The sequence below is a fragment of the Cynocephalus volans genome, chromosome 1 (genome assembly GCF_027409185.1).
Source record: "Cynocephalus volans isolate mCynVol1 chromosome 1, mCynVol1.pri, whole genome shotgun sequence".
Classification (NCBI taxonomy): domain Eukaryota; kingdom Metazoa; phylum Chordata; class Mammalia; order Dermoptera; family Cynocephalidae; genus Cynocephalus; species Cynocephalus volans.
The window spans coordinates 75,476,715-75,548,803 of NC_084460.1; the positions used below are offsets into that span (position 1 = coordinate 75,476,715).

General features: G+C 39.5%; 2 protein-coding genes across 2 annotated transcripts in view; both read right to left on the minus strand.

Annotated features, from left to right (window-relative positions):
* Nucleotides 1–1,805: 1,805 nt before the first annotated feature.
* LOC134381060 (ceruloplasmin-like) lies at nucleotides 1,806–36,126 on the minus strand. Its single transcript, XM_063101154.1, has 20 exons — nucleotides 35,972–36,126; nucleotides 34,966–35,216; nucleotides 33,032–33,244; nucleotides 30,660–30,818; nucleotides 26,153–26,395; nucleotides 23,678–23,843; nucleotides 22,083–22,213; nucleotides 21,570–21,710; nucleotides 21,149–21,160; nucleotides 20,693–20,904; nucleotides 18,752–18,902; nucleotides 17,780–17,992; nucleotides 15,256–15,463; nucleotides 14,382–14,521; nucleotides 12,888–13,016; nucleotides 10,494–10,600; nucleotides 9,335–9,536; nucleotides 7,283–7,422; nucleotides 3,048–3,210; nucleotides 1,806–1,899 (listed from the first exon to the last, which is right to left on the minus strand). The coding sequence occupies exons 1-20, from the start codon at nucleotides 36,124–36,126 to the stop codon at nucleotides 1,895–1,897; spliced, it is 3,141 nt and encodes a 1,046-aa protein (XP_062957224.1). The 3' UTR covers nucleotides 1,806–1,894.
* A 24,762-nt stretch (nucleotides 36,127–60,888) lies between these two features.
* The window catches only part of TM4SF18 (transmembrane 4 L six family member 18), a 13,946-nt gene continuing 2,745 nt past the window's right edge, over nucleotides 60,889–72,089 (minus strand). The window contains exons 2-5 of the mRNA XM_063080509.1: nucleotides 70,954–71,043; nucleotides 65,614–65,756; nucleotides 61,665–61,845; nucleotides 60,889–60,940 (exon numbers count right to left, since the gene is read on the minus strand). Coding sequence (XP_062936579.1) covers nucleotides 60,926–60,940; nucleotides 61,665–61,845; nucleotides 65,614–65,756; nucleotides 70,954–71,043 — 429 coding nt within the window. The 3' untranslated portion in view covers nucleotides 60,889–60,925. The remainder of the gene's footprint in view (nucleotides 60,941–61,664; nucleotides 61,846–65,613; nucleotides 65,757–70,953; nucleotides 71,044–72,089) is intronic.

Genomic DNA, 72,089 nt, shown 5'->3' on the forward strand with positions numbered 1-72,089 from the left:
CCCCCCTCATTCCCACAGGGGACACTGGGGTCTTCCAGTGGTGGCTTGGTCATTGCTGGGCTGGATGCAGATGTCAGGGGGTGTGGCAAAACCCCTCACCCCCCACCACTCCAGCTGGGGAATCTAGGCCTCTTCTTGCTGAGGCTTGGTGGTGGCTGCTGGGCTGGCTGTGTGTATGAGGGGGGCGTGGCCAAGGCCCTTGGCTCCCCATCACCCCAGCTCAGGAGAGCCTGAGGCACTTCCTGCAGTGGCTCGGAGGTCGCCACTGGGCTGGCTGCAGGTGTCAGGGGTGCATGGTGGAGGTCCAAGGGCCCCACCCTTGGGACTGGTTGCAGGTGTCAGGGGAGCATTGCTGAGGCCCCTGGACCTCCCCACTTTCTGGCTTGGTAGCCCAAGGGACTTTCAGTCCTTAGGTGTTATAGGTGTTCTTTGGTGAAATGAAACCTTTACTAGTTAATACCAAATTTTGTCTCTGGTTGCAGGCACTTTGTTTTTTCTTTCAGTCTGTGTTGGCTTATTTGCTGTTCCCACCATCAACAACTAATTTGTTGTCCTCTGTTTACTTCTAAAATGGAGGAACTTCCTGTGGAGACCAGCACTTGAGCTCTGTGGTTGAGCTAAATTGCTACTGTGCTGCTGCTTCCCTAGGGAAGGCTTTTTGTGCTGCTCAGGGTTTAATTAATGGTTCACTTTATAGGTACTTCTGGGTCTATTGAGATCCAGTGCACCTGGGTTGTGTAGAAACTCTGGTCTGGACCTGAGTCTTTTCATCAAACTGCACCCCATGCAATTCTATATTCTTGACCAGTATCCTCTGAGTGGTCCTTCGCTGATTGGGGGACAGATCAGCTGTCCTTGCTGTGCCCCAGTGTTCCCCAGAGGGCTCGTCTCCCCCACCACCTGTGCTGCAAACACTCCCCATGGGACGGGCGTGCTTCGGTCCCTTGTGATGACTCGCTGGCCTCTGAGTGGCTCCTTTTTCTGTTGTCTGTGGCGCCTCACTCCTATGTGGGTCCATGGGAACCATATTAGTGGTCTTGCTGGCCTGGGGGCCATCAGAGCCCTCTTCTCCCCTGTAATCTCCAAGCAACTTCATCTGAAGGGCACAGCTGCAGCTTTTGCCAGCTCCTGCTCCATGCACTCAGCAGCTACAGCCTGGAAGTGGCCAGGGCTTGAAATGGTCAGAGCAGTTTTTTCTTTCTCTCATTATGGCTTCTCCTGCCTTCATGTACCCCGTTGGTCTCTCCTCCTCTTCCCCTGAGCTCTTCCAGCCCTAGCTTGGCTGTCGTTGCTTCTTTATAGTTGTAAATTGATTGATTTGTGGGAGAGAGTGATGCTGGGGACTATCTATTCTGCCATCTTGACCAGAAGTCCTGTAAGTGATTCTGGGACAGCTGCATCTGGCGCACGCCTCAGGCTGCTTCTACTCATGGCAGAAAGCACCAGGCAGCTGGTGGGTACAAACAGATCACATAGCAAGAGGAAGCAAGAGTAAGAATTTCATTTCTTAAATGTTTACAAATGATGCAGTTTAGGGTAAATTCTTGAATTGCGTGTTCGTGGTTTGTTTTTTTGTTTTTCTAGTTGATCAAGACTTCAGTTTGCACTTGCTCTTTTTGTCCCGCCTGCCACCCCCTACAGCCATTTGGTAAAAGCCTTGTTACACCACTACAGGCACAGCACAGACATAACCCCACTGTCAACTTACAGAAATAGGAAGCAGCTCACACACAAAACTTACTAAGAACACATTTATTTCAAACTAGTTTTCCTGATACATTGTCATGAACATCTTTAGCTGGTCCCTCCTGTACTCCTTTGACCCTGGAGTTTTCCTTCTCTGGCAGCTTTGCCTCTGCTCATGGGCTTGTCAATATTCATATCAGAAAGATATTTATGCTACAAAAAAGAAAGCTTCCAGAGTTAACTTGATATTATATAATAAATTTCTAAGTTAGAATATTAAACTAAATGACTACATACATTCAAAGAATAAATACAATATTTATGTAAGCCTCAAGAATATCCTTAAAAGAAATCCTTAAAATGACTACCATCACTTTTGCCATAAAAGTTTACTTATTAAGTTCAGAGGAACATCATTGTCACACACCCATGGGGACAGATGATGTGTAGACCCAACGAAGTTTGGCTTATATTATTTGAAATGCAGAATCTAGTTTCCCAAAGAAACGATGTTTTAAATGGGGCATTTATTTCTTGGACAGCACACCAAAGTCTCTTTTGCTAAGAATGTACATGAATAGGATTAAGAGTAATGATTATTAGAGCTGTATTAGTAATGATATTATTATTGGTATTAATAGGTTGTTGTAGGTAAAAATAATATTTTGGGCTAATCAGTTTTTGGCTTTGTGAGAAACATAGTCCTTATATTCAGAAAGGATTCAGAGGATCTGTCCACACTGACTCTCCCCTCATAATATTTTAGATGATAAATGTAGCAAATTTATAGTAGATCATTTGCTCATTTTCAGTTTTCCACTAGCATAAAATATAATAGTGATCAATCTTTTTCTTCATTGTGGAAAATGTTTTAAGATCAACTGCCAGGTGGAATTATCACCAAAGTATATGTAATGCACCCATCTCAGAATAGTGTTATTGATATGACCATTAAAAAAGAAATATTTGCCAAAATATACTTAAAAGGTATCTAATTGTTGTTTAAATGTGATTTTTAAGTGATTTGGTTATTAGCAAAGTTGGATATTTTATAGGTTCAATAGACATTTGTATTTCAACTTCTACGAATTGTTCAAACCTTGTGCATATATTATGTGAGTCTGGAAATTACATTCAACTCTAGAGTATCTTTTATCAGATTATAAACAGTTCCCTAAGTTTTATAAAGAAAATAAAACCAGAGTATATTGGTCATCTCAAAACAGTAATCTTTGAATGAATGAGTGGTGGTGAGTGGTGTGTTATATCCTGTAAATGTACAATGGATCAAATATCCTTATATAAACACTATATTTATTTAAATCTGACCACTAATAATTAGTTAGGCTAATAACTCTTACCTTTTCTTTTAAGTACAGTGTAAGTGCTTTCCATTCCACCCAGAATATGTTCACCAACATGGCAGTGAAATAACCAGGTTCCAACATCTCTTGGATACATCTTTACAGTTTGATAGACCCCAGGAGGAAGGTTATAAACATCAGATCGATACAGTCCCGAATCCTTAACAAAGAGATAAAACATCATTAAATGGTTTATAAAAGATATAAGTCATTTACACATCTTACCATTTGCTGTAACTCCCCAATTCTAATACACTTTGTTAGATGACAATTAGAAAGCACTAAGTACCATTGCACAGATCCAATCATTGGGGCTATTTTTTTCTGTCCTCAGAATACAATTGAGGGTTTGGAGGAGGAGTACGTCCCAGACATCCCAATGTTAGGCAGGGTGCAAAGAAAATGTCTCACTCTACAAAGGTACCTGTGGTCAGTACTGGTGTTAGATACCTTGCCCGCATCTCTTACAGCAGAATGCTCTAAATTTCAAAGACCATCCAGTCACCCAAATCCCAAAGGTTCCAACTGAAATATTTCTAACTAAGGATATTGGTGATGTGAAGGATGATCATTTCTCAAGATGCAGCTAATCAGAAAAACTCATGGTTATAGGAAAGAGAGAGGAGGAGGAACTCCCCTGCCTCCTACAGCTGAGTCTGCCTTCTGGGAGTTGGCGCTGGGGGCTGAGGGCTGTTACTTAACAACAATTTCTCTCCTAAGCACTACTTCTTTAGGCAACTTTGATTTTAAGAGATGAAGCTCCAGAGCCTGGTCCAGATGGATTAGGAGGAGAGTAAGAGGGAGATAAATTGTTCTGCAAAATAAAATGGGAGGTATTTGGAGAATGGTGTGTAGGGGTGGAGGTTGGGAACTGCAGCTTAAGATAGAGACCAGAATATTTGAGGAGAAAAAAGATGTCAGAAGAGTCTGGAGAGGAAGAATGCGGAAAAACAAGTGCTGAGGGTGAGAATAAACAGTAGGAGAGCCAGAGGCTGTCAGTGACGCATGGTGGAAGGGTGATTGAGAACAGAGGCATCTACTGTTAAATGGTAGGTGTTTTCACTGTATAGCATTGCAAAACAACAACAACGACAACAAAGAAACCACAGCCCCCCCCCCAAAAAACAAAAAAACAAAACAAAACAAATCTCATTTATGCCCAGACTTTCACTAAAAGTCTGTGATCCACAATGGCCTTGATATTGTGGTTGCTGAAGAGCTAGCAAAGGAAATGGCACATGTTCTGTTTTTGGAACTGCACAGAGAGATGGAAAAGATACCCATCCCAGGGGGTGAGAGGCAGGGGACATGAGCAACAGCAGGAAATCAGAGTTGGGGTGACTGGGAGAAATGTAGGCTCTCAAAACTCCCTGGAGATAATGGGAGGCAGACAGGAGGAAGGCTGAGCTGTTTTCTGTTGGATGCAGAGTGTGAGCTCAAGGCATTGCTATTTAGGAAGATTAATTTTGCATCTAAGGTGAAAATAATATAAATGACATAGGACACATTTCTAAGGTGTCAGAAAATGTATAGAACAATATGAAAAAATTTTTACTACAAATCAACAATGTCCAAGGCACCAGTAAATGTGCAATACATGCCTGGAGCCCTGGTACCCCAGGAGACTGTAGCTTTAGGGAATGAACTGTGAGGAGCTGGCTTGTCTCAGCATCAGGTTAGTAACCCCAGAAGGCTGTTCTGCTATCCCCAGGAGTTTCAGGGAGCAAAGCCCAGTGGCTGCATCACGCTGGAGTAATTAAATTCGGCCTGAAGATGGGAAGGCCGGATGAGGTCATCTACAAGGGTTGACAGGGAACAGCTAGAGTTGAGCGCTGGTGACAACTAGACTCTGTGGTATAAATAGGCTCATTCTTAAGGGAGACAGTTTTGTGAAACAGTCAAAAGTTCAGACTCTGGAGTGAGAGCCAAAGTTTAAATCAACTTCTACCACTTCCTTCTTGAAGAAAAGTTCTTTGTCTTGTTAATCCTTCATTTAATGTAATAGCCCCTGAAAGATAAGTCATTGATTTCCTTTCAGCTCCACACAACACTTAGCATGGTTCTAGGCATGTTAGAGGCATTTGCTGAACTGACCTATCTATTATATTTGACATCAAATATCCTGTAAGACACTCCAACCAGCTTTTAAATTTCTCCTTTGTTCCAATTTTTAAGGTTTTTAATATGAACAGTTATGAAGTTAATAATAATTCTAATATCTAAGCTTTTGCTTCAAAAATATGAGGAGTGTAGATAAGTGTAGAAGGACATGGTAGCTGGAGCTGGGTCATGGGTAAAGGGGGTCTGTTATATTATTCTGTCTACTTTATTATATAAAAGTTCCTATAATAAAAACAGTTTATTATGCCAAAAAGTAAAGTTGAAGAGGAAAAAGTTTGTTCATTAAAGAATGGTAGAGAGGGCCGACCCCGTGGCGCACTCGGGAGAGTGTGGCGCTGGGAGCACAGCAGCGCTCCCGCCGCAGGTTCCGATCCTATATAGGGATGGCCGGTGCTCACTGGTTGAGCGCGGTGCCGGTCACAAAAAAAGACAAAAAAAAAAAAAGAGAGAGAATGGGAGAGAAAGCAGCATACCAAAAAAAGCTTTGTGTAAACCAAGTCGTGCACGCTCATTCAATTTATTCTCACACTGTGCGCTAAAGAAGCTGTGAACATGATGCTTCTGGAGTTCAGGAAAGCTTTATGTGAAACTTAACAATTCAGAAAAGATAAACTGTGCTAACGCCAGGCAGTTGAATTAAATGTCTGAAGTGTCAAATGCAAAGAGTACAACTGGTTTTAAATTACACATTAATGTTATGTATGGGATTGGGATGAAGAAATATCTTAAAAGTGCTCCTTCAGTAAATAAATGATACTAACTTGGAGACTGAAAGTCGAAGGACAAAATTTTAAATACTTATATAAGTTAGAGAAATGATGAATCTAAAGTGATCATAAAAGACAATTGTAAGGAAGTATCAATGGTGGGGTGAGGAGAAGCAGTTCACACGGAAGATATAAAAAGACTGACTAAAAATACGTAAAAAAGAAAAATATCACAATAATAATAATAAAAACGGTACCAGCAAACTGGTTGAGATCTAGTTCCAAGTTTTTATTTTATAATAAATATTGAACGAATGATAGAATTAGAAAGTCATCATTTTTTAATCCCCATTATAAAAATTGATTCTGGCAAGAATCATCAATGGATGCTTTTTAAAACTACAAGATGAAAAATTGTTAGAAAATAAAGTATATTTTTAAAAAAGCACTTCACAGTTTATTTATTAATTTCAAGAGGAAGAAGATACTTTTAAAATGGAGAGAAGTGGTTCACATCACCTTAACCAAGTTATCAAATGTAGTCTCAGCAGTATTAGGACCTATTGCCGTCACGGACCTCTTGTGTGATTCATGAGAAGAGCACCTATGTAGTGTCCTTGCTGAATTTGTTTGACATGGACCCAATCATGAGGAAACTATCAAACCCATGCAGATACTGAACATTCTATAAAACTGGCCCGGAACCTTCAAAAATTAAATGTTATGAAACAGCAAGAAAAAAAAGGCAGAGGGTCTCTTCTGATTTTAGCAAAGATATAATGATGGCAGCCAAATACTATGAATGAAACGATTAGGTCCTGAATTAAAAACAAACAAACAAACAAACAAAATGTATAAAGAGCATTTTAGGGACAACTGGGGATATTTGAATGAATTGTATATTAGCTTGTATCATTGAATTAATATAATTTTGAGGCTGATTGCATAATTGTAGTAGGGTGGGGATTGTCTTTCTTCTTAGGGTGCACATGCCATAGTATTTAGGGGTAAAGAATCATGATGCTTGCAATTTACTTTCAATTGGGTTCAGAAAAAAATATAGGAGAGAGCAAATGTGGCAAAATGTATACATGAGCATTCTGGGTATTTTTCTTTTATGCTACCAAATGTTTAAAAATTTTCAAAAAACAAAAGTTGTGATAGATTGAGAACATCAGATTGGTGAGAAATGCACTTCGTCTTCCACCAGTATTTATCTAATGTCCCTGGGATATGAAGAATGAAGTTCATAATTATTTACTTGCATCTAATACATTATAGATCGTACGTATGGAACTTCCAGCTTCGTTGTTTCCTTTCCAGGCCTGTTATCCTGCCATACTACCTCAATAACTGGTTTACAAGGTACCACAGTCATCAAATGGATCTGCCGAAAGCTCTTACCGTGTATGTGTAGCTGTGACCATGAAAGTGAACTGTGTGCAGGTCAAATACACTCCCCATGCCGATCAGATACCAGTTCACTTCATCCCCAACGTGAAACGTCAGACCTTGGTTATTTCCAAACATTCTTCCGTTAATTGCTGGGGGATGGGGGGAAACACAGTTTATCACATTCAACAAGAACTTAAAATAATGTGGGGGTTTTGTGGGGTTTTTAAACACCTTATAGAAAGTATCACTGATATTTTCAGAGCCTGTGAGGACTTTAGCGCCAGCCTGAAGAGGCTGTTACATATGACCCAACTATCCATTCATGGCTGTGTCTGATCCTAGAGAGTTTTTCTTGCCCGTGCCTACATGATTGCCAAAGTTGTGCCTAGAGTACATGTCCATCCCTGCCATGCCATATCGCAGTGTACTTGGTGCCTTCAGCACAGTGGTTCTCCTCAGGAGGTGATTTTGTCTCATAGGGGACATTTGGCAAATCCCGGAGACATTTTTGGTTGTCATGACTCGGGGGGAGGTGCCACTGGCATCTAGTAGGTAGAGGGTACGGAAGCTCCTAAACATCTACCATGCACAGGACCCCTTCAACCAAGAGTCACCCCACCCAAAATGTCGGTAGTGCCCAGGCTGAGAAACTGGTTTGGATCGAGTGTAAATTCTGAATGGGGCATCCAAGTTCTTCTGCAATTCTGTTGGCTCTTTCTTCCTGAGTGCTGTGTAATAAGCTCACAGTCTTCCACCTACCTGGAATGCCGTTTTGCTGCTTTTCTACCGGACAGACCCCCATGCATCCCTATTAACTCCAATGTTTCTTCCCTATCATGAAGCCTTTCCAAACCTTCCAAATAAGAATTTAAACCACAGACTGTGTTTGCATTTCTGTCACAGCATCCACATTAGACCATGAACAACCTGAGGAAAGACACCCCATCCTGTGGGCTTTCGCACCTCCTTAGGACTTAGTAAAGTGCTTTGTGCCCTCTATGATGCATATGAAAAGACTATGCGTAGAATGGACATAGCCCTTGGGTTAATTTTAAATTCACATGTATTTCTGGGGGAAAAAAAACACCTAAGAAGTTGAAGATCACCGTATTTCACTTGCCTTAGTTAAGGATCCTTTACCCAGCTGTACCCCGGAGCTTCCTCAGCGGAGAGGACTGGAACCAGAAGTCTGGCTGGGTAGAAGGTGACTAGGTGAGATTGTTTCTGTGCTTTTTATTTGGATAATTGTCTTATTACTGTGATTCTAGGTGGTGGCTGTGGGGCGGGGGTGTGTGTGTCATCTAGCCTTGCCCAGTCGCGATTCACTTGTGAAAGAACTTTGGTTGATGAGCATGGAGTTTTCAAAAGTTCTGCCTGGGAAGCCCTTCGGTAATGGTCATGGGGAAGGTGGGTGAGACCGTGTTCGCTTCAGTCTGCTTCCCTCTCTCTGTGTTCATCCAGGTAAAACACTTAGAAAAATGTGCATTCAGGCTCTCCAGAAATGCTGGCTGATATTCCTGGTCTCACATTGCCCCATGGCTCCAGAAAGAACGAGAATTTGCTATGCTGCTAAGTCAGTGGTCCACAGCCCATGGTCCAGATCCAGTCCTCTGCCTATCTTCCTATAGCCCATGAGCTAAGAATGGCTTTTAAATTTCTAAGTAGCTGAAAAAAAATTTTAAAGAACATTTTTTCTTGACACGTGAAAATGACATGAAATAAAAATTTTAGTGTCCATAAATGAAGTTTTATTGGCTTGCAGCCACTTTCACTTGTTTTCATATTGTCTATGACTGCTTTTATTTTTATTTTTTCTAAAATGGCAGAGTACAGTATGGCTTATGACAGAGACCACATGGCCTGCAAGCCTAAATTCTTTACTAACTGACCCTTTACAAAAAAAAAAAAATTGCCACCCTCTGGCCTACATGATCTACACTACGGCTCTAGGTGATCATATTCTGTACATGCCCAGCTTGGCCAGTGTGAACCTTTATCTGTTCCATTTGTACAGAACAACCTGCAGGCTGTGTAGTCGGTGAGCCAGTTAGCAGATCTTACCGTGCATTTGGTTGCTTAAGTTAAAACTGTCTTTGTTCCTGTCCACCTTGTCTGGTTCTAAGGAATAGGTCTTGATATTTTCTTCAAAGTACCAGGATGTGTTCTCATCAAAAATCATGAAGAGGAGAACACGGTGAACGATGCTGGTTTTGGTGTTTTTGCGACATATGATCAGGGGCCCCACCAGTCCACTGTTAAGATCCTGAAGAGGCAAAGCAAGATTATTATCTGTGCTCACAACTAAAATTTTCCCCCAAACAATAAAAGGAGTAGAATCAAGTTTTGGTTTTAGTGAGGTCAGATCCCAAGTTTTGTTTATTAGGATTTTAAGTCTGAGAGTGAGGAACAAAACGTTTGACATGTTCAAGACTTGACTGAAGGAAAACTGTAACTGCACTCATTAGATCTGAAGTCTAAAGAGAACAACAATCTTCTGAAAGGTGTTGTAGACACATTCTTCAGAGGATTTAGGTCTATTTTTGAAATTTTAATTAAAAAGCAGAACTTTGATTTTAATTAGAATTCCCTGGCATTGGAGCTGGTTGGCAGGGTAGTCTAAAAAGGACTTAGTCCCTTCCTGGATGTGTCTGTGCCCCACAGCAGCTTTTAGTCGGGAGCCTAGGTTAATCTTTATTTTGTTTTGGAATTAAATCTCTGTGCAGTTTCTTGTTGTAGGCAGAGTGGGCCAAGATAAGCAGGAGTTCAAAAAGAGAATGTGGGCTGGGTTTTTTTTTTTTTTTTTTGCAATGCAAATAAACTTGAACTCCAGAGTCGAAGGTTTTAAATATATATATATATATATATATATTTATTTCTCATTAATCATAGAATTTTAAAACTCTATACTTGGTTTTATGTAACTCAAATTCTATTCAATGGTACAAATTATAAGATTTTATCATATAGTTAGATATATTTTCTAATTCACAGTGACATTTTAGAAAATATCATAAATCTAAGTAAACATAATGTAATCATTTATTTTGCTCTTGAAAAATGCAAACTTATGTAGGATTAAAAGGTGAGCCATATTTAAGTTACTTACTAAAAGCTTACATAGAACTAAGATTTTTTAAAAACAATGATAAATCCTTTCTTCCTTCCATTATAATTTCTAAGAGGAGATAGGATAAAAACTGTGATTTGATTTAAAGTTTACCTTAACCACATCCACAGTTGAATAGTAAAACCAAGGTATGCACTCAAAGTTCTTTGAAGTAGGACCACTCCTGTCAGGGATCTGCCAGGTATAGGTTTGAATTTTTCCTAAAATAGGCAAACAAAGTGTATTTAAAACAAGCTTTTTAAATCAGACTTTTTTTACGTGGAATCAAATAACGAGCAAACAGTAAAGCTACAAAAATATGAGGCAGTGCAGTCCTCGCTTGTCTTCTGGGTCCACTTCTCCTGGATTTGTGATCCTGTTCAACGTGTTCACATTTCCTGAGCTTCTATTTCCGCATGCACATAAAATGGGGATGTAGAGATTACACAAGACGGGGCATCTGAAGCCCTGGGTGTCACGTGACCTGGGCCGCATGTGACATCAATGTCACTATCGATGTTGGCTGTTCGGTTCCCCGGGTCACTGAATCAAAACCTTATAGTGATTTTGCCATTGAAAAATGTCAATCATTAAATATTTAATTTATTCAACAAATATTTACTGTTGTAGTGGATTGATTTATGTCCCCCACAAAACTCACTGAAGCTTGAATTGTGTCCCCCAAGTTTTATGTATTAGAAACTTGGCCCCCACTGTGACTGTCAAGAGGGTGGAAAATCCTATTATAGTAATTGAAAGGTGGAGCCTTGAAGAGGTGATTGGATTGTAGGAACCTGCAGTAGTGAATGGATTTTGGTGGTCAGGTGTGTGGTTCTGAGGACTTTAAAAGAACAGAGAGGAGAGTCTGTCTGTCTCTCTCTCTCTGCTCTCTCTGTGTCCACCATTATGTAATGTGAGACACCTGGGTCACTGTTGCCACCACCACATGGACTTTGGACTTACCAGCCTCATAAACTGTAAGAAATAGATTTTGTTTTCTTTATAATTCACCCAGTTCTGTATATTTTGTTGCAAGCCAACAGAAATGGACTAATACAACTGTAGTAAAAATAACTTAGGCTTTGAAATGTGACAAATCCTTGAATCCTAGCTCTGAACCTTCCAATTTGTGGATTACATGTGCCTCCGCACTGACCCCAAAGCTGTTTGCATTAGTCCTATAGAATCTTCATTCTCTACTCTGGCAGTAAAGTTCTTTTGGTTGCCCCCCTTCCCCCATAATCCTACATCTTTCACTTATAGAGGCTTAAATTAATTTTCCCAAGCACCCCTGACACAGTCTTCCTCCTACATTAATCAGCCCCACCCACAGCTTCCCCGCTTTCAAATCTTTAACAATTTACTTAGTACTAACCTTCACCTTTCAACACACCACACAGTGCCTAGTACACAGCAGGTACTAAGAAGTGTTTATGAAACACATGCAATATAATCCTTTCGTGACTAACTGGAACAGAGGGCTGACTTGCAAACTCCCTTGATAGGAGATTCATGTTGGTAGCATCATAGGACTGTCTGTTTTTTAAAAACAAAAGGGAATATTTTGCCCACCATCAAAGTCTATCTTTAGTCTCCCTGTTTAACAAATGTTTTCTTTCTCAATTTGGCTCCTTCATTGATACTCTTAATTCTCAGAACTACTTGTGTTGATGGGTGACTATGGTAGATGTTCTGATGCCCCTCTTAGATGCCCCCTTCAACAGTGAGGACTTGTTGCTCCAGCAGGTGTCAGCCTCCTTCAGCATTGGCCTTGCCTGAAGACATCCACTTGCCCAAGCCTGCATCCAATGACTGACGTGGGGACACAGAGGCCCAGCTCTCTCACACAGCCCAGGACAACTGAGGGTCATCTGTCTTCAGAACTTCTCCTGGGCTTGGGTTGACTTCTGCTGTGGCTGTATCTTTGCTCACCCTCACCTCTGCCCAATCCTACTGCTTTCTCTTTCTCCATAGTCGTCAATCCCAAAAGCACTGCCTACACACGAATCTTCATTTCAGGGTCTGCTTCCTGGGTGATTTTATTTAAGCAGTATTGGTTTTCTTCTGAGTTGGGTGGGCAGGATGGCATGCTGTGCCAACGTGTTGGTATTTGGGTTCGTTTCCTCCCCTCTCTGGATCAGCTCTCTGCCTGCTCCCTGCCCTCCCACCCCTCCTGCATCTTGTAGTCAGTCCCTACTTTAAGCATGTGGAGCTGGAGAGACTGAATGTAGTGTAGGAATACCCAGAAGGATGACCATACAGGAGAAATGTACATGCTGGGGAGGCGGCCTGAAGACCAGAGGCTCACTTCACAATTCTGCCTGTGGTGCCCCAATCTGGGAGCAAACTAGACTTGCAGTTGGAACCCTCCCAAACTCCTCCTTCAGGCCCTTCTTAAGAAGTCCACTGGTCTCTCTCATCTGGAACTGCACCCGTATTTAAGAAAAAACATTCCTTTACAGTCTTGCCTGAAAGCTGTGAGAATTTTCTTTCTCTCAAAACAGTTACCTGGCTGTGTTGCAACGACATCGGCAGAGTCTGTTTTCACTCCATGAGCATGAATGGAAAATGGTCTTGAGGCTTTATTTTTAAAGATAACGTGAAGTTTTTGACCAGGATTGAGAAATATTAATGGACCTAGAAAATGCAAAAAAGAAAATGTGTGTAATTGTTTTTTATTTTAAATGATGAGTTACGTGTTCTCTTAAGTATTTATATAGTGACTTCTTCTTATCCTTTTAGTTACCATGCAGCCAGATGAAACAAAAACACATTCAACAAATAGATCATTGCTCATTTATAAAACTACTTTTGCCTGAAAAAATGTAAATCATTTAGAATTTTTATCAGCTCTTTCTCTAGAAAACTTGCTTTAATGAGCATCAGTTAATGCCTAGGAAGACATGCAATTTAGGCATACGGCCCTTTATTTTCTTTCTTGACTAACTTCATCTTTTAAGCCTTTTATCTCCTGCCCCTTCACCCTGGTGTAAGGCTGTGAGCAGTGGCAAGGCCTGAGTACCGACCCAGGGTGACTCTCCCTCTCTCAGACTGAAGACCCCTTTATGTTACTCTCTCGCCTTTCCATCCCAGGCCAGGAAATGTAGGTATAACATTCATTTAAATCTTCTTTCTATTTGAAAGCAGACTGAATCATTGGCTCTAAAAATTTTGAAACAGAGATGGTTTTGAGATGAAATAAGCAGCAAGAACTCTCTTCAAACTTGTGCTTAAATTACTAAAATCAGAGTCCTGAAGGTGCCCAGCAAATGCTAGATACTAAGCTAAAAACAGGACCTTTGTCCCTATCTCAATTCTACCTTCCCAAACATTATGCTTGTTTTGCCTTTTCCATAAAATGTTTTACTTTTTGCATAAATAATAATAATACGATCTAGAGAGTTATAATGTGTTATTTATCCTTATGTATTCGGCCAGAATCCTAGAAAAACAAACTGTCACTAAAGATAGTGGCCCACTTAAAAACAGCAGCAACTGGATAGCACAGGGCTTCCTCCAAGGGTCATGGCAGGACACACTCTAGAGGCAGATGAGGAGCCAAGAAGAGCAAAAGCTCTCCTCATCAGCATGTAAATCAATCTCCTCAGGGTTCCACACAAAAAAAGGGCCTCCAATGTACACACAGATGTCAGCACTCAGACAGGAGTCAGGCATGTGGAAGTGACATGCGATTTCTGGAAATACCATTTGACCCATGGAAATTCCATGTGACTTTTGGAAATGTTACATGTGGGTGGCTGGGGGTGACTTATAGGTCTCCTAGTTGACCTTTACTTTTAAGGAAATGATACTTGAATCACCTTGCATTCTGGATTTTATACTTGCTTCCTCCAGTAAAAATGCCTATCAGCAAACGAATTAGAGTTAGAATTACAGGCACTCTCCTCTGTCAAGGTGGAGGTTGATAGTATCCTGCATGTGTACAACAATCAGTAGTGGCGGAGGATGAGAAGAAAACCCGAAAACCAATCTTATCAATACCTAATATATCCAGATGTTTTTCATCTTCATTTCTTTTGGTTGGATTTGTGAATGTAATATCATCATATTGAACATATACAACTTTCTTGTATTTGGACCCAAGAAATGATCCAGTTTTATCCAAATATATGTCTGTTACACTTTAAGAAAATGAAAACAAAAATGAAAAACCACAAAGTTAGTTAATTTACCCATGAAATCACGCAAAGTATTCATGTGGAAGAAATTCTTATACCTATAGGCCATTTTACCTTGAAAAGTAATGCCTCTTTAAAAAAAAAAAATCAATTCTGGCCAAGTAGTTGAATATTCACTCTGTATTTTAAAAAATGTTTTCAGGGTGAAATTTTAATTTTGATAAATGAATAAACAGTAAGAGAGAAAACCAGAAAAGGAAATCAAATTGTGCAAAAAGAGAAAAACCAGCATCTTCGGTATCAACTTCCCAGAAGAATAGAGATAGAAACAAATGAAGACAAAAGAAAAATCTGACTGATCCCAAATGTTCGATGTAGCCGAGGTTCCGTTTTCTGTTGCTGTGGGGATGGGACGGCACAGGAAGGAAGGGTGCGAGAAGTGAGAAGAAAGGTGGGAGAAATGAAGCACAGAGTAAGCTGTGCAGCTACTTAGAAAGATTTTGAAGTAATTTGCAGTTGAATACCTCATACACACCAATTTTGAGGTTATTTACAATTAAAGTATCCTGAGCACACACACACCACAGCTGCATACCCATCACACATGCACACACCATACCAAACACAGATAAATACAGACCTCCCCCACCCTCCCCCACAGACAGGAAGACTGAAAGGACAGGGAGGAAAACTCAGAATCAACCCTTTCCAGCCAGAGACCAGAGCTATCACCATACTTCTCTTCTTGCAAGCGGTGTAATTCTGTCTCCCACTTCCTGCTAGGAGAATAATCCCATACAACTTCCTCAGCTGCGATGTAAATCTTTTTCTCCTTCTGGTATTGTGTTTGATCAGGGTTTGGCTTGGAACACTGCCTCACATGGTATTTATGTTTCATGCCTCCTTGATAGTGCTGTGTTGTTATACAAACCACATTAAAAGTTCCTACAGATGAATAAGAAAGGAATGATCAAAGCACTGCATTCAGATTTCTTTCCTCTGTAAAGTCATCTGTAAGATATAGCCCCCCAAAGAAGTATAGTAAGGTCATTCATTCATTTTTTTTATTAATTCAACAAATATCTATTGGGTATCTTCTTTGTGCCAGACATGTTTCTAGGCACTTGGAAACATCAGAGAAGGAAATAGTTAAAAATCTTTGCTCTCAGAGTTTACATTGCAGGATGTTGTGGAGGTAGACAGTAAACATATTAAGTAACTTTTGTGTATGTTGGGAGGTGGTAAATGCTATGGACTAAAGAAAAAAGCAGTGTGAGGAGCACTGTGCATTCTGAGTGTTTTGGGGGGTAGGGTGCTCAAGCGAGCAACCAGTCATATTTTGTAGGGTGATCGGGATAGGCCTTGATGGGGGTGACGTTTGAGCAAAGACTTACACGAGGTGAGGTAGGTGTGGAGGAAGAGCAATCAGGAAAGGAAACTGGTAGCCAGGGCCCCAAGTCGGGGCCCGTTTGTTGTGTTTGAAGACCATCTGAGAGGCCTGTGTGTCTGGCTGGAGTGAGCAAGGGCAAGAGGACAAGGGGACAAGGTCAGAGGGGAGTGGAGGGCCAGCCATGTGGCTGCAATGTTTCCTGAGTGAAAAGGGGAGCCATCATGGGATTTTAAGTCAATGAACAAACTAAGGACACTCTAGCAGCCGTGATGAGGATAGACTGGAGTGGGCAAGGTGGAGGAAGGTAGACCTGCTGGGAGGCTGTTAAAACAATCGAGAAGAGAGGAGGTGACGTGTGTCAGAGTGGTAGGAAGCGGCAAGGTAATGAAAGGAAGTTGAAGGGAATCAGTCCAATGTGTTCAAAACCTGAAACAATGAGCACAACAAAAACAAACCACACAACAAAGAAACTCCAGCCTGGTTCAGACCAGTAAACTCCACCTGAATTCCAGTTTTCTTTCTTTTACTTTGGTAATTTTATGTCTGTTGTGTTCTGATGCTGCTGCTTAACATTCTCTTCGCCAGCACTGATGCTTGCTCAACTCTGTACATGTCTGTTGCTGCTGTTACTTTTATAGAGGATAAGAGTCAAGAGGACTACAAGGAAGCAAAACCTTCAGACTCCGGGGGTTTGGAAAAGAGAATTTGTTCAGAATGAAATAATCCCGTGTGGGCTGTAGAGCAGTGCTTGACACAGAGCAGACGTCTCCGCGTGATTGCTACAGCTGACATCGCGTAGGAACCAGAATGAGAGAAGGCAAATTTTAAGCTCAGGAAAACCCCTGCAGGGGAAAGACAGTGGGGCAGGGCAGGAAAGAACTTGCCCTGAGCAAGCGCGTGAGTGCATCTGCTAACAGCAAGAGAAGAGACAGCACATCGGAGAAAGATCTCTTTTCCCCCAGTTACTCTGAATCACAGGTTATGTTTGTTTGGAAAGTAAAATTTAAAATTCTGAAATACAGAAACGGTAGTTAAATGAACCTTTGGTATCACAAAGAGTGAAGATACCAAGCCATGGTATTTATAGAGCAGCTAGTTTACTGTATAGCTGGTATTTGATTCGTGTCAGTAGTTTTTCACCATGACAGACACATGGGGGCGGGGGGGTGGGGTGGGGGGAAGGAGGTGAAGGTGGATTTCCACAATTAAAGAAGGAATTAACATTTTAGTGAAAATCTAACATATGCCAGGCACTTTACTATATTATATCTATGTCAACTGATCATTATCTATTCCTTTTTGTAAATTATAAGTTACTGCAATCCCTATTTTATGAGTGAGGGAATTAGATTCAGAGGGGAAGCCAGGTCCCCCTGATCCCCACAAAATTCTCTGATATGAGCTGCCTTTTTAAAAAGTGTTGCCAGCAAGGAACGACCTCATTGAAGCTCAGCGTCTGCCTAGGGAGCAAAGTTAGCAAGGAGAAGGTACAGAGAGAAAAGCAGAAGAGCAGGGTAAAGTCAAAGCAGGAGGAAGGCCTGGGGAACAAGTGGACAGAACAGTAAGAAATGCAGAAGACAGTAGAATGAAAACAAGTTAAAAGGCTTTAAGATATCTTTTGAGGAGTCTGGGTTGATTTAGAGGATGGAGGCCCAGGAAGAGGACCTGGAGAGGCGGAGGGGATTTTTGCATACAGGAAAATGCAATGCTAAGCCTCCTATAAATTAAATGGAGCAGGCAAAGTTTTCCCAAGCATTCTTTGCATCAATTCTGTTTTCTTTTCTGTACAAACAGAATATTCAGTGCATATAAAGACAGTGCTTCTGCATACTTTGGATGGGCTTAAAGCTGAATGAGGATCCACTACTCACCTGTGGAATCAGGTATCATCAAAAGTGTCTCAAAGGTGTGGGGAAACACAGTTACAGTGTCCTTCCTTGCTCCTAAGGAAGTGAAGGTATTTCCTGAAAAATATATCCCATGTAAATCTTCCTCTGATCCCACACTAAGAACGTGCCAGGAAACTTTGTCTCCTAAGCACATATTCAGCCCAGGCAGATTTCCATACATGTATCCATTTATGGCTGCAAGACATTCACAACAAAGAAAAGAGTAATTTACTGGCACTTGATATCTTTTGAAACTCAACAAAGCACTAATCGTAAAGCAGTTCACTCATGCTAGAATCTCAATTTTTTAAACTTTTTTTTTAATTAAAGCATTTTTTTACACCTTTCCTCACCTCTGCTGTTATCTGTACCTCACTTCCTAGGGAGCTACAATGACATTATAAAATTAGAGAATGGCAGAACTAGACGGTGCTCTCACTAGATCATCCCAGCCAACCCCTGCCTTTTAGAATTGAGAAAACAAGGCCAGAGAGGCAGTTACTTGGCTAGTGTCATTCAGTTAGTGAATGAAACTATTAATACTAACTGTTAATACAACTAGGGTTGATTCTAGACCAACCCTTTTTGCACTACACTGTCCAGTTTCCAACAACCAACAACCAACAAACCACCCAACCAGCTCAACAAACACCCCACCACACCCACCCTACTAAATTTGGCAATAGAGAAAAATGTGACTTTTCTATTTCACATTTAGCTTTAGATAAAACAATGTATTACATCAACAAGCTGTTGATAAATACCAGGTAAATTAAAGATAATCACCCTACTAGACAATAATTTTATTGGGAAATTATATTAAAGGAACCATGAAATGGATTAGCCAACCTTTGTGGGAAAAATGTAAGTCTCTCTTAATCTATAATTCTTTATGCAAAAATGAAATAAATAAGTACTTAATGCATTTATCTTGTAATTTAAATTTTCTCTTACAGTACATCTTGTTAGAGTTTTGGAAGTCTGAATCCTCTTTATCCACGTTTTCAGGCTCTGTGGTAAATGTTCTGATATTTTCATCTAATAGATAACTTTTATTTTCATCAAATATTGTGGCAAGCAGATAAAACTCTTTGTCTACTCCTTTCTGTGGATGAGAATAGAAAAAGGAATAGATCAGAAGTATAGAAAGTTCAGGGCCGAGCCCGTGGCGCACTCGGGAGAGTGCGGCGCTGGGAGCGCAGCGACGCTCCCACCGCGGGTTGGGATCCTATATAGGAATGGCTGGCTGGTGCACTCACTGGCTGAGTGCCGGTCAAGAAAAAAAAAAAAAAAAAAGAAGTATAGAAAGTTCATATTCAAATCTAGTCAAATGGTGGATCTGTATACAGGACTTCCCACACAAGGAAATTGTATATTTGTGGAAAATCTGGTCACATGACTTCTGACCGTGGACAGTTCATATACAGGCATAAATACCAGTGAATGAGTTATTAGAGAACTAAGAAGTTGAGAGAAATCCTGTGGTTTGTTTTCATATAAAGCTCTTACTCTAGGGACTTTTACCTCTAAACTCCATAAAGCTAAATCTCTTTATTCACAGTTCCTTACAACAGCTTTTCACATAGGATGCTCTGTGGAAAGTAAGTTAAATAAAGTATTTTAAATTCTAGAGATTCTGTATTTTTAGAGTTTATTGATAATTTAAATATATTTGTAGTTTTAGAGAAAACATAAAAATTGGATGTACTATAAAAATTATGAGACTATTAATGACATAGATAATTATACATGCATATTGTTTTGAATAAAATATACATTCAATTGTACATATATTCGTGCACTTATAAGGCTTTATTAAATATGAATTTTTTTATTTAACTGTGGAAAAGAACTTGGGTATTAGTTCACTTGTGAGTTACAAAAAAGGAAACTCATTCATCAAGCACCTGCTATATGCCAGAGAGGGGCTGTGGTTGCCACAAAAAATTAATAAAATCTTGTGTATGCTTTCAAGGAACTTACAGTCTAGTGGGAGAGACAGGCCAGAAAAAAATAATTGCATGGACAAATTCTCTAATAGAAACATACATAAGGAACCATGTATGCAGGAGCTTCAACTAACTTTAGTTAGGGAATAGTGTTCGAAGGAAGAGACCCTCAGGTTAAGTTTTTTAAATGTCTCCCCTTCTGGTAGATAAAACAGTGAGGAACAGCCATTCGGGATGGAGAGAAGAGAGGGGGACATCAGAGATGTACAATAGCCTTCACTACCAACAAGCCAATTCTGCAGTATGGCAGAATTAGCCAGTTCTAATTATCCAATTAGAAGAAGTTAATTGTGCAGTACAGGAGTGGGAGAGGACATGAATCTAGAGGGGTTGGCAGGATATAATGTTTTGGCTTCTGAGCCAATAAATTGTGGGGTGACTCTCAGTGTGGGAAGTGCGGCAACCAGATCTGTTAGGAGGGCTATGGAACTATACTGAAGTGGAATGAGAGTGGGAACAGAAGTCAGGAAGGGAAGGAATTCATGAAGAGATAATGGTGCCTAAAATAAGGCAGGGGTATTGGAAACGTAACGATTACCGTGAAGTGGGAAGGAAGGAGGTGTGGATGGAAGCCCCAAGTGTGGTGACGTAGTTAACAGACAGGACAGAAGAAAAGAGGCTGCCTTAGGGGACAGAGGGATGGTAAGTGGCTGTCCAGGAGATTAAGGCTTAAAATAGTTTTGAGATGTCTGTGGGACATGCCAGGGTGAGTGTTCATTGGGCAGAGACACAGGCCTGGAACTGAGGAAAGAATAGAACCGGGGGACATCAGTTCACAGAGGAAGTTGAGGCTACTGACTCCTGTGGCCCTGTGACATTGCATTCCTCTGCAGTTGTCTCAGGCAACCTGTCACCAAGGCATACCTGACTGGGCCTCATGACTCACCTGTTTGCCATCCTTTCCAAGACTGCCATTTCTGCACACAAGGAGAGGGCCTACAAGGCCACTGTTGGTGTCTTTCGTCCCATTCACTGAGGAGTAGTAGAGCCTCGTCAAGCAGGTGGGGTCCGTGGAGGTAGGACCCACATCTTTTGGAACTTCCCATGTATAGACAAACGTTGCACCAGGATTTACATGTGAGGAGGGTGGAGGGGTACCTAGCAATAAACATTTATAAAATACAACCGGGAACCATAGGTACCCTAGTGTTGGGAAAATATAAGGAAAATGGTCAAGGCCCCTTGGATGTTCGGAGTCTTGCCCAGCATCTGAGGTGGGTGTGCGCGTGCGCACGGGTGTTCCTTGTTATTGTCTGGTGTGATTGTGCATGCACATCCGGGTTGTTTTTTTTTGGTTTATGGACTTAGAGTATAAAGGACTAAGGGAGCAGATGGGCCAAGCTTCTAGAGGACGCTCCGGAAAGCTATGTTAGGTCTGCTGCTCCTAGCTCTGAATAAAGCCTATTATTTCTTCACCCCTGGCTCCCAGGACCTTCTCCTATTACCTAGCTCGTAGACCTGCGTGTGAAGGGTTTGTGACCCAGTCTGGACAACGGGCTCGAGGGGTCTGTGAGCCCAAGCACTAGCTCTACACCTAGTCTAGTCTATGAGATCTCTAAGAGCATGAACTGTTATCTTGCAGTCACCTTACAGTACCTGGTGACAGTTGCATGAGGACTGAAGGAACAACTCTGCCACAGTTAGTACACTGAGCTGTTACAATGTGTAAAGTAGGCTGCAAAACAACTTTAGGGGGACTTTATTTTCTTGCTCACACTATATGGCAGTATGGCTCACTTGGGCCTCCCTGGAACTCAGCTTACCTCCTCCAGGCGTTTTGTAGAATGAGCCCTCGTTGCTCTTGTTGTAACGCAGTCCATGGGGAAGAATGCTGAGCGGCAGAGAGGCGTTATTGTAGAAAGTGACTTTGAGGGTCTGTCCCACCTCTGCCTTAATGACAGGGCCTAGAAACCAACACAGTTAGCATTTGTCCTTGCTTTTCATGAAAGTAATTATTGGGTTGTGTCTAAGTAGTAAGGTTCTTTTAGGAAAAAATTAAAAGGATGATGCCATGAACCAGAAACGGCTCCAACTGCAGCAGATGTAGATGATTTAGGGCCTCATAAAGTTATTTGAATCACATGAAGATATTCATCTCATTGGATTTATAGGGATGAAAGAATGCAGTTTAAATCATTGGGTGAATCAATGTATTGTTTTCATAAGGTTATGAGATGACAGCTAAAATCTCTAAAACTGAGTTGTGAATTCTGTTTTGATGCACATAATATATATAAGTGGTGTTTATAACCCACAAGCTGCGAATGGAATCTTACCTAGGATTCCAAGGTGTTCTTCTCTTGCCTTCTGTGTTTGGAAGGAAGCGTCTGTGTATTCACGGTAAACTAGTTTTTTGTAAGTTCCTCCAATTCTGGTTGGGGTTTGTTCGAAATATATCTGGGATTCACTGTGCAGAGAAAGTAGATACACAAAGAACTTTTGTAGTTACAGTGATCATTTCAAAGGAAAGCAAGAATCTACACACATCTGTTTTAAAATACTTGTAATTTATTTCCGATTATAAAACTAATGCGTGCTCATTATAGATAATTTGGAAAATGAGGAAAAGTACAACAAAGAAAATTTAAATCTCCATAGTCCCACAATCTATACACAACCACTGTCACTATTTTTCATAGATATCCTTTCAGTCTTTTGTCAATGCATATGTATATAAATATCTATATGTATCTACCTATTCATTTATCTGCAAATTTTCTTTTGTAATAAAAATTTAAAAGACATGATGTCTGATTTTTTCAGGAAGGTAGTAACAAATATTGCTTTTAGGGCAACTATTTACAGAGATGCTATAATAGCGAGATGAGAGATGTCATTCTTATTTTTCTCTATCATAATAAAAAAAAAGCCCCTAAGAAAAAGTGTTTCCTAACAGTGAAGTGGTAACTTGCTGTGCTAAGACGTCATAGAAATTCATAGCCAGGAGAATAAAGCAAAATGAAAAAATCTACTAATCCATTCTTATTTTAGTCAATATAAAATAAGGATAGGACCTAACTCTGAATCTAAGTTTTTTGCTGGAAGCCCAATTATCCTTCTGACGATTAATACAAAATTTTCATCACACAGATTGAATAATTTATTAATGAGCTTAAAATGTAAGGAAATCTTCACTTGACATAGTATTCTTTGTTTTCTCAACTTTTCTGTGAGTGAATTGGAGAAAAACAAATACTATGGAAAATTTTATTTTTCGGTGGCTTTAGAACTTGATCTTTTCTGACATACAACTTTCTTTCAATAGGCCAGAAGGATTAAAACTCTTTCAGTCTTCAAATTGGTAAATATACATAGCAGTTGTAATATCAGAAATACTTCTCACCCACTTTTAAATGCTGATGCCACAGCAATGTATTTTAGTTTTTGATCATTAAAACAGCAATTGCTAATGCATTCTTAGATGTTATCGAGTAAATAATATTTGTAGAATATGACCTAAGGATATCAAATAAAATGATTTAATTATGACTTCAACTCTTAGCAGAACTGTATAGTACACATGAAGAATATTTTTAGGTTTTTGTAAAATTGCTATTGACGACATCGCCCACTATGTTGTTAAATGTTTCATAAGCATAAAATAAGTCCATTTTAAAATTTAGTACTAGGAATAAGACGACCAGTATGTTTTCTTTTACATTAACTGCCAAGGCATTTAGAGAATTTTGTGTAGCGATGATCCTTAGTTTCAATATATTCCAATTATTGATACAATTATTTTCCTGTCTCTATTCTATCAGTTTCTTTTAATTATAAGATGACTAAATCCTTTTTAGAAGGTACTGGATTATAAAAAATTTCAATGAACTTTATTATTTAACCATAAATATTTTACCCAGTGAATTGTTACCTTCCAGCTGCTGTTAAATTTTTTTCAGTGAAGAAATTTATACCGGTTGGAGCATAATTCCAGAGAATTTCCTCAGCAGCAATATAGTAATGTATAACACGTTTCCTGGCAACATCTGTTGAAGGTTTTTGGCAGCTCCTTACATTGAAAAATGCCTTCATGGTGTCTGAAAAACAGTAAGCCCAAGTAGAGAATGTTGTTAAACCATCAAGAAAATTTTCTTGTCTGTATATAATTTTAATTTTAGCCAACAATATTGACACTTTCCTTTTCTTTGAGAAATCTGATGCATTTTATTTATGGAATCTATGTAAAAACTTAAAATGTATGAAACAAGTATAAAACCCAGAATGCAAAGATGAATATTAAAAGGACATATATTACTAGAGAATAATGATCAACATTGGACCAACACCCAGATGAAGAAGTCACCTGCCTACTGAGAGGAATTTGAGAGTCTCTTTGGCCAGGAACATCTTCCCTCATGGGTATGAAATTACTACCACTAGTCACTAATGAGTTAGGTGGTTTATTACAGTAACTAGTTGGCAGGCAGGAAGAAAATCAAGGCAGATCCATTTTCATGAGGGCATCAGTCATGTGTTTTGATTTTAGAGCATCGTTGGTGGGAGTGTAAATTAATACAGACTTCTTGGAAGGCAATTTGGCGGCGTTTGTTAAAATTAAAAGCTCTTCCATTATATGATTTCACTTCCTAATGGTTAGCCACAAGAAATATTTGCACATTCATGAAAACAGACATAGAAAAAGTTGTTAACTGTAACATTGTTAATAAACTAAAAAAAAAAAAAAGCAATTTAAATGTCTATCGGTAGGTAAATGGTTAAATAAATTAGATTACATCCAAAATATAGGAAACCATGCAACAGTTAGATGCATAGGGAAAGTCATGGAAAAATACTTCAAGACTCGATATGATGAGCAACGAAAGTGAGCAGCAGAATATTATATGTCGTGTTATCTACTTACATAAAACTAAACGCAAAACATAGCTATGTGTTTTTATCTCTACATGTTCATATATATTGTGTGAACATGCAGAGTAAACAGGTTTGCAAGAACTCACACCAAATTGATTACCTGGTTACTCTCTGGGGACGGAACTGGGATGATGGTGGGTGGGGTTGGAGTAATGGTGTGTTCTTAAAGCAGCTCTCCAAAAACAAACACAAAATCTGATTATGTGCCAGTTTTTGTGGCGTAAACACTCCCACTATGACCAATTTGAAGCTACCAAAATTTTATCAGCTGGTTTACTCAAGGCCTCCCTCTTTCTTTCCTCTTTTTTTCTTTTCCCTTCCCTTCCTTCCTTTCTGCCTTTTCCAGCATTCATATGTTCTTGTAATTACTACCAAAAAAAAAGACTAGCAGTAAATTAAAAAAACAAACAAACAAAAAAAAAAAAAAACCAAAGAACAAAAAAACTGTAGAGCAACACAGAAAAAGAAGAAATGCAGGAGAAAGCTCTGGGATCCGTCGGCCAAGTAGCTTTAAGGAGCTTTCTTACTGTGTCTAGGACTGATCCTAGGCTTTCTACAGAGCTGAGGTGGAAAGACCTGGCTTTAGGGTATCATCTGCAAACGACGTAGCTCAGAGTAGCTGGGGCTGAGTGTACATTAACCTGAAAATGATATTCCTTTCTAAGTTTTATAATTAAATTTGTCCTTGAGTTACAATAGAAGAAACTAAGTGGTTCTTTTTCTCACAGCCCTGGGAGGGACACGGCACATAGGGAATCCTAATAAATACTTGTCACTTAGTTGCTATAATTAATTAAAACATGGTACTAACGAAAGTTTGGGACTTACAAAAAGAAATATTTTGATCAGAGAAGTAAAATCCATTTTGTACCCGAAAAATAAAATTAATTCTACAGTTCTAGTGACAATTAGTTTTCTGATTGAAAAATAAAACATTTATATAATCATCTATAGAATTTGATCATATTTAAGAATAAAAAGATCAATAACTTCATAACTGACTACCCTATCATTAAATGGCAAATGTGATTGAAGAGAAAAATAAACTAAAATAAGGAGGTTTACTGAGTACTGAACTAGAATTAGTTGGTCCTGCGTATAATTCCTGGCTCTGCTTCTTAAGGGTTTTGGGCACGTGTTTTAATCTCTTGAAACTTATTTCCTCAATTTAAAAAAAAGTAAGAATACCTCCTCTGTCTGGCATGCAGGGTTCTTGTGAGGCTCACAGGCTAATGAATATAAAAGTTTTTTGTAAAAGCAACAACAAAATCCTATGTACCTAAAAGGGTTTATTGTCATAGAGCGAAAAATGTCAGGGGCTGGATTGCAGTTCTGTTTTCATCACAGACTATTTCCAAAAGGGACCATATCACCTTCTTAGATATCAATTTCATTTGTAAGATGAGACATTATAATGGGTTGTAATCTTGGAAGTTCTCTAACCTTGTATTATGCAAAAGTAACAAATCCATACCATATATGTGACAGCCCAGCTCCCACTCTCCAGGGCTCTTGGCCACCATGAAGGCATCTTCCAGTGAGGCAGGGAAGACCATTATGGTGTCCATTCTGTGATTCCGAGAGATCAGAGTTTGTCCATGAAGGTAGATGGAGTGTACGTCAACTACACCACCCATGCCAACAAAATACCATTTGACCCTGTCTTCCACACACATGGTGAGATTGGGCAGACTTCCATACATGTATCCATTTATTGCTGAAAATAAATGTATAGTAACCTATCAAGCACAGTACATCAGGACCACCTGGTAAAAATTCTATGCATTTCCTTCTGTAAACCTTGTAGTGTCAACATTGTTCTCGCACATAATCTATGACACTTGATGTGTGTTTCATGTAAAAGATACATGTTGGGTGTGATTGGAAGTGAGGGGAGCACAAAGGTTTTAGAGAGAGGAGGAAAAAGTTAGCTGAGACAGAGCATTAGGAGGCAGGGAAAGGCGTCATGCTAGAGGTGCCCAGGGTGTGTTCCTCCCACAGAAAAGGACCAGAACAACTAACAGACAGCTAAATATTGGCAGAAGGGAGCATCTGTGGAAAAACACAGGAGTACAGCAGGAGACTGGTGAGATCCCTGTGGAGCACGAAAGCCCAGGATGGCGACATGAAGAGGAGAGAAAGGCACATGGCCTCAGCCGCCACCATGTCTTTGACAATAGGATTGGCATGGGAAAAATTTTCCCTTGTGGTGAAAAGTTAGGCAGAAGATCCACACCAACCCCCATCCTCACTACAGAGGCTGGCAAATCCACTGGTGGGCCAAGCCAGAGCCAAGTGTGGGGAATGGCCTAGAATACATGCACTGCATCACTCTAGAACAGTAGCACAAACTGTACTCCCCAGCCCCAATTCTCTTGACCCAAGCTGATGCAGGACGGTGCCAGCTTGAAACCAGAGCTCTTGCTGGGGATGCACCCTGCCCTGGGTCCAGTAGCCATTCTGCCTTAAGGCTCTGTTCTTGTCCCAGCACATTCACAGGAGAGGCTACAACATCCTGATGTGGGCAGCTTGAAGCCTGGGCTCACAGCAGCTGTGACTCTAATTCTGTAGTCTGGGAAGCCAACCTAATCCTGCTAAACTGATGTACCCTCACGTCCCCGACCAGAGATCAGACAGGCAGACCCTCCTCAGGCAGACTGCCCTTCATTCCTCTTCTACCTCCCCCCAAGCCCTACCAGCTGACTGAGCCTCCCCCTCCCCAAACAGATCACAGGGTCTCTACCCTAACAAACATGCCCTCACACCACTGGAAATAAAGTGCATATGTGTCCTCCCAGAGAACTGGCCAGGTGGTTCCATCCTGAACAGTCCTGCCTAGCAGCCTTGCCAACAGTCCAAGAAGTGGCTGGACTGGCCCCTTCACTGCAGGCCTCTCTAGCAGCCCCACTGACCAACTGGGAAATGGTTGGTTGGGCCTCCTCACTGCAGGCCTGCCTAGTGGCCTTACCAACAGTTCAAGAAGCAGCTGGATAAGCCCCAGACTGCAGCTCCATCTCACCCACTTTCTGAGAAATGGCTCAGCAGCTCTGCCCTTGGTAGACTAGTTCCTGAACCACCAAGGGAAGCATGACCTTGCACGAGGCCCCAAGAAATGGCACAGTGGAAGGGCCACCAGCAGACCTGCACTCAGCTAGCTGAGCCAAAGTGCACCCATGCCCCTGGATCAGAAAAACAGTTCAGCTGTCACATCCCTCTAAGACTTGCTCCTGAATCTTTGAGCCATTGTATGCACACGTATCTGAATGAGAAACAGTTTGGCTAATGTGCCCTTGTTTGCAGATGACATGACTTTACATATATAGAAACCTAAAGACTCTACCAAAAAAACCCTCCTAGACTTGATAAGCAAATTCAGTAAAGATCCAGGATAAAAAATCAACATACAATAATCAGTAGCATTTCTATATATCAACCTCGAACTTGCAGAAAAAGAAATCTATCCCATTTACAATAGAAATAAGATAAAGTGCCTAGGAATAAATTTAACCAAGGAGGTGAAAGATCTCTACAATGAAAACTATAAAACACTGACTAAAGAAATTAAAGAAGACACACACAAAAATGGAAAGATGGCCCATGCTCATGGATTGGAAGAATTCATATTATCAAAATGACCATAGTAACCAAAGCAATCTACAGATTCAATGCAATCCTCATCAAACTACCAATGACATACTTCATCGAAATAGAAAAAGCAATTCAACAATTTATATGGAACAAGCAACCCTGAATAGCCAAAGCAATCCTGAGCAAAAAGAACAAAGTGAGGGGTATCACATTCCCTGACTTCAAAAATATACTACAAAATGATAGCAATCAAAACAGCATGGTACTGGCACAAAAACAGACCAGTAGAACCAAAGGGAGAATTCGGAAATAAATCCACATACCTGCAGCAAACTGATTTTTGACAAAAGAGCCAAGAACATACATTGGGAAAAGGACAGCCTCTTCAATAAATGGTGCTGGGAAAACTGGAGATCCATGTGCAGAAGAATGAAATTAAACCCCTCTCTCTCACTATATACCAAAATCCACTCACAATGGATTAAAGACTTAGATGTAAGACCCAAAACTGTAAAACTTATAAAAGAAAACATAGGAGAAACACTTCAGTTCTGGGAAAAGTTTTTATGAATAATGCTTCAGAAGCACAGGGTACAAAAGCAAAAATTAACAAATGAGATTATATCAAACTAAAAAGCTTCTGCACAGCAAAGGAAATAAGAGAGAGAAAAAATAACCTGCAGAATAACAGAAAATATTTGCAAATTATGTATCCAGCAAGAAATTGATATTCAGAATATACAAAGAGCTCGAACAATTCAGTAGTGAAAGAACAAAAAATCCAATTAAAAAATGGGCAAAGGAACTGAATAGACAGTTTTCAAAAGAAGACATACAAAAGGCCAGTAGGCATATGAAAAAAATGCTCAATATCACTAATCATCAGAGAAACACAAATCAAAACCACATTGAGATACCTCACACCAGTTAGAATGGCTATTATTAAAAAGACAGAAAATAAGGGGCCCACCCCGTGGCTCACTCGGGAGAGTGTGGCGCTGAGAGTGCCGAGGCCACGGGTTCAGATCCTATATGGGGATGGCTGGTGCGCTCACTGGCTGAGTGTGGTGTGGGCGACACAAAGCTGAGGGTTGCGATCCCCTTACCGGTCACAAAAAAAAAAAAAAAAAAGAAAGAAAGAAAGGAAATAAGTGCTTGTGAGAATGCAGAGAAAGGGGAACTCTTATGTGAATTAGTACAACCATTACAGAAAAAGAGTATGGAGGTTTCTGAAACAACTACAGATAGAACTGCCATATGATTCAGCAATCCCACTACTGAGTATATATCCAAAGGAATGGAAATCATCATGTTGAAGGGATACCTGCACGCCCATGTTTATTGCAGCTCTATTCACAATAGCCAAGAGTTGGAATCAACCTAAATGTCTTTCAACAAATAATGGGTTAAGAAAACATGATATATGTACACAATGGAATACTACTCAGCTATAAAAAAAAGAATGAAATTCTGCCATTTGCAGCAACATGGATGTGTTTGGAGAAAATTATGTTAAATGAAATAAGCCCGGCACAGAGAGAGATATGTTGTCATTCATATGTGGAAGCTAAAAAAGCTATCTCATAGAAATAGAAAGTAGAGTAGTGGTTACTAGAGACTGGGGGAGGGGAAGAAGGCAAAGGGAGGGCAGGGGGAGAGGGTGGTCAGTGGATATAAAATAGTAGAGCGAGAGGAAGGATGAGACTAGTGTTCTATGGTAACATAGGGAGACTACAGTAACAACAAAGAGCTGCATATCTTTGAATAGCCAGTCAGGATGATGTTGAATGTTCATAACACAAAGAAGTGACAAATGTTTGAGGTGATGGATATACGAAGCACCCTTATACGATCATTGCACACAGTATGAATGTACCCAACTATCACATTGTCCTCCATAAATATATACAACTATCATGAAGGCAAAAAAGTAAGCTGAAAGGCGGGAAGCAGTGAAAAGAGGAAAGAGTAGAAAGGAACGAAGTTCGTGAGAGAAGAAAGTAAGGATAAAGGTGACTGAAGCTATGAGAACATCTTTTCTGAAAAATTGTATGTTGGACAAAAACACATTTTCATTAGATACTTGGCCAGCCATGTCTTTGTTTTTCTATCATATTTTATTACTTAAAATTACATCTTTCCTGTGTTTTTACCATCTCTTTTTAACCAATATCAGACTTCAGAACACAAATCTATCAAACATTACTTGTATGAAACTTTGGAAACGGGCAGGATTTACTAGATGACTTGCATGTCAGCCAGTATACCCTGAGCGAAAAACTGAAAAATATAAACTCAACTAAACAGATTTTGACAAAGGGAAGTCACTAAATAGTATCACAGCAGTTAGGATTATAGGATAATATAAATGAGAAAGTTCTTTTTAATCTTACAGTGCATGAGAATGTGAGAATCACTAGTATTAACTTTGCCAGATTCATTCAGCGTTTTCATATTTTCATTGATATACCAGCTTTCCTTTTCATCAGTAGTAGAAAACATTAGAAAATAGGACCTGTCGATATTTTTTTCAATGTCTCCATTCAACGTCCCTGAAACAAACAAAATTTCTCAGTTTTCATATAGATAATAATCAGAACCATTGTTAAAAATACAACATTTTTATTGAAAAAGGATCTACAGTTTTGTCAGTTGTTAGGGCACATGGAAAAGGTAAGTGTTTGTGATGTAAGATTACAAAAACTTTAAAAAGCACATTATATATCTATATGAATGAAGCCAAACTTAAAGAATCCATACTCATTTTTTCTGCACATCAGTAACTTTCTGGAGTGTCGACATCTGATAACTATTATCACATGAGATTGTTCTATGTACAGATTCTCAGAATTTGTGCTTCCTCAAACTAATCACAACTCTAGTTTATATTAACTGATTTATCCATTTATGCTTATAGTCAACAAATATTTATTGAACATTTGTAATGTGTTAGGTTCTACAGCAAGTGCTAGGTCCATAAAAGTGAGCAAGACAGGCTTCTACCCTTGCAGAGCTTATAATCAACAGTGTCGGTCATCAATAAATAAGTGATACAGTATAGTATTGTGTGAGGTTCTTTAGTAGAAAAGATCAGGGCACTGGGGACCAGCTCACTGAATCTTGGGTGTGGAAATGTTCCCTGAAGTCAGTGACACTTCAGTTTCTATCTAAAAGTTGAGTAGGAATTTGCTGGGGTATGTCTAGAGAGAAAATTCCACGCAGCAATTAAGGTGGTAAGGAGTTTGGTCTCAGTATAAGAATAATCAGCAGCCGCTGAAGGACTTTAAGCAAAGGAGCGATAGAATCAGCTTGGCCTCTCAGAATCACCCCCTCGCCCCAACCCTCAGACAGAAAACCAAGTGGAGATGAACTGAAAGGGGAAGCCCTAGAGGCTGGCAGTGCAGCCATGCGTCTGTTGGAGGCATCCTGGCAAAAGAACCACAGTCGCCTGAGCCTGGTTAGAGTTTGTGGAGCTGGAGGGAAATGAGCTGATCTAGTGATGTGTAGGAAGTAGAACTGGCAAGACTTGATTGATTGAAGTGTTTAGTGGGGCATGAGGGAGAAGGAAGCAGGAACATGATGCCCAGGGTCCTGTCTCCAGCAACTAAATGGGGCCTGGCAGGGCCTTTCCTAAGGCAGGGAACACAGAATCAAGGGAGGGATTCAGGGCAGGAGCAGATGATGGGTTTTGGAACATGATGAGATTAAGGCACCACTGGAACACCCTAGTGGAGATACCAAGTTGCCAGCCTGACCATCAGTAGAGGAGTTGGGACTAAAGATTTCAGACTCATTAGTATGCAGGTGGAAACAAATGACCCAGAATCATCACTCTGTGAGCTTGGATTAAACAAAGAGAAAAGTGCCTAGGACAGTGGGAATAAAATTATTATACTATAAATATGACATAATATAATATATATAAATACAATATAATATAAAATTATTATCAGCCCCAAATATTTTATATCAACCTTACATTTGAAACTATGGGCGTAAGTTAGAATATTGTGATCAAGAAAGTATTCATGGCAATTCACATACATGGTGAGAATGCAAGGCATTAATTATCATTGTTAAACAGAAAAAGGAGAAAGTTTGGAAATATTTAGACTAAAGTTAAGCATACACTTATTCTGTATCTTGTCATCATGCAATTGTGTTCCTTGCACATTAGAGAAGGTCAATGAGCTCTTCAAAAGTTGGTTTAAAAACTTATCTCCAAAGGAACGTTATCTGTAACCTTGACATGATGTGTTTGTTACAGAAAACTGAAATTGTTAAAAAAAACTTATTATACAGAACTGGTAGTTCACTTAAAGTTTTACACTTTGATTGTCATAGGAAGTTAAATTTGCTCACTAACTTTATAATCCAGTGCTGTCACCTCATTGGTCTTGTTATAATGAACCAAATCGGAATATAAAAGCCCTGTATTTCCTTGCAAGTTAGAAACATATCAGTAAAGCTTCCTCCTTGTAAGGATTATTTCTGCTGTAAGATTAACTGGCTGAAGTGCAGTTTACTGTGTTTGACTACCACCTAGTGACCAGCCTGCATTATTGATTGAACTGAGGGTTGCACTTAAAATCGCCCTCTGGTGCTCAAAGTCCAAGATGGCAAGTTCGCATTCTTGATTACAGAATCAAGGTCTAAGCAGGAAAATGGAGCTCCTCTGACAGCAAAATTCCTCTAGGAGAGCAGGGAAGAACCCACACATTTTGGTTGACTCTATTTCTACAATGAGATCTTAAAAATATGTTACCTCTTTTACAAGTCAGAAGTCCTCCAACAAGTCCCGAAGCCACATCTTTTACACTGTCTAAATGGGAGTGGTAAATCCTTGTCACACAGTTACTGTCACTGGGGCCAGGCCCCTGATTCTCATCTACATACCACTTGTAAGTATACTGTTTCCCTGGCTCCAGGTGGTCATCTTCCTTTTGCAGGCCCGTAGTATTGTCAGGATAGAGGGCACCTGGAAAACATACTCTGCAGTGTGGTTACAGTAAACATTAGACAGCACTATTTTGAACGTGACTTATACTTTTTCCATTAAGCCATGAATTTATGTTAATTTGTATTTTTGAACAAACTGTGCATTTTCCCTTCCTCTCCTCTGCCTCCTGTCTCCCTAAACTTCTCTTCATTGGCTTCCACTTGAATGTTCAGCTTAGCCACAGTTTCTAGACTAAATTGGAATGAGGCAGGCAGTATATTAGCAGACTAGCACCACCTTTACTAAATGATTCAGCAAATGTTTATTGTGCACCTACTATGTGCCTAGATTTTAAATATAGCGGTGACCTCTGTATTCCTGAATTTCTCTCCATATTTTGTTTATTATTGCCAGTCAGACTGGAGACCCAGGACATCAAGAGGTACCCGTGTTACCTCCAAGAAGCCTACTGCAGTCTGAAGTGGCCTTCTGCGTAGCTTACTTATGTCACCCTGAGCTATTACCTCAGTTCTGAACTTGGGACCTTGCTCTCCATTTTTTCTTCTTCTCTGGCTAGAATTTCACCTCAGATCCCTACCCCTTGTGGGTGGGATCCTATTATGGATAAAATTCCTTTATTTAATAAAATAATTTGAAGCAAGAGCAGTCTCCCATTCTCTATCCATCGTTTGGGACCCTCTTGCTTCACACTGAACGTGAAGAAATTTACTGACTTGTGCTCTCTCCCTGCCCAGCTGCCCATTCAATTTTCTGAGTCTGTCTCAGTCCAGAGGATTCATTCAGGCCATTTTCTAGCTTCTTCCTCATGCTGCCCTGAGGGAATCATCAAGTCTCAGTCTAACTCATGAGTGTTAACTTAAAACAATTGAAAAAACAAACTTTTGTTACCATTTATCCCATCATATGTCTATGATATATAGCATTTTTAAGAGGCAGTGATCATTGCAAGATGGTTGTGTAACATGGCAGAATAATTTTGATGGATCATGGAATGGCATCTAATGCTCCCACTGCCTGTGTTTTCCCAGAGCCTCTGCTGGAAGAAGCACCCATCCTACCAGTGGTACTCTTCTCAAGTGGGACTAAAGTTGTCTAAAGATTGATGGCAGACCTTTAAAGAAACATATGTCAAACACTGGGAACAAATGTCTACTTTCCACCATTGACAAGCCCAAGCTCTCTTTCCCTAGTTTTCCTGGTCTCCTGAAGCCTCGCAAAACCCTGTTTGTGTTCTCTTCCCCTCCTTTTCCCAGCACCATCACGCAGCTGTGACGTAGATGTGTAAGTGAGAAGACTCTGTCTGGAAGGCAGTGATTTCTCTTGATGCTGATGTTTTCCAGGAGGGTGGTCCTCATCTACTAGGAAATGGAAATGAGACGGGTGCAGAACAGGATTTCTGCCAACCTCACATTTAGCTTATGAGTGTCTCCTACCAAAAAAGCAGAGCCAAAAACAAAGAAACCTTTTTTTTTTTTAAGGTGAAGAAAAGGTATAAGTGAAGAGAAATTCTTTTTTAGGCATTGCACAAGGGCTCTCACTCATTCAAGATGAGAAACTGGAAAAGGACAGTCTTGGGTATAAACATTAAAGACACCAGAAGTATGTGTCTGCATTCACCCCAAACTATTCCTGGTTCATAATGACAACCAGTTCATGATTACCTTGCTCTTCCTGAGGTCTGGTGCGTATACTATCCACAAGCAACAGCTCAGGAATGTAAGGAAAGGGGATCTACTTACCTTCATTTTCTTTACTGTAGGTGAGTCCATGAGGATGCAAACTATAGCGTCTTGAAGCAAAATTTTTTACATGTACATAAATGACATCTCCAGTCTCTGCTTTAATTATTGGGCCTAAAAATCCCAACCAGGATGGTTTTTTAATGATTGTTTGAAATGTGTTGTCAGTATACTGAAAATACAAAGCCTTTTTATAAACATATTTTTTTCTATCTTGATCTTCTTGTTGTTGTGTTTGGGACTGAAACTCTCTGCAAAAAAAAAAAAAAAAAGAGAGAGAGAGCTTTAACAAATTTCGACGGGAAAGGAAAAAAGTGTTAAACCAACTAAAACATGCTGGAGAAAATGTGAAGGGAGTCAAAAAAAGGTGTTGTAGGTGAGCAGATTGCTGAGGTACTGGATGAAGAGCTCAAGTATGAATGCAGCAAGTAACTCACGTGGCATTGTGGTTTACAAGATGCACCGAATTGGACTGCACTGCATGTAGGCTTCCAACCCCACTTCAAGTTTACTCTCGAGCATCAGATCAATTCCCGTGACTTAGGATTGCTGACATGTTTAAATAAATTTGTGGATTTGTGGGTAGAATTGGGGCATTTTACTGCAAAATCATGGTAAATCAAGACCCCACTAATAACTTCTAGATTTTCTCCCCCCAATTATCTGAAAAGAAAAATCAAAATGAGAACAGCAGAAGGAAAAGTGTTGTTTATACCTTGAGTACCACATGAACAAAATTGATGATAAACAGAATTAGAGACGGTCCCTGAAATAAGGTGTCAGGAGGGCAAGAGCAGTGATTATTTCAAGAAATAACAAGTTCTGATTTATATTAGTATCTGTCTTGCATACCATGCTTATGCTAAACAAAGAAAGTGTTTCTAACAGCATACGTGCCTGTAAAGGGTCAGTCATGAGAAATTCCTCATCAGCATTTTGTCAATGAGTAACAATTATCAACTTTTGCTTCTGAAAATAACTTTTTCAGTGCAAAGGTATTACTTACTGATCTTCTGAAAAAGGCTCTCCATTGGGCGTATTTTTACCAGAAGGAGCGTAGTTCCAAGTAGTTTCTTTAATGCCTATGTTGTAGTGCCTATCTTTTGCCCAACCTGAAGAACTAATAAAAAACAGAAAGGTCAGTGGTAAAAGGGTCTTCATTTTAAAGTCCTGAGCCTAGAGAAGCTAACTGAGTCGGGCTTGCTTTCCTTTTATATAATCCAGGCTTGCTAGCTTTATTTGAGTCCCTATCATAAATCAGGATTGCATAAGAGCTGTTCATCTGTCTTTATTTGCATAGACGTCAATTCTATTCCAAATTCATTTGGTTTTCTTTAGTTAGGCTGTGGGAAATGTGGCACAACGTACTGGATAGATGGGTTCTCCAGTCATCCGCCATCCCTGGACTACTCTTATGTATTCCTAAATTGTAGAAGTAGTCTCCTGTCCAGTGTCCAGCCTCATTTTCTCACTGTTCTGGTCTATCCTACATATCATTCCCAGATTATTCTTCTTTAAATGTTACTTTCATCAAGTTATTCCCCTAGATGATCATTTAAATTCCTTGTCATTTCAGTCTTTTTTAATATTATCATCAAAATTTTTAACGTAAAAGACTACCCATAATTTAGCCCCCAATCTGATATTCCAACTTTGTCTCCATAATTCACTTACAGGATCCCTTCCCTTTAGGAAGTTGTCTTAGGGACATGGTGTGAGGTGGGGAGAATGCATAAGATCTGGAGTTAGAAAGCGCTGGGTGTTTTACCCCTAATTCTGTCACTTACCGGCTGTGTGTAGTTGTGTAACTCAATTTCTAAATTTATAACATGATAATAGTATTACTTACCCAATTAGGAAGTTGTGAAAATTAAATGAGACAGCACATGTTGTAGAGGAGCTTGGGGACACAGATAAAGAGCCTGGTATACAGTCAATATTTAATAAGTGTTATTTACATCCCTTTCCCCCACTGTCACAATGTGCTTTCTGAGTTTATCTGAAATTATTCACACCGATTTCCCAGCCTGATAATACCTCTCTTGGCTTCTCCCTTTCTTAGTTTAGTCAAATTTTTGCCATTCTTCACGGCTTGAATGAAGCTTCAGATCCTCAGTGAAGCCTTCCTTGACCATATCAGCTTGCAGACACCCCCTTTCTGAATTCACCAGCTGCATCGTGGTCTGCAATACATGCTGCTTGGTATTGTGGCTTAAATTTTCATGTGGTATATTCTCTACCCCAATAGATTCTAACTCCTATAGATTAGGGGCCACTTCTTTTTATTGTTTATATCTCCTGGAGATATCAAAAAATACATTTAAAAATTTTTTGAGGAAATAGAGTGTCTTGGCCAAGATTACAATAAGTAAGAAAATGAGCAGGAGTTTTTAGAAGCCATGGATCTGTTTTGTGTATCATGTATCGGGATATTTATGGGTATTAGGTATTATTTAAGATTTTAGAATTTGAAAGCCATAGTGCCTTTCAACAGTGAGACTGGTGTTCTGATTTAGGTTTAGATACCCACAGTTAGAAATATTGAGGCAGCACAATCATATGGCAAATATAATTCTGAAGCCTGTGTTTATCCCTCAACTATATGTCTTAGAGACCTTTACACATCAGTACCTAGAAGTCTTCTTTTTTCATTTTAACTGCAGCATAGTTTTTCCTCTTATGAATGCACTATAGTTTATCTTTAGAACACATACAAAGTGTATTTTTCCTATATGTACATACGGATATCTACACACACTTAAAAAAATGTCCAAAAGGATACATATATAACTAAATATCACTCTGAGAGGAAGAGAGAAGATTATTTAAAAATTTTTTATGAGAATATATTTATATATTGCTTTATTTTAAAAACTAGCAAAGTGTTTGGATTTCTCCTTGTTGCATTAAAAATAATGAGGCTATAATTCTTCCTCATAAGCAACAATTGCTCAATTCTCCACTAGTCACAACTTACAGAATGTCCTATCACAAAATTCTGCATATTTGTGAATCATTTGGTGAGGTTTAAGAGGAAGTTGGGCAAACAGTCCACTGCTTTGGCAGATTTTAATGTCATCAGAAGATGTTGGAAGGAATTCAGAAAAACTAGCCCTGGAGAGACCTTGGGAGTAGAGAAATCACCCACAGGAGAACCAAGAGAACAGGGTTTACATCCTGTACCCTTTGAAAAACAGTTGAAAGGGTTGGAGAGAAGCCCCGTGACAGTCATAGTGTGTCACAGGAGAGAGGGATTTGAGACTCACTGTCTGCCTCAAGGAAGTGATGCGGTTGGGTTGGAAAGTTGGACGCTGCGAGCCCACAGCTCCTTCCCTGTCACAGTGGCCCAGACCAGCAGCTGTAGAAGGACCCATCGGTGGGGGCAGGATTCCATAACAGGTTTTCAAATGTCCTTTCATCCCCAAATTCTGTGACTTTCTTCCTCACCTTCACGGGACATTAATTTTACCCTGGAATGTGGGCAACAGAGGATCCATTCAGTTGGCATTTTTTCTGTAGCTGGTACCCCAACAAGTGCAAAGTGCAATGTATCCAAATCAAACAGATTTACCTCCAGTTCCGTTCCACCATTTACTAGCTGTGTGATTTGGGGTGACTTGCATAATCACTCTGAGCCCGAGTCCCCTTATCTGTAACACAGGATAATAATAATTAAAGTCCAGGGCTCCTGTGAGGACCTAGTCTCTAGTCTGACACAGAGCAGACAGTCAGAAAAAGTTAGCTTCCTCCCTGCAGACAACAGAAATGGTATTAGTAAGTATGTGTTGTTTGTTTTCTTCTCATCAGATGACTTGGAAAATTGGCTTCTATTTGTTGTTGTTGTTGGGGAAGAAGCAAGCACTTTTTCTTAGGTAGTGTTCTATTTCATGGCTTGTCAAGACAGGATAATTTTTGCAGTCCTGTCCTTTCCTCCCCACATGGCCTTCAGTGGACCAGACTTTCAGTTCAGCAGTGTCTGAAGCTGGTCACCATCATTTGATTACATTCTTGGTTTGTAGCCCAAGAACATAAGACAACTTATTTAGCTAAGCTTTGTTGAATTTGGCCCAAAAGTGTGAGCCCAAACATCTTGGAGGGATATTTGGATTCCTTCCTGGTTTTTCCATTGTAGGACAGTAAATAAGTGGGAATCAATAGAGCACATAGAAATGTGCATAAGAGTCTAATGTTAATCACATCTTACATTTGTAAAAAGCTTTACAATATATAAAATACCTTATAAATGAAAAATATTACCCTAAGTAGGCTTCCCAACACTCTCTCCCTGCACCCCTGCCCTTACACCTGTGTTGTAGATCCAAAGCCCAGAAGGTGAAGTAATTTGCTGCAGGATACACGTTTCCAAGTTATGGTGCCAGGAGTCAAGTATAAATCACTGGATTCCAAGCCAAACATATCTTCCATGCTACCTTATTAATTGGCTTCAATAAGTCAGGTGTGTATACTTTTATATTACCAACAAATGATGAGTTTTGCTCAGAACATTGGCTCTATGTGTATCTTCCAATCGAGCAGAAAAATGGGACATGAACGACATGAGGCAAGATGGGGAATTTAGAGATAATGGAGAAGATGTCAGTAATTGTTGCATATCTATTCTTTCTGTTCTTTCTACCAATAACCACGATTTTTGAAAGTCAGCTCTTCCTTAGCCACTTTCTGAACATTGGCTCTAATTGCATCAGCAACTCTGAAAGGGAAGTTTATTCATCCCTTATTACTTTTTTATTTTTATTTTTATTTATTTATTTATTTATTTGTACAATGTGGTTGATTATTGTGGCCAATTACGGAAACCTCCCTCCCTCCCAGCAATGTCCTTTCTGTTCGCTTGTTGTATCAATTTCAAGGAATTGTAATTGTTATGTCTTCTTCCCCCCCACCCTGTTTTTTTTTTCTTTTTGTATTTATTTATTTATTTTTAGCTCCCACAAATAAGTGAGAACATGTGGTATTTCTCTTGCTGTGTTTGACTTGTTTCACTTAATATAATTCTCTCGAGGTCTATCTGTGTCGTTGCAAATGGCAGTATTTCATTCTTTTTTATAGCTGAGTAATATTCCATTGTGTAGATATACCACATTTTCCATATCCACTAATCTGATGATGGACATTTGAGCTGGTTTCAACTCTTAGCTATTGTAAAGAGTGCTGCGATGAACATTGGGGAACAGATATACCTTCGACATGATGATTTCCATTCCTCTGGGTCTATTTCCAGCAGTGGGATAGCTGGGTCATATGGTAGATCTATCTGCAATTGTTTGAGGAACCTCCATACCATTTTCCATAGAGGCTGCACCATTTTGCAGTCCCACCAACAATGTATGAGAGTACCTTTTTCTTCGCAACCTCACCAGCATTTATCGTTCACAGTCTTTTGGATAGTAGCCATCCTAACTGGGGTGAGATGGTATCTCAATGTGGTTTTGATTTGCATTTCCTGAATGCTGAGTAATGTTGAGCATTTTTTCATGTGTCTGTTGGCCACTCGTATATCTTCTTTTGAGAAATGCCTATTTAGCTCTTTTTGCCCATTTTTTAATTGGGTTGCTTGTTTTTTTTCTTGTAAAGTTGTTTGAGTTCCTTGTATATTCTGGATATTAAAACTTTGTCAGATGTATATTTTGCAAATATTTTCTCCCACTCTGTTGGTTGTCTTTTAACTCTGTTAATTGTTTCTTTGGCTGTGCAGAACCTTTTTAGTTTGATATAATCCCATTTGTTTATTTTTCCTTTAGTTGCCCTTGCTTTTGGAGTCATATTCATGAATTCTGTGTCCAGTCCTACTTCCTGAAGTGTTTCTCCTATGTTTTCTTTAAGAAGTTTTATTGTTTCAGGGTGTATATTTAATTCTTTAATCCATTTTGAGTTGACTTTAGTGTATGGTGAAAGGTATGGGTCTAGTTTCATTCTCCTGCATATTGATATCGAATGAGAAACTGAATAAGATACAAGAAAACTCAGCTAGACAACATGATGAAATGAGGAAAAGTGCACAGGACCTGAAAGAAGAAATGTACAAGGAAATCAATGCCCTGAAAAAGAATGTAGCAGAACTTGCTGAGCTGAAGAATTCATTCAGCGAAATAAAAAACACAACTGAGAGTTTAACCAGCAGGCTTGCCGAAGTAGAAGAGAGAATGTCTGACCTTGAAGATGGGCTGTTTGAAATAACACAGGCAGACAAAAAAAAAAAGAAGAAGAAAAAAGAAAAATGAAAAAAGAATCAAAAGCACTGAAGAAAATCTGAAAGAGATATCAGACAACCTTAAGTGCTCAAATATCCGAGTCATGGGTATTCCAGAAGGGGAGGAAAAAGGAGATTGCATTGAAAACATATTCAACAAAATAGTGGCAGAAAACTTCCCAGGTACAGGAAAAGTCACCGATCTTCAGATTCGGGAAGCTCAAAGATCCCCAAACGTATTCAACCCAAAAAGTTCTACTCCAAGACATGTTATAGTCAGATTGGCAAAACTCAAAGACAAAGAGAGAATCTTAAAAGCTGCAAGAGAGAAGCGTCAAATCACCTATAAGGGAGCCCCAATCAGGCTAACATCAGACTTTTCATCACAAACACTAAAAGCCAGAAAGGAATGGGATGAAATATTCAAAATACTAAAAGACAGAGATTGCCAGCCAAGAATACTCTACCCTGCAAGGCTATCCTTCTGAAAAGAAGGGCAAATAGTATATTTCTCAGACAAAGAAAAACTACGCGAGTTCACCACCACACAATCACCCTTACAAGAAATTCTCAAGGGAGTACTGGGTTTGGTACCTGAAAAATAACTACCATTGCCATAAAAACCCAAGAAAAATCAAAACCCACCAGTATAATAAAAATGGCATTCATGAAGAGAAAACAAACAAACGGCTATCTACAACCCAAGGAACCAACAAATACAGAAAACAAACAGTACATCAGAAAGAAAGGAACAAAAGACACCTAAGACATCCAAACAACAATCAATAAAATGCTAGGAATAAATCAACACCTTTCAATAACAACTCTTAGTGTAAAAGGCTTAAATTCCCCAACCAAAAGACACAGACTGGCTGACTGGATTAAAAAGGAGGACCCAAATATATGCTGCCTTCAAGAGACCCACCTCACCCATAAAGACTCACATAGACTAAGAGTGATAGATTGGAAAAAGATTTATCATCCAAACAGAAAAGAAAAACAAGCTGGAGTAGCTATTCTTATATCTGATAAAATAGACTTTAAACTAAAAACCATAAAAAGAGACAATGAGGGACACTACTTAATGATAAAAGGATTGATCCATCCAGAAGACATAACAATCATAAACATATATACACCCAATATTGGAGCAGCCAGATTTATAAAACAAACGCTATTAGACCTAAAGAAGGAAATAGACACTAATACCATAAGAGCAGGGGACCTGAACACCAAACTGTCAATATTGGACAGATCATCTAGGCAAAGAATCAGCAGAGAAGCACAAGATCTAAACAATACTCTAGACCAATTGGACTTGGCAGAAATCTACAGAACATTCCATCCAACAACCTCAGAATATTCATTCTTCTCATCAGCACATGGATCGCTCTCCAGGATAGATCACATATTAGGTCACAAATCAAGTCGCAACAAATTCAAAAAAATTGGAATTATCCCATGTATTTTCTCAGACCACAGTGGATTAAAATTAGAAATCAATAACAAATGAAATTCTGGAAACTATACAAACACATGGAAATTAAACAGCATTCTACTTAATGACATATGGGTCCAAGAAGAAATCAAGCAGGAAATCAAAAAATTTATTGAAACTAATGAAAATAATGATACATCATACCAAAACCTGTGGGATACTTTAAAAGCAGTACTAAGGGGAAAATTTATCACATCAAATGCTTACTTCAGAAGAATGGAAAGATGGCAAGTGAAGAACCTTACACTTCACCTTAAAGAATGAGAAAAACAAGAACAATCCAAACCTAAAGTTAGCAGACAGAAAGAAATCATTAAGATCAGAGCAGAACTGAATGAAATTGAAACCTAAAAAACAATACAGAAGATCAATGAATCAAAAAGTTGGTTTTTTGGGAAGATAAAATTGACAAACCATTAGCATGGCTAACTAAAAAAAGAAGAGAGAAGATCCAAATAACAAAAATTAGAAATGAAAAAGGTGATATTACAACTGATACATCTGAAATACAAGGAATCATTCAAGACTACTATAAACAACTATACGCCAACAAATTTGAAAATCTGGAGGAAATGGATAAATTTCTGGACACACACAAGCTCCCAAAACTGAGCCAAGAAGACATAGAAAATATGACCAGACCAGTAACAGTAAAGGAGACTGAGGGTGTTATCAGAAGGCTCCCAACAAAGAAAAGCCCAGGACCAGATGGATTCACAGCAGAATTTTACCAAACATTCAAAGAGGAATTGACACCAATTCTTTACAAACTATTCCAAAAGATTGAAACGGACGCAAATCTCCCAAACTCATTCTATGAAGCAAATATCATCCTGATACCAAAACCAGGAAAAGATACAACTAAAAAAGAAAAGTACAGGCCAATATCCCTGATGAATATAGATGCAAAAATCTTCACTAAAATACTAGCAAACAGAATACAGCAACACATACGTAAAATTATTCACCACAATCAAGTGGCATTCATCCCAGGGATGCAAGGTTGGTTCAACATATGCAAATCAATAAATGTGATACACCATATTAATAAAGTCAAACACAAGGACCATATGGTCATCTCTATAGATGCTGAAAAAGCATTTGATAAAATTCAACATTCATTCACGACAAAGACCCTCTATAAGTTAGGTATAGATGGAAACTATCTCAACATAATTAAAGCCATATATGGCAAACCCACTGCCAATATCATCCTGAATGGGCAAAAGCTGAAAGCTTTTCCTTTAAGAACAGGAACTAGACAAGGATGCCCAGTCTCACCACTCCTTTTCAACATAGTGTTGGAAGTACTAGCCAGAGCAGTCAGAGAAGAGAAGGAAATAAAGGGCATCCAGATTGGAAAAGATGAAGTCAAACTGTCCCTGTTTGCAGATGACATGATCCTATATATCAAACAGCCTAAAGCCTCTACAAAAAAACTGTTGGAATTGATAAATGATTTCAGCACAGTAGCAGGATACAAAATCAACACAAAAAAATCAGTAGCATTTCTATTCTCCAACAGTGAACATGCAGAAAGAGAAATCAAGAAAGCTTGCCCATTTGCAATAGCCACCAAAAAAATAAAATACTTAGGAATTGAGTTAACCAAGGAGGTGAAAAATCTCTATAATGAGATCTATGAACCACTGCTGAGAGAAATTAGAGAGGATACAAGAAGATGGAAAGATATCCCATGCTCTTGGATTGGAAGAATCAACATAGTGAAAATGTCCATACTACCCAAAGTGATATACAAATTCAATGCAATCCCCATCAAAATTCCAAAGACATTTTTCTCAGAAATGGAAAAAACTATCCAGATATTTATATGGAATAACAAAAGAACACACATAGCCAAAGCAATGCTGAGCAAAAAAAATAAAGCTGGAGGCATAACACTACCTGACTTTAAGCTATACTACAAAGCTATAATAACCAAAACAGTATGGTACTGGCATAAAAACAGACACACTGATCAATGGAATAGAATAGAGAATCCAGAAATCAACCCACACACCTACAGCCATCTGATCTTTGACAAAGGCACCAATCCTATACACTGGGGAAGAGACTGCCTCTTCAGCAAATGGTGCTGGGATAATTGGATATTCATCCCTTTTTTGAGATGAGGAAACTGGAACTTGGAGGTTCTAAAAAACTTGGTGAAGCAACTGAGTGTTATTGGCCAGAATTTAAACCTGGACCTTAAAGCCTGGTGGATGCTTACTTTTAAACTCCTTGTCATGTAATGTAGGCTACTCTGTGAGAAACTATGAACCAGATTAGAAAAATTTAAATAAGTAGAGCAGCTAGTAGCTGGGGCCCATAGCTCCACTTGGGCTGGAGCTCCAAGGCCTTCACAGGTTATTGCTATGTAAATTACGAGCTTTCACAGTGTGGAGTAGACCCACATGAGGGACCAGAGGTTTACAAAACAAAGAATAGGAGGGAATAGTAGGAAGATATTGAGGACCAATGAGAAAGAGAATAGCAGCCCCTGACATCCAGGAGCTGGCCTGACACTCACAGCTAGGCCCTGGTGTTCCCCTCTTGGACATAAACAATTTCCCAGAACATGAACATCAGATGACACCTCTCTGCGGCCATAACAGATCAAGACAAAAGCAATGCCACTACAGAGTATGTCTGGATCACATGAGAAACATGAACGTTGTCCAAAACTCAAGAACAACCGAGCACCCTCTGGCTATACTGACTGCTACTTCTTTGCCAATTACAGCTTTAGCGTTGCTTCATTCCTCTTGCCTTACAGATTAGATTTATTAAGATACCAAGTCATAGAACTACCCCTGCTTCCTCACTGCATCTAATCCTGAGCAAAGCTCTGCTTCCTTAAACATCTCCCCAAATGACCCACTGCAAGCCTAAATCCTGTTAAGTCCTTTCTAACACCTTTCTGAGATTCCCCAAGCTTCTCCACTGTGTGTGTTCTTTCTCAATGCAACGAGAAACAAACACAACTACAGGTGTGTTTCTGTGGTTTCATTGGAGTGCATTGACTAAAGTCCATGATGAGGCTTAGAAAACCTGTTTCATGGCTTAAAATACCATCAACATGATAAAAATCAGAAATTTATGTCTCCAGCTTGGATCTCTCTGGAGGTACATGATCTGTTCAATATCTCTACTTAGTTGTTTAAATACAGCATTTCTCAAATGTTTATGTGCAGATAAGTTATCTGGGGGTCTTTTAAAATGCAAATTTGGATTTTGTAATTCTGGAGAGGAGTCTGAAATTCTGCATTTCTGCACTGGCTCTCAAGTCCATGAACTCACTTTGAGTGGCATGAGATTAATAGACACCTACAAAACCTGGAAGAAGTAGCTGTTTCCTCAAATGCTCAGGCATCAATGTAAAAACACAAAGAACAGAGAAATATGACACTACTAAGGGAAATCAACAAAGCACCAGCAATGGATCCAGAAGAACAGTGGATCTATGAAATGTCTGACAGAGAATTCAGAATAATCTTTGTAAAGAGGAGCTTCACTATATTGTATATTTCTAAATAGCTAGAAAAGAGGATCTTGACCATAATCACCACAAAGAAAAACGTTCAGGGGGTGGATATGCTCTCCACCCTATGTGAATAATTGCACAATATATGCATATATTGAAACAACACACCGTACTCCATAAATACACACAATTAAATTTTAAAATTAAAAAATGGGGAAAAAAAAGGAAAGGATTTATAAAACTGCACTGATCTTGCTCATCCCCCATGGCCAAGCCAATCTCTGCCCTCTTCATTTCAGTTAATGGCAACTCCAGTCTCCCAGGGTTCCAGCCAAAACCTTGGCACCTCTCTTTCTCACACTTCACATCCAATCTGTCACCTGTTCAAAATACAGCTAAAATCTAGCCACTTCTCACCACCTCATCTTCACCTATCACTTTCACGTCACTTGTCACCTCTACTGGTGCTTCCCTGGTTCAGGCCACCACGCTGCTGCCCCCGAGCATTGCAAGAGTCTCCTAAATAGTTTCCTGCTTCCACCTCCCTTCAGTCTGCTCTTAACACAGCAGCCTATGACCCACTACAAATATAAGTCCAATCAGGTCACTCCTGTTCTCAAAGCCTTGCAATGGCACACATTTCATGCAGAGTAAAGCCACAGTCCTTTCCACAGCTCTTCTCTCTGTTTCTTGCTAGGCTCTACTTGCTCAGTCTGCTCCAACTGGGCGCACCTTCTTGCTGTTGCTTGAGACACCAGCCATGCTTGCTCCTTAATGGCTTGCACTAGCTCTTCCCCTTGCCTGCAATGCTCTTCCCTCAGATGTCCTCATGACTCCCTCCTTCTCTTCCTTCAAGTCTTACCTCAAATGTCACCCTCTCAATGAGGTCCTACTCTGACCATCTCATTTTATATCGCCACCTGCCCCACCCCCCCACTCAGGGTCCCTAACAGTCAGGATCCACCCCCTACCCCAGTTATTCTTTTGTCCACTGTGCTTATCATTTTTAATTTACTATGAAATTATCTTAGTTGTCAGGTTTATCATTTATTGTCTATCTCTCCTTACTAAAATGGAAGCTCCACAAGAGCAGGACTTTTTGTTGATTTTGTTTATTGATGTATCTCCAATGCCTAGTACAGTGTCCAGCACAAAGTAGGTGCCTAAGAAATATATACTGAGTTGATGCATTGTAGGGTACCCCGAAACTAGCTATGTGACCTGGGAAAACAACAGGAGCAACGGTAATGATGATAATAATAATAATAATAATAATAATAATAATAATAATAATAATAATAATAAATGGTACCATTTCAGAGGTGCTTTCTACGTGTAAAGGGCTTGATGAGTTTAACTCTTCTAACCCTTCAACCTCAAGAGTGAAGAACTTACCCAGGGGCAGGGTAAGTCTCCTGCCCAGAGTCACGCAGCTGGTGGGAGGCAGAGCTGTGCCTTGGCTCTAGAGCCACGTTCTCTACCAATGTGCTGTGCTGGGAAAGTAGATTAATCCTTTTTTCACCATAGGCATTTCCTTCTTTAGTATATGTTGTGCCAGGTTATTTTTAAGGATCTTTCCAGATCCAGAAAAATTGTAGTTACTCTGCTTCACCATTTTACCTATTTCGCTGATGGATTTCAGACAAAATTACCAGACAGTAACTTGATGGAGCCAGGAACTAATGGCTCTGTGACATCACGCTGCAGATCCTTCACAACATTCCTGTTTCCTGTTTTCAGATGCAGATGACACAATTCTGCATGGGAAAACTTTTTTTTTTTTTCGGCATGGTAATAAAATGCTGACTAGTTCTGCCTGTTTAGGTTCCCCTAGTATCCTTAAGGATGAGCAAACATTAATTTTATGAATCAACGTTCTTCAGAAAAACAGAATAATTTCAATAGACAGGTTAATCAAAAGTAGGCACAGACCCAGCTCCTGCTGTTAGGCGTAGATCAGGATTCTGTGGGGGAGGGACGAGGGGAGCCTGGCACAGCTTAGAAATATTCAACCAGCAAAAAGACACAGGGATAAAATAAAGTGGCAGAATCAGTGAAGAAAAATGTACTGGGAAAAAAATGGTTTTTACCTTCTTGATCCCCACCGTGAGCACTCCTATTTCACTTCATGTGTGAATGACAGTTATAAAGAGGGAGTCAGATTTTCATTCATGTATTCAACATTCAGCAAATGCCAGAGAGTTTGTACATTCCTAGCCTTTTGCCAATCGCTAAGAAGGGAACGAGATTTGTAAAAAGGGTCAGTATGTGTAAAGAGCGCAGAGGGCCTGTGGTGATGGTAAAAGTAAAATACAGCCACACAAGAATTCAACCTCTTTCTTGTCTATGCTTGTTATGTGCTGCCCATCTTGTCTACTTATGGCATCACTAAAACCAGTTCCATCTTCAGTGGATGAGTTAGTGGATGCCACCTTGGAAGACAATAGAAAAAATTATTGCTGCAGAATTTCAAGGCAATTCCAGAGGAGACCTAACAACAGTTAGGAACTGTGACCCTGTCAACAAAATGTCTGTATCACCTCCCAGGTGATGAGTGTGAAACATCTACGTTCACTTGGATAGGCACGTGCTGATGTGTTTCTTATTAAAACATTTACTGTATGTCATAGTCATAGATCTTAGCATACTGTCAGCTAAAAAAGAAAAGATAGCTTGACTGCAAAAATTAATTTACAGTTCAACATTTGGACCTCAGCATGACTCTCCATTGAAGCAGTGTTGCAAGTGGTTGGTGGATTCCAATTCTGCCCTCCCAATGCCATTGTAACCCCAAATGTAGATAAAATAACCAGAGATAATTGTTACTAAAGGATGGCCACAAAGCAAATTTATTTGAGACTGGAAACGAAAACTCCAAAATATTTTTTTAGGACTTAATAACGAGAAATGAAGCCAATTAAGAAAATAAGCTTATTTTATCTTCTACTCATATTAGGTTAAATTTATTTTTTTATTTATAAAAATGGTAGCTTCACATGGTTCAACTTAATAGTTAACGCAATTTTGATTAAGCTTGTAAGTCTGTGCCAAATCTTAGAATGGACTAACAATGCATCAAGCATCATCTGATTTGAATGTCACAGTGTTTGTTGACAGAGCTTCAGGAGAGCACAACATAAAGTCCTTCATTTGACTTTTGATTTTTGCAGGGCCTTCATAAATTGGGTCATTTTGTCTAAATATTAGAGGCTACTTCAATTTTTTCAAGAAAGTCTCTTTAATCTATGATGATCACATCATTCTTTTGACACACATAACCTGTCACCATCATTTTTGACTTTCTTTTCTTCAAATATTTACTAGTCTAACTCTGCCAGATCCTTGTCAAAACTTTATGTGTGATTTCAGTAGTTCCCCATCACTTTCAGTAACTTTCAAATCCTGCTATTGGCACTTATTAGCACTCTGTTTACACCATGAGAGCAACAAATATATGAGTACTGGTGCAACGGATAGAGATATTTGTGTCACATGGAAGAAATGTTTGAATGGGGACTAACATCGTAAGTGGTCACTTCAAATAAACACCAGATTCTTGCGTGTTTATAATGAAAATTGTGAAAGGCAATGTAGATACAAATCTAACTAAAGAAACTTTTAAACATATGGAATAGTTTTTAAAACTTTTATCTAGAATATTGGCTCTTAAAAATAAAAAAAGAAGCTTTCATTAGAGAAAGGTAGGCTTGGGTACAAAACAGCCCTTTCAAGGATTTACATACAAGCTGGGTATTTGACTTTAGATGTTAATAGAATCAATTCTTTATTATGGGTGAATCATTTGAAAAGCATAATTTTTCATCTCCTTGGAAGTGGTCTTTCAATATCATTATGCTTAAAACATATCACACTATATTAAGAGCTGTTTTATACTTTTACAAAAGCACTTTTAATAGCACATTTTCAAGTCTTCTGATTCACACAGTGTATCAGTCCGTTTCCATTGCCTGTAACAAAATACTTGTAACTGAGTAATTTATAAAGAAAATGAAATTTATCGTTTACAGTTTCTGAGGCTGGGAAGTCCAAAGTCCATCTGGTGTGGAGGAGTGTAGGAATGTTAAGATTGAGAAAGACGAGGGAACTTACATAGGGCAAAAGCCCTTACTATAGTATACGGTGAGAGGTATGGATCTAGTTTCATTCTCCTGCATATGGATATCCAGTTATCCCAGCACCATTTGCTGAAGAGGCAGACCCTTCCCCAGTGAATAGGCTTGGTGCCTTTGTCAAAGATCAGATGGAAGTAAGTGTGTGGGTTGATTTCTGGATTCTCTATTCTATTCCATTTGTCAGTGTGTCTGTTTTTATGCCAGTACTGTTTTTTTATGCTGTTTTGGTTATTATAGCTTTGTAGTATAGCTTAAAGTCAGGTAGTGTTATGCCTCCAGCTTTATTTTTTTTTGCTCAGCATTGCTTTGGCTATGTGTGGTCTTTTATTGTTCCATATAAATGTCTGGATAGTTTTTTCCATTTCTGAGAAAAATGTCTTTGGAATTTTGATGGGGATTGCATTGAATTTGTATATCACTTTGGGTAGTATGGACATTTTCACTATGTTGATTCTTCCAATCCAAGAGCATGGGATATCTTTCCATCTTCCTGTATCCTCTCTAATTTCTCTCAGCAGTGGTTTGTAGTTCTCATTATAGAGATTTTTCACATCCTTGGTTAACTCAATTCCTAAATATTTTATTTATTTTGTGGCTATTGTAAATGGGCAGGCTTTCTTGATTTCTCATTCTGCATGTTCACTATTGGAGAAAAGAAATGCTACTGATTTTTGTGTGTTGATTTTGTATCCTGCTACTGTGCTGAAATCATTTATCAATTCCAACAGTTTTTTTGTACAGGTTTTAGGCTGTTCGATATATAGGATCATGTTATCTGCAAACAGGGACAGTTTGATTTCATCTTTTCCAATCTGGATGCCCTTTATTTCCTTCTCTTCTCTGATTGCTCTGGCTAGTACTTCCAACACTATGTTGAATAGGAGTGGTGAGAGTGGGCATCCTTGTCTAGTTCCTGTTCTTAAAGGAAAAGCTTTCAGCTTTTGCCCATTCAGGATGATATTGGCAGTGGGTTTGCCATATATGGCTTTAATTATGTTGAGATACTTTCCCTCTATAACTAACTTATAGAGGGTCTTTGTCATGAATGAGTGCTGAACTTTATCAAATGCTTTTTCAGCATCTATAGAGATGATCATATGGTCCTTTTGTTTGAGTTTATTAATATGGTGTATCACATTTATTGATTTGCGTATGTTGAACCAACCTTGCATCCCTGAGATGAATCCCACTTGATCGTGATGAATAATTTTACGTATGTGTTGCTGTATTCTGTTTGCTAGTATTTTAGTGAGGATTTTTGCATCTATATTCATCAAAATGGATTAAGGATTTAAATATACACCCTGAAACAATAAAACTTCTTAAAGAAAACATAGGAGAAAAACTTCAGGAAATAGGACTGGGCACAGACTTCATGAATACGACCCCAAAAGTACAGGCAACCAAAGGAAAAATAAACAAATGGGATTATATCAAACTAAAAAGCTTCTGCACAGCAAAAGAAACAATTAACAGAGTTAAAGGACAACCAACAGAGTGGGAGAAAATATTTGCAAAATATACATCTGACAAAGGATTAATATCCAGAATATATAAGGAACTCAAACTACTTTACAAGAAGAAAACAAGCTACCCAATTAAAAAATGGGCTAAAGAGCTAAGTAGGCATTTCTCTAAGGAAGATATACAAATGGCCAACAGACATATGAAAAAATGCTCAACATCACTCAGCATCCGGGAAATGCAAATCAAAACCACATTGAGATACCATCTAACCCCAGTTAGGATGGCTAAAATCCAAAAGACTCTGAACGATAAATGCTGGCGAGGTTGCGGAGAAAAAGGAACTCTCATACATTGTTGGTGGGACTGCAAAATGGAGCAGCCTCTATGGAAAATGGTATGGAGGTTCCTCAAACAATTGCAGATAGATCTACCATACGACCCAGCTATCCCACTGTTGGGAATATACCCAGAGGAATGGAAATCATCAAGTCGAAGGTATACCTGTTCCCCAATGTTCATCGCAGCACTCTTTACATTAGCCAAGAGTTGGAACCAGCCCAAATGCCCATCATCAGAAGAGTGGACATGGAAAATGTGGTACATCTACACAATGGAATACTACTCAGCTATAAAAACGAATGAAATACGGCCATTTGCAACAACATGGATGGACCTCGAGAGAATTATATTAAGTGAAACAAGTCAGGCACAGAAAGAGAAATACCACATGTTCTCACTTATTGGTGGGAGCTAAAAATTAATATATAAATCCACACACACACACAAAAAAAAAACCGGGGGGGGGGAGAAGATATAACAACCACAATTACTTGAAGTTGATACGACAAGCAAACAGAAAGGACATTGTTGGGGGGGAGGGGGGAGGGAGAAGGGAGGGAGGTTTTGGTGATGGGGAGCAATAATCAGCCACAATGTATATCGACAAAATAAAATTAAAAAAAAAAAAAAAAAGCCCTTACTATAAATAAGAGATCTGAGGCAGAACAGGGATTGTTCAAAGTGCAAAAGCGCTTAGCACAGCAAAGATCTTCAAGGATGTTCTGCTAGATTACATAAGAACATTAAGGTAATTTCTTATCCAGCTTTACTCCCTCCCCTTTGTTTCTCAAGATGTTTTCCAGAGATTGCCCAGTAGCCAATTTCTTTTCATTCCTTTGATAAGTTGTTTTTTCTCTTGTATTTCCTTGTCTTTACAATAAAAGCTGAAGCAAATACCAACTTGGGGCTATGCCTTGTTTCTCCCTTCTTGAGGGAGTTTTCTCTGTGCAGTCCCTTTGGGCTTCTCATTCCTCTTAATATTTGGGCTCTGAGTAATCTTTGAGTCTCCATCACACAGCAAGAAGTGACAATCTGGTGGTGATGACAGTGATTCAGGGGTCTCACGTTGCAAGATGCAAGATGGTGGGAGCAGAGAGAGTGCAAGAGAGATAGACTCTCCTCTTCTTTTAAAGCCCTCAGAACCACACCCTTGATCACCCTTTTTAATCCATTCACAACTGCATGGTCCTACAATCCAATCACCTTTCAATTACAGTAATAGGATTTCCTACCCTCTTAACAGTCACAGTGGGGGCTAATTTTCTAGTACATAAAATTTGGGGGACACAATTCAAGCTTCAGTGAGTTTTGGGGGGCATTATTCAATCCACTACATTTCACCCCTGGCCCCCCAAAACTCATGTCCTTTTCACATTCAAATACATTCATTTCATCCCCAAAGTCTTAACTTGTTTCAACTCAAAAGTCCAAAATTCAAAGTTTCATCTGTGAATTAAAAACATGTTATCTACTTCCAAGATGACATAGTGGGACAAGCATAGGGTACATATTCCCATTCCAAAAGGGAGAAATAGGCCAAAACAAAGGGGCAACAGGTCCCAAACAAGTCCAAAACCCAGCAGGGCAGGCAATAAATATCAAGGCTGGTGAATCAGGTACCTTAAGTCCATGTTCAACCTCCTCTTCATGCTGGTGTGGGTGTTGGGTCCCCAAGTCCTTGGGCAGCTACACTCCTGTGGCTTTCCTGATTGAAGGCAACACTTCACCTCTCCCAGGCTGGTGTTCCAATCTGGTAGCTCCACAGGTCTGGGGTCTCCATGGAGGTCCCACTCTCATGGCTCCAATAGGCATCGCATTGTTGAGGTTTCTCTGCTGCAACTCTGAACCCACATTTCTGCTCAGCATTGCTCTAGTGAAGACTCCATGTGGTGACTCTGACCCTTTGACAGATCTCTTCCTGGGCCTCCAGACTTTTCCATACATCCCTTTGAAATCAGGGTGGAGGCTCCCAAACCTCCACAGCTCTGGCATTCTGTGGGTCTATAGACCTAACACCATGTGGATGCCACCAAGGCTTCCAGCTTGTATCTTCCAAAGCTGCAGGTCCAGCCACACCTGGGGCCAATTTAGCCACAGCTGGAGCAGCCAAAGCAGCTGGGGTCCTGGCGCTAGAAGCAGCTTCCTGAGGTCGCCCTGGGTGGTGAGCCTGTGGAGGGCTCCCAGGCCTGTTACCCAAGACCATTTTGTCTCCCTAGGCCTTTGGGCCTGAAAAGGAAGGGTTGGCCCCAGAGGTTTCTGCAATGCCTTCAGGGCCTTTTCCCCCTTCTCTTGATAATCCCCTTCTTTTGTGTTAATCTTCTTAGTGCCATTGAATTTTTCTTCTGAAAATGCTCTCTGCTTCTTTACCACATGGCCAGGCCGCAAATTTTCTAAATTTTTACACTCTGCTTCCCTTTTAAATTCTGGCTTTATGTCATGCCTTTGCCACGATAACTCAGCATAGGCTGTTACAATTAGCCATGCAGCTTCCTGAATGCTTTGCTGCTTAGGAATTTCTTCTGCCGTATACTCTGATTCACAGCTGTAAAGTTCCATCTTCCACAAAGTCCTAGGGTGTGAACACAATGAAGCCAAGTTCCTTGCCAGTTCATAGCAAAGGTGATCTTTGCCCCAGATTTCAGTAAATTCCTTCTTCTGTCTGAGACCTCCTTAGAATGGTCTTTACAGTCCGTATTTCCATAAGCATTCTGGTCACTACCATTTAACCTGTCTCTAAAACTTTCCAAATTTTCCCTGGTTTTCTTGCCTTCTAAACTCACCAGCATCTAGGCTTTTTCTAGCCTGTTCCTCCATATTCTTCCATCATCTCCTCAACATCCAGTTCCAAAGACGTTTCCACATTTTTAAGTGTTTGTTATAAGCAACACCCGACTTCTCTGATACCAGTTTTCTGTATTAATCCATTTCTGTTGCTTATAACAAAATACTTGGAACTGGGTGATTATAAAGAAAAAATTTATTGCTTACAGTTTCGGAGGCTGAGAAGTCCAAAGTCCATCTGGTGGTGGTGACGGTGACCCAGGGATCTCACATTGCAAGATGGTGGAAGCAAAGAGAGCAGAGAGAGAGAGAGAGACTGACTCTCCTCTTCTTTTAAAGCCCTCAGAAACACGCCCCTGACCACCCTTTTCAATCCATTCACTACTGCACAGTCCTACAATCCAATCACTTCTTCAAGGCTCCAGCTTTTGATTATCATAATAGGATTTCTCACCCTGTTAACAGTCACAGTGGGGCTAAGTTTCTAACACATAAAATTTGGGGGACACAATTCAAGTTTCAGTGAGTTTGGGGGGACATAATCTACTTCACACACATTTCATTCATTTTTGTGTTTTAAAGACTTTTTTTTTTACACCCACACTCCTACTTTTCAGCTTAAAGTTCCAAAATACAGAAAAGCTAAAAGAACACATCTCATGCTCTGAAAAGCAAACTATTCTCTTCTGTATTAATTTAACACCCGTAGTTCTAACTCTGAACAATATATTGCTTATTTTTGAAGAAAAAAGAATAGCACACATAAACCTATCTGTGTGAGGGAAGAGAAACTGTGCCACTGGTAGATGAAGGTTCCTGGGAGAAGATGAGCTGAACCCATACCTGCAGGTTCAAGGGTCTTTCTCAGAAAGTCAAAAATGACTCCTTATAAAAAAAAAAAAAAAAAAAAAGCAGGGCTCACCAGACACAGGGAAGCTAGCAAACCTGTGGTGTGGACCAGGAACTGATGTCTGACGAGAGTATGCCAGGCAGAGTGAGCTACTCTGTCTATTCTGCTTTTAAACTTCCATGGCCCACCTGGAAGCTCTCGGACTTAAGCAGAGAAGCATTTCTGCAGAGTGAAATGAGTGTCCTCAGCTGATCCAGGATACACCAGTCACTTAATCTCTCTGATTTGGTGCAGTATCCATACCTTCAGTGCATCTCATCTCCTCTGACTCAGAGACCCTCTATTTTACCCTTTCCAGAGCATAAGCACTTCTTGGTGGCATGGAGAGGAGAAGGGATACAGGAATTCACAAAACCCTTCTTGTTTTGGTGGTCTTCCTTTACTCCTAGATCCAGAGGTATCTGCTCCCACCACATTGGGAGCCATTTGAGCATTCTGCGGTATAAATCAGGTTGGCCCCCAGCTTCCCACACTGACAGCTCATGATTTTCACGTTTCTTGAGTTGGTTTTATTAGTTATCTCTCATCAGTGTGCTCTGTAGCTTCCGAAATGTTATTGCTGATGTCTCCTCTCCTGATCTCCCCATATTTGTGGTTTTGTCTTAAGAACTTACTTGTAAATTTAATGCTGTTTGGGGCATAAGTAGAATTATGGGTGTGTGTGTGGGGGGGGGTGAGTGGGTGGGTGGGTGTGTTTTCATCTTAACCCAGAAAATGCATTTTATTTGAATTGGTTAAGTTCCTTGGAGTAGGCATGGTGTGGTCTCTGACCCGAGTAGCCGGGCACCACATCCACTGCTCTTTCTAAAGTAAAAGATTTTGGTAGCCAGGTTTGTGTATCCTGCCCTACCTTCCCTGTTACACACACTCAAGCTTGACTCCTTGTCTTAAATTTTTGCCAGATATCTTCCGGGACTAGAAACTTCTTCCTAATTCCCAGTCTCACCTCACAGAGCAGGAAACAGAACTGTCAGGAGTCTGGATACAAGTAGTTGTAGTTTTCCTAATAGTAACCTGAATTGCCCCTGTTCCTTATAGCTTTTCAGTGGGATGGAAATGAATGAGCCAAAGGTGGGAGTTTTAGGACTTCAAGTATGACGACTTTAAGCTCATGGTCTCCAAGCATGTGTCAGAAGGAAGTAGGAAAGTGCTGGCATCCTGGCCACTTTGTCCAGCCTAACAATGCCTACCTCTTACCTTCCTATCTTTCTCTCCCCAAACTTCTGACCCTGTGCTGTCCCTGTGACCTTGTGACCATCCCCCATCTCCTTTCCTTTCTGTTGTTTTTGTGGCATTTCCAGGTCTCAGCCGTCCCAAATCTGTTTCAACTGCACCTGGATTCTGAGTTAAGTCAGCCCAGTTCTCAGAGCTTTACCTGTGCGAACCCACTTCGTCTTCACAGCGACCCTATTACTACTCCTGTTTTATAGGATCAAAGCAGGAGTGGACTCGACTAAGGTCACACAGCTAATAAGGCAGAGCCCAGATCTGAACAGAGTGATCAGACTCCAGACTACATCTATACCACTGTGCTATAGGCTACTTAATAAATCATAGCCATGTGCCAAACACTATTTTCTGAGAAAGATATACATACATCAATAAAAGTATAGAAATTAATATATGTATGTGTGTATACATACATATACACATTTATTTAATCCTCACAGCAGCGTGAGATCAAGCGAACATCCAAAAAGGAAAGATATGGAAGATCTGAGCAACAAAATTATCAACTGACCTAATGGACTCGTATAGAATCCTGCACCCAGTATTTAGAGAAAACACATGCTTTTTAAGCACAAAGAAAACTTACAAAAAAATCTTGAAAATTTTCAAATTATCAGAATCATGTAGACCACTTTCTATGACCACATTCAATTAAGTTAGAAATAAATTGAAAAATAACAACAACAAAAAAAAAACCCTCATATATTTGAGAATTTTAAAGCACATTTTAAAACTCATGGACCAAAAACTAAAGCATAAGAAAAACTGGAAAATATTTATAACTGAATGATAAGGAAAATACATTTCAAAACTTGCTAGATGCAGCCAGAGTGATGCTTAAAGAAACACGTATAGTCTTACATGCTTATTTTAAGAAAAGAAAAAAGGTTGAAAATTAATAAGCTAGGCATCCAATTTAAGATGTTAAGAAAAGAATGATGAGCTGGAAGCAAGAAGAATAGGAGGTAAATAAGAAAAGTAGAAATGCATAAAATAGATATCATTCTCAATTATGATTAGCTGGCAATAGTCTCTGAGACTTAGAAAGCGGAAAGAGTATTTTTAGAAAAAGTAAGAAAAGGGGCTATCACACACATACCTATATACTCTCTTCTATCTGCAGCTCCTTAAATGGATTTCACAGAAAGGATTAGAAGATACTTGCTTTTTTAAATTTATTTTTTAAAGCATTTATTTTTTCTAATAATTCAAGAAACATATTTTCAAAGGAAATTTTTGAAAATACAGTCTTGAACAATGTAAAGAAATATAATTCACAATCTCATCATCAGGTGATAATTATTAACTGTTAACTTTTAAATATTTTTACAATCTTTTGTCTATGTATCTCAAGGTTTGTACATGTCTACGTGTACTTATATGGTTAGTTAAAAATTCGGGCTCAAACTGCACACATATTTTTATCCAGTTTCTTTACTTGAAATCGCATCATCAGCATATATTCTTCAAATGTAGAGTTTTTGGTGGCTTTGTTAAAATTTAATTTTACTGATAGAGGTACCATACTGCTTTTGGCTGTACACCTGTTGTTAGAGCATGTTTTCAGTCCTGTGGTGCAGTCATTCATCTGACATCCATTATAGTGCAGTCAATGTGTGGTACCATATTGAATCTAAACAAGATTTGGACAGTCTGAGTGTGTCTGACAAACTGGTGGAGTTGACCCACCAAAAGTCTGTTTACAAGAGGGCTCAGAAGTCTTTGGGAGAACTTAAAAAAGAGGGTGCTGGACATGACAAGTTTATGGGCCTGATAGTGTAAGAAATTCTTGGGCTGTCAGAGGGGAGGGGCCCCTCTGAGTATAACATGTGTCTGTAGCTTGGGTTTGTTTCCTGGCTCAGGTCCTACAGAACTCATGTTCAAGTCCTTTGGAAAATGGAGTGTTACAAGTGAGAGTTTTAAAATAAAATTAAATAAAACTCTGCAGCCTAACTATCTCTGCCTTAGGATCCCTCTAACACAGCATCTACAAAGGGGAGACTTTGGTTGGGTCATTGTAGTTGCAATGAATGGAGCTGCACTGACTTAGTAGTGGCGTTTACTGAAGTGATCCACACAGTAATAAAAAGGAGAGACTATCCAGGAATCCAAGCGCAGAATCCAGGCCTCATGTCCACTGTCTATGTTCATCGTGGACAGGACAGTTTTAGGGACCACGGGACCATGAGTCTTCCTTCCAAGTAGACACCGTTATTAACATGATTCAGGTACTCTCTGTATGTTGGTTTTCTTCTTCATCCTTAATCATTTCTCTGACAGCAATGTTTGAGTTGCTTCATTCTTGGCTTCCTAGTTCTAACCCTCAAGCTAGAATAACCACCAATCCTGTCTGGACAATGTTTCACTCTAGGCTAAGTCAGAAGCCACTAGTAGAGCAGTAGGCTGCCCATAGCTCTGGGGCCCATGCCAATTCAGCCAGCTAGGCTCAGGGCATGGGGTCACGCAGCATGTTATCATGGCTTGCTTTCAAGACACTTGCTTCAGCAAGGGCTGTGGAGAGGGCGGCTTCCCTTAAAAGTTGGGGCTGTTGGCACAGCAGGCACTAGGAGAAATGCATTCTCCCTCAGAATACTGTCAGCTTTGGCACAGAGCAGGTGTTGACAAAACATTGTTGACAGTGCCTATGGAGGAGAGCAGTGGTGAAGTGGCAGAAGTGTTGAGGCACAGTGAGCCTGTGATAGAGACAGTGCTCAGTAGAGCAGCCATGGAGAGCAGAAGGCCCTGGCACGAATGTGCAGCCTTGAGTGCCTACTGGGCCCACTGTGTGCCAGACCCTATAGACAACAGGAAAATGTAAGACATGGCTGCTGTCCTCAAGGAAGTCATGGCATGTATAGGTGAAAAGTTTGTAAATATTCTACTTAAAATTTTTTTAAAAAGTAAATACAGGTAGAGGTAAATCCCCATGACACAGGAATCGACAGGCCAATGGTCATTTTCTTTAGCCCACTTATTTGAAGGCTACCTCTTCTAGTCCTCTACACTTACCACTAGGAGTGAGAAAGTAAGACCAAGCATTTAGTTAGAGTACATAAATTTATATAAAATTCTTTTTGGCTTATCCTTATCACTACTTTCCTCATTGAGTGTTGATTGAAGTGTCATTCCATGATGTCTACAGATAGTCAGTGTTGGGAAATATGTGAAAAGAGCATTTGGCTTTAAAGGTTGAAAAAATAGGAAACTTTTAATAGTAAAGATCTGAGTTTTAAAATAATTATAGTAAAATGTATTCAATAAAGAAAACTTGGAAAATATCAAAAAGTAGGAAGAAGGGTCATCTATGACCCAAATTGACCATAGTTGACATTTTGGTGTGTTTCCTTCTAGATTTAGTTTTTATCTTAAATTTTGATTATTTGATATTTTGCTTATTTTAAATAGTTATGCTTATACTGTAAACATAAACTTTTAACCTGCTTTTTCATGTAGCATTATTTATAATCTTCAAAAATTCACTTGTAATGACCGTATAATTTCACAAATAATGTACCCCTCTTTATTTAATCCTTCCCCTAAAGTTAGAATTTGGGGGTATTTTTAATTTTCCTGAGTATTAAATAATGTTGCAATATACAATTTCCATAAAGTTTTATCTCATATTCTTATTTATTTCCATAGTATAGATTCTTGGGAACAAATGTGCTTGATCAAAGGATATAAACATTTCTAAATTTCCTGACACATATTACTTAGAAAAATACTCTAAATGGAAGTGTGGGATGATTGGCACTTCCAGTGAGGATTGTAAATTTCACAAATGAGCATAATAAACACCAAATGGAGAAAACACCGTCACCTGAATATTGCCCTCAAGTCTATACAGTAGATCTAGAACTTAGATAGGTGGCCAAGTCTTGATAATGGAATACAGTCTTGTACTTCTTCAAATGATTCCAGGCTACAGGAAAAAGTAAAAACAAAAGGAGTAAAGGTATGAATTTAGCTTGATTGATTATCCACAATCCAGGTAGAAACTTAAACATATTTTATATTCAAAACATGATTGAATGGGAAAATGTCTATCTGCAGCTGCTAGGAAGGGTTTATACATTACACGTTGTTAAACAAAATGCAAGTTATCTCGTATGTGATTTGTTTTTTCTCTGGACTTGTTAAATAGGTTTAGCAGTTTCAACCATAACTAAATTAACATTAGTATTTTAACAGATGAAGTAGTTTCAGTAGGATAAAGACATATTTCGCCTCTTCAAAAGCACTCGCTAATGCGCTCATTTAAAAGAAAAATTATTTCAATGGGATAAGGTTCTGAGCCTTTGATTATCTTATGAACAGGAGGATTTTAATAAATAGCAAAACTTCTTTGTGTTTTGGGTTATCTTTACATAGAGCACTGAAATGCTGCTCATTCAAAACACTTAGGCTGTTTTCACCATACAACACAGTGGATTTTACAATTATTCAGTCTATCCAATCCATATAGATAAGCCAACAGACACAATAGGATATCAGAAAAAAGTGAGATATTTGACACTGAGTAATGATGAGGGCAGTAGAAATGGTAAACATAGAATGGAATTCTAAAGACTTTTCAACAAGACTAGTTGAATCCTGGGAAGTGGGGGTAAAATGGAAGAGGGACAGGTGCAGTGAGGATCTGTTACCTGGATTATGACTGAATAGGTTCCACACGATATGTTAGATAATTGAATGACTACCCTGATGAGGCAGACGATCACTTGAAGCCCACTGAGGGTTATGAGAATGGAAAATAAAATGATGTTCCACTCTACGACATGTGCAGGTTCCAGGCACTGAATCCATATGCTGGAATCTGTGAGGAAACTGAGAGAGGGAAGGGAAATGGTCAACGAGACCCACTGCCAAGTCTACATACTTGCTCCGAGAATGAAGGCTACAGGAACTTATATGTTTGGGAAATTAATATATTTGATTGAATATATAGTAATATTAAATACTAATTAATATATTTAAAAATCATTCAGATACATATATTGAACGCATTTTATACATAGCACTGAGCTAGACAGCTTATTGTGAATGCAATGCCCACCTTCAAGGCAATTCCAATTCAATTAGGAGGCAAGGCATGCACCAAAGAGTTCAATAGCAATAAAAGGCAGCTAGTATCAATACCAAGAGAGCTAGAGAGAGCCCATTCTCTAGGGTCCAGAAATTGGCCAGGGCTGTCAAGGACAGGGTTAAGCTTGCCCTGGACATAAAATCACACATGTGACAAAATAGGAGATGTTCTGCTTGAAATTCCTCAACTCTGTTCCAAAGTTGAGTCTGTGTCAGGATTATCTGGAGTGCTGGTTAAAATACAGGGCTTGCTGGACCCCACCAAGGGTTTCTGGTTCAGAAGGTCTGGATGAGGCTTGAGACTGCATTCCTAAGTCCCCAAATGGTGCTGCTGCCATTGCTCTGGGTTCACGTCGTGAGAAACTCTGCTTTAGAACATTGCAGTCCCACAGCTGTGAAGAAGAGTTAGATTATGGAGTGGGAACACAACAAATCGAAAGTTTCAATCAGTCTAGTTCAGCACGGAAGTGTGAAAACTAAACCACTCCCAAGACAGTCTTAAAATCACGCTGAATCAACCTGACTCACTTCTAGGTGTGCAATGGCCTGCAGCACTTCTCTGTTCAACTAAATTGAAATGGAGAACTGCTCTCCTCAAAAAAATAAAAATCCCAAACAAAAGCAATCAAACACATTTACGGGGCATAGATGTTTACGTATATATGATATGTACAGATATCATATCATAGATGATATGTATATATGTGGAGAGACAGAGAGAGAGAGAGACAAGCTGGCTCTTCTGAGAACAGCGTCAGGCAGTCTGAGTGCTGGCCAAGTGGCTGTGGGTGTTGGTGCCTGAGATTAATTCTCTGCTTTGGTAACCACTCTCACCACCATGACCTCTTCTTTTTTCTTTCTCCCTCCTCCACTTCTCTCCTACTCCCTTTCAACCTTCTTTTTTCTCCCTTTCTTGATTTCCTACTCTCTAATGCTCCAGGACACTCAGAGGCACTCTGAGAATTTCTTGATATTTCTAATGGCCCTTATATCAAGTGGTAAATGGCACTAAATATGAAGTCAGAGCTCTTGGGTCTGTAAGACCTGGGGCAAGGGACTTGACCCCTCTGATCTCGAGAGTTTTATCTTGATAACGGCACTAAAATACCTAACCCCAGGGTTATTGTGAATATGCAAGGAGAAGTGTGTAAAAATGCTTTGGAACCTATAAAGCACAGTACAGATGTGGTTTTCTGTTACAATTTCCCTAAACCTATCTCATACCCTCAGTCACAGCCACTGAGAAAACGCATATCTCCAAATCCTTACCTTAGACTGTTGCCGGTACCTGCTCTGCACAAATTATCCTACCCTTTACAACAAGAGGACTTGCAGGGTTTCTGTTTTTCTCCCAGACTGTGGTACTGTTTTTTCCTTCTTGTAAACTACAGAGAATCATATGCACTAGCAGGGTCGGGAAGGAATAGAGAAGTTTCCCTGACACCCACTCCCTGCACAGCCTCCACATATAGCTCTGCCACAGCATTTACTTCATTTGTTGTATTTCTGTCTATACCTGTGTCTGTATCTGTACTTGTTCCCATTTCCCTCCCAGTCTGTTTACTCTGAGAGCACTGATTATATTTTACTCATTTCTTAATGGCCAGGTTTCTAAGACCTAAGGCAGTGCCTGACATATTGTAATGATCAACAAATATCTGTTGAATGAAAGCTGATGCAGGATCCTCACTAGCCAACATGCTAGTGGCTTGACCTGGCACATGGCAGATGGAGCATGTCATATCAGAAAGGAATATGCAGGATAATGATGCTAATAATAAAACCTGGCATGTCGTGAGAATTTATTTCATCTCACTTAATTCTCTATTCTGTGAGGTAGAAATGATTATTATTCCCAACTTATAGAGGCTCAGAGATGTCCAGATATTTGTCTAAGGTCATTCATCTTACAACTAAGAGGTGTGGGGTGAGGATCTGAATCCAGATCTGTAAGCATCAAAGACCTGTGATCCAAGGGTAACATTTACCCTAAGGCTTCCGGCTCAGTACAATGTTCTGTCAGGTCTGAGTGAGTTTCTAAAGGGAAGGGAACCTGCGTAATTTATCTCTGATTTTCTAGCACCTAGCCTAAGGCCTGGACATAGGTGCTCAATAAATATTTACTGAATAAATGCACAAATGCAGAACTGAGATATTATTCAATATTAATACTTGTCTCCCCCTGCATTTACCATGACTTGGAAACTGATCTAGGAAATGAGAGACTTAGCTTCCTGGAACGGCCTCCAAACATTGTGTCACCTTTAAATATTTTCATATAGATGGAAAGGTGAAAGCAAACATCAAGGACAGCCTAAGGAGCAGTGAGCAGCCTGTGATTCACGCATTTGAAAGGGGAGTCTTCTTTGGTTTGGGGGTAGGGAAAAGTTCAGGAGTTGACAGCATAAAAAAGAGGTTTTCTGCACCCATTGGGAATTTCTACATGAGGGTCTTCTTTCCTAAGCCCCTTAAAACCCACAGGAGTGTCTCCCCCAATTGCTCAGTAGGGCCTGAAGTTATTGTCTAGATTCTCCTGACCTGTGCTTACTAAAAGAGACTATAGCGTGTGGCACCTTGTGGAACCTTCAGAATAAAGGCAGCTATGGCACAGAAGCAGCTTTGCCGTGCAGGCCTCAGTGTGCATGTAAGACCTCAGACAGACATGACCTTTGAACAATAGAGCCAGCCAATCATGGGGAGTTGAGAACATAGACAGAAACGTCCTCATTTTATTCCATCAGAATTTTGAGCATCGGATAAAGACAAAGAGAGAATCAGTGGGCCTCTCCTGTATCTCTTTCTGGGCCCTGCTACCTCCTGAGCTGCCTCTGTAGGTGCTGGTAGCCCAATAAACCCAGCACAAGGCCTGTGTGAGAAATTCTGAGATCCAGGATTGGGTTGCTCGACACCTGACTGAACTACCAGCCTTCTGAGCAAGGCTAACTCTCTAGATCCTTCTTCAGTACATGGTAGGTAAGCTCTTGGCTCCTTCCACAAACTCCTGCACCTTGTCACATTCCTGGGTCTCAGACCACACTTCCCTGTCTGCCCTACTTGATTCTATCTCTGTGTCTCTCCTGCTGCCATAGCCCAGAGTGGCGCCATCCAAGGGCACCATTATTCTCTCCCAGCCAAGACCTTTCCCATCTGTAACAGATCATGTGTCTGGCAACAAAACAAGACTGAGGCACTAGAACCACTCAGGCCCCAAGCTCTAGCAGTTACCAGACCACAATAACCATGAAGCCCTAATCCGAAGTATGCAAGAAACACACCTTTCATTTGGATATCTCCATGACAGCCTCAAAATGTTGAATGCATATGGTATTAAAGGACTGGAGAAAAAACATCTAAACAAAGATCCGTGCAGGAATAAGTTGGTCTGGATATTAGTAAACTAACAGGAAGATTCTGCACTATGGGAGCCACGTGGAGCTCCAGAGTGATCATGGAAAATAGGCAGGTGTTTCTCATTTTCTGACCTTCTTGGTTTGGGGAATTATTTCTTACCGTCCTGCAGTGCCTTCAAAGGCATACTCCCAGCCGTTGAGGGTGCGGCAGTATGGGCCCTGGACAAGACCCAAAGCAGAAATAACCAGGCAGTATCCAGAGAAAGCAATTCCAAGGGCAGAAAAGATCATTGACAGCAGTGTCTAAATTAAACATAGAAGAAGGTTAGTGTCATAGAATGAGACAAGGGGATATTGTGGATAAATTATCAGATTAAGTACCTCCCCCTACTGATCCAAGCCCACTGCAGTCTATGTGACAGTGAATGCCCACATAAAAATGGAAAAATGTAATTCAAACCTATCTGATCTTAAAAATAAGTTATTTAATGACTTTTTGTTTGGTACCACCTATAGGTAATTAGGGAATTTACTAATTTTCTTCCTTTTTTCCTGGAATTTTGATATCAAACAGAGACCACGTCTTACAGAAATGCAGTAAAAGGATGGGATCAATCGAAAAACAGTCAAAGCACCTGTTATTTTCTAGGAAGGGTGGGTTCTCTAAGAATTACAAGCTATGACCCCCGCCTTTTTCTCTTGTGAAGGTGATATTTTAATATCTGCATAGATGTTTATATTCATACTCAGGTGAGGATAGGATTGATTGGGAGGACGGTGTTTTCATTAAGAGAATGAGCAACAGTCATAGGCCGATGGGTGCAAGTGGAGTTGTCAGATAGTAGGCAGATGGTCTGATCTAAGAGGGGGTTCATTCAGATGAGTGAGGGGTGAAGCTTCTGAAGACCAGATTGGCATGGTGCTAATGCTGGGCAAATGCAGTTGATGGGACACAATTCAGCCTTCAAGTAGCTTACACAGTGACTGCAGCTTGGCAGATCCAGGCCACGGATGGTCTTGAATGCCAGAGAAAGGAGTCTGGACTTTATTCTTCAGGGCAAGGGGCTTCCCACCCACCCCACCTCCCACAGCCTTTTATTAAAAGAAAATTTTCAAATCTATGACATTGAAGGTATAGTACTGTACAATGAACCCCTACAGACCCTTTATCTAGATTCGCATACTGTGAATATTTTGCCATGTTTGTTTTTGTTTTCTCACTCTCTGTGTGTATGTGTATACACACACACATTTGTATATGTATACACATATACATATATGTATGTGTACATACAAACATGTTTATTTATTTACACATTTTTATTGCTGAACCATTTGAAAGTAGGTTACAGACATTATATCTCACCTCTAAATATATCACCATACGACTCCTAAAAATAAAAATATTCTATTATTTTGTAACTGATTTTTACTTTTTTGTACAGGACCATGAAGGTTTATGTACAAGATTACATCTCTTTAGTTTCCTTTAATCTGCACTAGTTCTCTTTGTTTTTCGTGATATCAAATATTTTTTGAAGAATCCCAACCAGTTGTCTTGTAGAATGTCCCACATTTTGGGTTTTTCTGATTGTTTCCTCACAATTGGATTCAAACATTTTGGCAAGAATACTCGATTTGTGTGGTGCACACTGTGGGCCTCTCATGCTGTTGTGGTGCTAACTTTGGTCTCTTGATTAAGGGCGTCCTTCAGATCTCTCCTCTGTAAAGGTACATTTCCCACTTTTCAATTAGTAAATAATTGGTGAGATAATACTTTGAGACAGTATCATATTCTGTTTCCTAACAACATTTCAACTGATGGATTTAGCATCCACTGATGATCTGCGTATCTATTGATCACAAGTGATCACATGGGAATTGTAATATGCTGCTTTTATAATTCTATCATTTATCTGCATTTATAAATTATCGTTTTATGCACAGAAGAACTTCCATTTCCCATTTCTTTGTCCTTTGCCTTTCTCTTTCTGTATTATTGTGGACTTATAGATTTTCTAATTTAATGTGCTATCATCCATAATTATTATTATTCTTTTAGCTATTCAGATGGTACAAATTTGGATGGTGGGAACATCCCTTTCAGTCAACTCCTGTGCCCTTTGACATACCCTATCCTTCTTGGAATATTTCCTTGCTTTCTGGCACAAGATGTCCCAGGCTCACTTTGAACTTACCCTGCACTAGACCTGAAATAAGCTGGTTTTCTAACAAGTCATGTAATTGGTTTTTGAGCAAGGAAGTGACATGACCAAAATGTGCTTTTGGAAGATTGCTCTGGCAGTGGTAGTGAGTAGCTGGAAGTGTGAGAACCCAAATATAAGGATTCCATGTGGAGACAACTTCCAAGTTGAGGAGACAAAGACCTAATGCTGGGGGAAAACACATTATGGAAGAAATGAGTAGCTGGAGACAAACTGAAAAAAATTCATGAGTTGGGGCATGGGGAAAAGGAGACAGAAATAGGGATGTCAACAGGGGTAGTTTGGCTTAAGAGAAAAATTAATTTAGTCTTATAAATGGTGATTTCAAGGTGAGAGTAGTCAGTGGCCAGTTGATGATAAATCCAAAAGCTGAAGCCAGAAAAATCAAGAACAAGAAACCTGTGATTTTAAGAATAAAAATGATCTCAAATTGTATTTCTTTATTTAAAATGATTTCACTGATTATAACATTCATATATCCTCATTATGGAAAATTGAAGAAAAAAATTTAAGAACGCAATTTAAGAAAGAAATAATTCTGCTTTTTAAATTTAGTGCCTATTATTTTATTGGCATCTTCACATATGATTAAATGCTCTTTGAAATTATATTTCTCATATTGATTTTAATAAAGTTTTGAGATAAATAGAGCTACTTTTTTTTAAATGGTAAACTACTGTTAGTTATACGTCATGAAGAAAATTTGCCTATTCACCAATACCATCTTCACAAAAGGAAGAAGGATGTTTTGCAAAGATAGAGATATTTGTTTATCAAATGTATCCTAAGCAGTTCATGGGAAGGTCAGTGAAAAATTTCTTCATTTGAGGAAACTGGCAACCATAGCATACGTATGCACACATTACAATCCAATGAGTAGACAGCACAGTCAAGGGAAGTCTCCAAACAATGCAGGAATAAGAATCTCTCTGAGCCATAGTTTCATTTTCTGTAAATTGTAGATAATGTAGATGATAACAGCATATATGTAACAGAGCTGTTTCAAAAATTAAAGTATAATAAAAATATTAGATATTATCCCAAGTGCCCTTATTTGACCAATATTTGCTTTCCAGGGATAATTGTCCAAAGTATTTTGATAGAAGACCAGACTTGATGGAGGGATGTATTATCTTAGTCTATTCCTGCTGGTATAACAAAAATACCTTAGACTGGGTAATTTACAAACAACTGAATTTTCTTGCTCACAGTTCTGGAGGCTGGAGAGTCCAAGATCAAGATGTCAGCAGGTTCAATGTCTGGTGAGGGCCCATTCCTCATAGATGGCACTTTCTATGTGTTCTCACGTGGCATTAATCCCATTCAAGAAAGAAGAGATCTCATGACCTAATCACTTCTCAAAAGGCCCATCTCAATACCATCACAATAGGGATTAGATTTCAACATGAATGTTGGAGGGATACATTCAGACCATAGCAGTTAGCAACCAAGAAGTGAATCATGGATAACCTCAGTTTTCATTCTGGAGCTTCAGAAGTTAAAAACTGGTGCTATGTTTTATAACTGAGAAGTTTACATAAAAATCTGCATTTCTACTTTCTTTTTCTTTTTTTAAGCAGCTGGCCAGTAAGGGGACCTGAACCCTTGCCCTTAGTGTTATAACTCTGCGCTCTAACCACCTGATGCATTTCTACTTTCTACTAAAAACTGAGAATTATTGCCCAATTTCATCATGGCAATATTTGGCTGGACCTGTGTAGCAACTCTCTCTCCTCAAGTGGAAATTTTGCTTTAATGTCTACGGGGCTTACTTCTTTCATTTACATCACATATTTGGCTTTGGGAGTACATGCGTTTGGGACCTCTATTCTAGAGCCTGCCATGAAAAAGTCAAACAGGAAATCCAGCGAATCCTCTCTCCCTTCTTCCCTCTCTCCCTTCATCCTGCTCTTCCCGATGAAATGTTAATAATCTCATTCAATGCTGATTATAAGACCCTGTTCAAACCATTCCTAGAACCCATTTGTGTTGTAAATACTAATAGTGAGTTAAGGCAAATTGAACACGTTGATTTCTGTTATATACCTAATGGCACATATATTTGTTTTCTGGAAATTCTCTGAGTATCGTAGCTTAAACATCTACCTGAATCCATTGCTTAACATAGGCAATTTTGAAAACTTTTCTGTAATTATAACACAAGTAGCTACTGGGGGATGTCTGAGTCAATTGATTAAGAACACACACACACACACACACACACACACACACACACACACACACACACACACACGGAGTGTATTTCAGTTTTTCAGTTCTCCACCAGGGACATGGTGCTAAATTAAGCAAATAATCTAATTTTCCAAAGGCATCAAAGAGAGTTGGCCATACCATCTTGGCTACATGTTAAAATCTCCTGGGGAGATTAAAAACAAACAAAAAAAATCCACACCCAGTTTGCACCAACTAAATCAGGGACTCCAGGGGTGGAATTCAGGCATTAGGATTGTCCTAAGTGCCCAGGTGATTGCAATGTGCAGCTAACACGTGTAAACACTGCTGCAAAGAATGCCCACCAGACTTCGTGGTCAAGCTCCTCCCAGTTGATAAATCAAACGTTCTCTCTGAGCCACAGGTGCTCATCTAGGAGGATACTGGTGAAAATGCAAGAACACAGGCTTAGAAAATGATGTATTATTCTCCTTGGTTCTATTTTAATTATTTTTAAAGTTCCAATTTTTAAAAAATGTACACACATACACCCAACAATATGGATGAATCTAAAAATCATTCTGTTAAGTAAAAGAAGCCAGAAAAAAAGACAAATACTGTATGATTCCACTTACATAAAATACAAACTAATCCATAATGACAAAAAACAGACAAAAGGTTAATCTGTTGCAAGTGATGAAAATATTCTGTCTTGATGGTGATGGTGGTTTCGTAGGTGTATTCAACTGTAAAAACTCATGGAATTGTATACTTTTAATGAATGTCATTTACTGTATGTAAATTAGTCCTCAATAAAGTTGATAAGGGAAAAAATAGACTCCTGGAAACCCAGTTAGGAAAATGTAGTAATTATTTCCTAATTTCATATATCTTTAAATTCTGAATTTCTGGAAGAGCATCTTCAGAATAAAAGAAGAGAAAAGACCTCAAGTGGAAGGGAAAATGAACTTTGGAGCAAACTCTGGTCTCTGAACTGATAGGATATTGAGAGGTCACAATAGTGCCAATATTTTCATGTTTCTGCATGACAGACAAGAAAGCTGGAGCCCACTCAACCATCCTCAAGAAACCGTGGCTCTTACCATATACTTTTTGCTGCAGTTTTCACTCTGGCAACATTTACAGCTGTTATCATTCTCCAGGACAAGAAGAACTGCTGCTACGATAAGCATCTGTAGGGAAGAGACACAGCATCAGAAATGGGACACTGGTTACATCAGAGGACACTGACTCCAAGCATCGGTCCTGGAGTCAGGTGGTCCTGGGTTTGAATCTCAACTCTGCCCCTTTCTAGTTGTGTGAACTGGAGAGTCCTTCCCTCATAAAATGGTGTTGAGAACTTGCCTCATTGGATTGTTGTGAGGTAATTTACATAAAATTTGGAGCATAGTACTTGATTCATAATAACTGACTGATAAATGTTAGCCATTATTGTCATGGTTAGCAATTATCATAAGCTGATGATTAAGGAGGAGTAAGTGGTATAGACGTGGGAATACCACCCTGGGCAACAGAACCCACATTTCTCTCTGACTCAGTTGTGGGGCACAAGGGAAAGCACTCACCAGAGCTTGGGACTTGCCAGCTTTCTCCACTTCTGCCCTCTTGGAAAGGAGGTGAGAGGCAGGGTAAATTTGAAATTACATCTCTTTAAAGTAGCTTCAATTCCCCCTGTATTCAGACCATCTTAGGTTCAAATTTTCCAGTGTATTTTGTCTGCATGAGAGTACTTCACAATGTTTATGGAAAGATTCATCTTATCTTTTAATTCCATCTTTCCATGAACTTTTTGAAGTACCCTTGAACCAAGCCAACAAACTGGGGGAACTCAATGCACTCTCCTTCACTTTCTTGGTATCTTAGGCACAGGGCTAGAGCTCTGGAAGGAACATGGATTTCTTTACTATTACAACCTTCTGGTTAAGGCAAGCATGGATCACACATTGCTCACGGGAAATTCTCCATCCATCCTTTACTCTCAGTGGTCAGCACTGAATCCTGAAACTGAGCTTACTGTTATTTTATTGTTCATAGCCAACATTTCCGGTTCCCAGATTTCTTCACCTTTCATTTATTTATCTGTCCACTTAATTATTTATCTATATTCCTCTCCTTTCTCCTAAAAGGATTTGATGTAGTAACAATAAGATACTTTTGGGCCGAGCCAGTGGCGCACTCGGGAGAGTGCGGCGCTGGGGGCGCGGCGACGCTCCCGCCG

What these genes read in the sequence shown, in the direction of transcription:
- LOC134381060 (XM_063101154.1), bottom strand. Translation starts at nt 36,126, where the DNA reads ATGAAGACCCTTTTACCACTGACCTTTCTGTTTTTTATTAGTTCTTCA. An exon ending in ACTTCTGACTTGTAAAAGAG is followed by an intron (nt 30,819 to 33,031) that starts GTAACATATTTT and finishes TGTTTGTTTCAG; the next exon opens with GGACGTTGAATGGAGACATT. An exon ending in GATGATACCTGATTCCACAG is followed by an intron (nt 15,464 to 17,779) that starts GTGAGTAGTGGA and finishes ATTCATCTGTAG; the next exon opens with GAACTTTTAATGTGGTTTGT.